Genomic DNA, 72,089 nt, shown 5'->3' with positions numbered 1-72,089 from the left:
GTTATAGATTCCGATGCTTCACTTGAGGTTAACTGTATCCCTTGGACCTTCTTATTGACGATGAAACACAGAAATTGCATCGGAATTAAATACAAAAGGCACAATGCCGACTTAAGTACAAGAAGACTGACTCTTCTTACTGTCTATGTTTTGAACCATTCCTGTGACACTAGTTATAGATTCCGATGCATCGCTCCAGGTTTACGGTATCCCTTGGAGCTTATTATTGACAATGAAACACAGAAATTGCATCGGAATTAAATACAAAAAGCACAATGCCGACTTAAGAACAAGAAGACTGACTCTTCTTACTGACTATGTTTGAACCATTCCTGCGACACTAGCTATAGATTCCGAAGCTTCACTTCAGTTTTACTGTATCCCTCTGACCTTGTTGACGATGAAACACAGAAATTGTATCGGTATTAAATACAAAAGGCACAATGCCGACTTAAGTACATGAAGACCGACTCTTCCTACTGACTATGTTTTGATCCATTCCTGTGACACTAGTTATAGATTCCGATGTTTCACTTGAGGTTAACTGTATCCCTTGGACCTTCTTGTTGACAATGAAACACAGAAATTGCATCGGAATTAAATACAAAAAGCACAATGCCGACTTAAGTACAAGAAGACTGACTCTTCCTACTGTCTATGTTTTGAACCATTCCCGTGACACTAGTTATAGATTCCGATGCTTCACGTCAGGTTTACTGGATCCCTTGGAACCTCTTATTGACGATAAAACACAGAAATTGCATCGGAATTAAATACAAACGGCACAATGCCGACTTAAGTACTAGAAGACTGACTCTTCTTACTGTCTATGTTTTGAACCATTCCTGTGACACTAGTTATAGATTCCGATGCTGCGCTCGAGGTTTACTGTATCCCTTGGACCTTCTTGGTGACAATGAAACACAGAAATTGCATCCTAATTAAATACAAAAAGCACAATGCCGACTTAAGAGCAAGAAGACTGACTCTTCTTAGTGACTATGTTTGAACCATTCCTGTGACACTAGCTATAGATTCCGATGCTTCACTTCAGGTTTACTGTATCCCTCTGACCTTCTTGTTGACGATAAAACACAGAAATTGCATCGGAATTAAATACAATAGGCACAATGCCGACTTAAGTACAAGAAGACTGACTCTTCTTACTGTCTATGTTTTGAACCAGTCCATTGACACTAGTTATAGATTCCGATGCTTCACTCCAGGTTTACTGTATCCCTTGGACCTTGTTATTGACGATGAAACACAGAAATTGCATCGGAATTAAATAGAAAAGGCACAATGCCGACATAAGTACAAGAAGTCTGACTCTTCTTACTGACTATGTTTTGAACCATTCCTGTGACACTAGTTATAGATTCCGATGCTTCACTTCAGGTTTACTGCACCCCTTGGACCTTCTTATTGACGATGAAACATAGAAATTGCATCGAAATTAAATACAAAAGGCAAAATACCGACTTAAGTACACGAAGACTGACTCTTCTTACTGTCTATGTTTTGAACCATTCGTGTGACACTAGTTACAGATTTCGATGCTACACTCCAGGTTTACTGTATCCCTTGGACCTTCTTAATGATGATGAAACACAGAAATTGCATCGGAATTAAATACAAATGGCACAATGCCGACTTAAGTACAAGAAGACTGACTCTTCCTACTGTCTATGTTTTGAACCATTCCCGTGACACTAGTTATAGATTCCGATGCTTCACGTCAGGTTTACTGGATCCCTTGGAACCTCTTATTGACGATAAAACACAGAAATTGCATCGGAATTAAATACAAACGGCACAATGCCGACTTAAGTACTAGAAGACTGACTCGTCCTACTGTCTATGTTTTGAACCATTCCTGTGACACTAATTATAGATTCCGATGCTGCGCTCGAGGTTTACTGTATCCCTTGGACCTTCTTGTTGACAATGAAACACAGAAATTGCATCGGAATTAAATACATAAAGCACAATGCCGACTTAAGAGCAAGAAGACTGACTCTTCTTACTGACTATGTTTGAACCATTCCTGTGACACTAGCTATAGATTCCGATGCTTCACTTCAGGTTTACTGTATCCCTCTGACCTTCTTGTTGACGATAAAACACAGAAATTGCATCGGAATTTAATACAATAGGCACAATGCCGACTTAAGTACAAGAAGACAGACTCTTCTTACTGTCTATGTTTTGAACCACTCCATTGACACTAGTTATAGATTCCGATGCTTCACTCCAGGTTTACTGTATCCCTTGGACCTTGTTATTGACGATGAAACACAGAAATTGCATCGGAATTAAATAGGAAAGGCAGAATGCCGACATAAGTACAAGAAGTCTGACTCTTCTTACTGACTATGTTTTGACCCATTCCTGTGACACTACTTATAGATTCCGATGCTTCACTTGAGGTTAACTGTATCCCTTGGACCTTCTTATTGACGATGAAACACAGAAATTGCATCGGAATTAAATACAAAAGGCACAATGCCGACTTAAGTACAAGAAGACTGACTCTTCTTACTATCTATGTTTTGAACCATTCCTGTGACACTAGTTATAGATTCCGATGCATCGCTCCAGGTTTACGGTATCCCTTGGAACTTGTTATTGACAAATGAAACACAGAAATTGCATCGGAATTAAATACAAAAAGCACAATGCCGACTTAAGAACAAGAAGACTGACTGTTCTTACTGACTATGTTTGAACCATTCCTGTGACACTAGCTATAGATTCCGATGCATCACTTCAGGTTTACTGTATCCCTCTGACCTTCTTGTTGACGAAGAAACACAGAAATTGTATCGGTATTAAATACAAAAGGCACAATGCCGACTTAAGTACATGAAGACCGACTCTTCCTACTGACTATGCTTTGATCCATTCCTGTGACACTAGTTATAGATTCCGATGTTTCACATGAGGTTAACTGTATCCCTTGGACCTTCTTATTGACGATGAAACACAGAAATTGCATCGGAATTAAATACAATAGGCACAATGCCGACTTAAGTACAAGAAGACTGACTCTTCTTACTGTTTATGTTTTGAACCATTCCTGTGACACTAGTTATAGATTCCGATGTTGCGCTCGAGGTTTACTCTATCCCTCCTTGTTGACAATGAAATACAGAAATTGCATCGGAATTAAATACAAAAAGCACAATGCCGACTTAAGAGCAAGAAGACTGACTCTTCTTACTGACTATGTTTGAACCATTCCTGTGACACTAGCTATAGATTCCGATGCTTCACTTCAGGTTTACTGTATCCCTCTGACCTTCTTGTTGACGATAAAACACAGAAATTGCATCGGAATTAAATACAATAGGCACAATGCCGACTTAAGTACAAGAAGACTGACTCTTCTTACTGTCTATGTTTTGAACCACTCCATTGACACTAGTTATAGATTCCGATGCTTCACTCCAGCTTTACTGTATCCCTTGGACCTTCTTATTGATGATGAAACACAGAAATTGCATCGGAATTAAATACAAATGGCACAATGCCGACTTAAGTACATGAAGACCGACTCTTCCTACTGACTATGTCTTGAACCATTCCTGTGTCACTAGTAATAGATTCCGATGCCTCACTTCAGGTTTACTGTATACCTCTGACCTTCTTATTGACGATGAAACACAGAAATTGCATCGGAATTAAATACAAAAGGCACAATGCCGACTTAAGTACAAGACTGACTCTTCTTACTGTCTTTGTTTTGAACCATTCCTGTGACACTAGTTATAGATTACGATGCTTCACTTCAGGTTTACTGTATCCCTTGGACCTTCTTATTGACGAAGAAACACACAAATTGCATCGGAATCATATACAAAAGGCACAATGCCGGCTTAAGTACAAGAAGACTGACTCTTCTTACTGACTATGTATTGAACCATTCCTGTGACACTAGCTATAGATTCCGATGCTTCACTTCAGGTTTAGTGTATCCCTCTGACTTTCTTAATGACGATCAGACACAGAAATGGCTTCGGAATTAAATACAAAAGGAACAATGCAGACTTAAGTACAAGAAGACTGACTCTTCTTACTGTCTATGTTTTAAGCCTTCCTGTGACACTAGTTATAGATTCCGATGCTTCACTTGAGGTTAACTGTATCCCTTGGACCTTCTTGTTGACAATGAAACACAGAAATTGCATCGGAATTAAATACAAAAAGCACAATGCCGACTTAAGAGCAAGAAGACTGACTCTTCTTACTGACTATGTTTGAACCATTCCGGTGACACTAGCTATAGATTCCGATGCTTCACTTCAGGTTTACTGTATCCCTCTGACCTTCCTGTTGACGATAAAGCACAGAAATTGCATCGGAATTAAATACAATAGGCACAATGCCGGCTTAAGTACAAGAAGACTGACTATTCTTAATGTCTATGTTTTGAACCACTCCATTGACACTAGTTATAGATTCCGATGCTTCACTCCAGGTTTACTGTATCCCTTGGACCTTGTTATTGACGATGAAACACAGAAATCGCATCGGAATTAAATAGAAAAGGCACAATGCCGACATAAGTACAAGAAGTCTGACTCTTCTTACTGACTATGTTTTGAACCATTCCTGTGACACTAGTTATAGATTCCGATGCTTCACTTCAGGTTTACTGCACCCCTTGGACCTTCTTTTTGACGATGAAACATAGAAATTGCATCGAAAGTAAATACAAAAGGCAAAATGACGACTTAAGTACACGAAGACTGACTCTTCTTACTGTCTATGTTTTGAACCATTCGTGTGACACTAGTTACAGTTTCCGATGCTACACGCCAGGTTTACTGTATCCCTTGGACCTTCTTATTGATGATGAAACACAGAAATTGCATCGGAATTAAATACAAACGGCACAATGCCGACTTAAGTACAAGAAGACTGACTCTTCCTACTGTCTATGTTTTGAACCATTCCTGTGACACTAGTTATAGATTCCGATGCTTCACGTCAGGTTAACTGGATCCCTTGGAACTTCTTATTGACGATGAAACACAGAAATTGCATCGGAATTAAATACAAAAGGCACAATGCCGACTTAAGTACATGAAGACCGACTCTTCCTACTGACTATGTTTTGAACCATTCCTGTGACACTAGTAATAGATTCCGATGCCTCACTTCAGGTTTACTGTATCCCTTGGACCTTCTTATTGACGATGAAACACAGAAATTGCATCGGAATTAAATACAAAAGGCACAATGCCGACTTAAGTACAAGACTGACTCTTCTTACTGACTTTGTTTTGAACCATTCCTGTGACACTAGTTATAGATTACGATGCTTCACTCCAGGTTTACTGTATCCCTTGGACCTTCTTATTGACGAAGAAACACACAAATTGCATCGGAATTAAATAGAAAAGGCACAATGCCGGCTTAAGTACAAGAAGACTGACTCTTCTTACTGACTATGTTTTGAACCATTCCTGTGACACTAGCTATAGATTCCGATGCTTAACTTCAGGTTTAGTGTATCCCTCTGACTTTCTTAATGACGATGAAACACAGAAATGGCTTCGGAAATAAATACAAAAGGCACAATGCAGACTTAAGTACAAGAAGACTGACTCTTCTTACTGTCTATGTTTTGAGCCTTCCTGTGACACTAGTTATAGATTCCGATGCTTCACTTGAGATTAACTGTATCCCTTGGACCTTCGTATTGACGATGAAACACAGAAATTGCATCGGAATTAAATACAAAAGGCACAATGCCGACTTAAGTACAAGAAGACTGACTCTTCTTACTGTCTATGTTTTGAACCATTCCTGAGACACTAGTTATAGATTCCGATGCATCGCTCCAGGTTTACTGTATCCCTTGGACCTTGTTATTGACAATGAAACACAGAAATTGCATCGGAATTAAATACAAAAAGCACAATGCCGACTTAAGGACAAGAAGTCTGACTCTTCTTACTGACTATGTTTTGAACCATTCCTGTGACACTAGTTATAGATTCCGATGCTTCACTTCAGGTTTAATGCACCCCTTGGACCTTCTTATTGACGATGAAACATAGAAATTGCATCGGAATTAAATACAAAAGGTAAAATGCCGACTTAAGTACACGAAGACTGACTCTTCTTACTGTCTATGTTTTGAACCATTCATGTGACACTAGTTACAGATTCCGATGCTACACTCCAGGTTTACTGTATCCCTTGGATCTTCTTATTGAGGATGATACACAGAAATTGCATCCTAATTAAATACAAATGGCACAATGCCGACTTAAGTACAAGACGACTGACTCTTCCTACTGTCTATGTTTTGAACCATTCCTGTGACACTAGTTATAAATTCCGATGCTTCACTTGAGGTTTACTGGATCCCTTGGAACTTCTTATTGACGATGAAACACAGAAATTGCATCGGAATTAAATACAAAAGGCACAATGCCGACTTAAGTACAAGACTGACTCTTCTTACTGTCTTTGTTTTGAACCATTCCTGTGACACTAGTTATAGATTACCATGCTTCACTTCAGGTTTACTGTATCCCTTGGACCTTCTTATTGACGAAGAAACACACAAATTGCATCGGAATCAGATACAAAAGGCACAATGCCGGCTTAAGTACAAGAAGACTGACTCTTCTTACTGACTATGTATTGAACCATTCCTGTGACACTAGCTATAGATTCCGATGCTTCACTTCAGGTTTAGTGTATCCCTCTGACTTTCTTAATGACGATCAGACACAGAAATGGCTTCGGAATTAAATACAAAAGGAACAATGCAGACTTAAGTACAAGAAGACTGACTCTTCTTACTGTCTATGTTTTAAGCCTTCCTGTGACACTAGTTATAGATTCCGATGCTTCACTTGAGGTTAACTGTATCCCTTGGACCTTCTTATTGACGATGAAACACAGAAATTGCATCGGAATTAAATACAAAAGGCACAATGCCGACTTAAGTACAAGAAGACTGACTCTTCTTACTGTCTATGTTTTGAACCATTCCTGTGACACTAGTTATAGATTCCGATGCATCGCTCCAGGTTTACGGTATCCCTTGGAGCTTGTTATTGACAATGAAACACAGAAATTGCATCGGAATTAAATACAAAAAGCACAATGCCGACTTAAGAACAAGAAGACTGACTCTTTTTACCGACTATGTTTGAACCATTCCTGCGACACTAGCTATAGATTCCGAAGCTTCACTTCAGTTTTACTGTATCCCTCCGACCTTGTTGACGATGAAACACAGAAATTGTATCGGTATTAAATACAAAAGGCACAATGCCGACTTAAGTACATGAAGACCGACTCTTCCTACTGACTATGTTTTGATCCATTCCTGTGACACTAGTTATAGATTCCGATGTTTCACTTGAGGTTAACTGTATCCCTTGGACCTTCTTGTTGACAATGAAACACAGAAATTGCATCGGAATTAAATACAAAAAGCACAATGCCGACTTAAGAGCAAGAAGACTGACTCTTCTTACTGACTATGTTTGAACCATTCCGGTGACACTAGCTATAGATTCCGATGCTTCACTTCAGGTTTACTGTATCCCTCTGACCTTCTTGTTGACGATAAAGCACAGAAATTGCATCGGAATTAATTACAATAGGCACAATGCCGGCTTAAGTACAAGAAGACTGACTATTCTTAATGTCTATGGTTTGAACCACTCCATTGACACTAGTTATAGATTCCGATGCTTCACTCCAGGTTTACTGTATCCCTTGGACCTTGTTATTGACGATGAAACACAGAAATTGCATCGGAATTAAATAGAAAAGGCACAATGCCGACATAAGTACAAGAAGTCTGACTCTTCTTACTGACTATGTTTTGAACCATTCCTGTGACACTAGTTATAGATTCCGATGCTTCACTTCAGGTTTACTGCACCCCTTGGACCTTCTTTTTGACGATGAAACATAGAAATTGCATCGAAAGTAAATACAAAAGGCAAAATGACGACTTAAGTACACGCAGACTGACTCTTCTTACTGTCTATGTTTTGAACCATTCGTGTGACACTAGTTACAGTTTCAGATGCTACACGACAGGTTTACTGTATCCCTTGGACCTTCTTATTGATGATGAAACACAGAAATTGCATCGGAATTAAATACAAAAGGCACAATGCCGACTTAAGTACATGAAGACCGACTCTTCCTACTGACTATGTTTTGAACCATTCCTGTGACACTAGTAATATATTCCGATGCCTCACTTCAGGTTTACTGTATCCCTTGGACCTTCTTATTGACGATGAAACACAGAAATTGCATCGGAATTAAATACAAAAGGCACAATGCCGACTTGAGTACAAGACTGACTCTTCTTACTGTCTTTGTTTTGAACCATTCCTGTGACACTAGTTATAGATTACGATGCTTCACTCCAGGTTTACTGTATCCCTTGGACCTTCTTATTGACGAAGAAACACACAAATTGCATCGGAATTAAATAGAAAAGGCACAATGCCGACTTAAGTACAAGAAGACTGACTCTTCTTACTGACTATGTTTTGAACCATTCCTGTGACACTAGCTATAGATTCCGATGCTTAACTTCAGGTTTAGTGTATCCCTCTGACTTTCTTAATGACGATGAAACACAGAAATGGCTTCGGAAATAAATACAAAAGGCACAATGCAGACTTAAGTACAAGAAGACTGACTCTTCTTACTGTCTATGTTTTGAGCCTTCCTGTGACACTAGTTATAGATTCCGATGCTTCACTTGAGGTTAACTGTATCCCTTGGACCTTCTTATTGACGACGAAACACAGAAATTGCATCGGAATTAAATACAAAAGGCACAATGCCGACTTAAGTACAAGAAGACTGACTCTTCTTACTGTCTATGTTTTGAACCATTCCTGAGACACTAGTTATAGATTCCGATGCATCGCTCCAGGTTTACTGTATCCCTTTGACCTTGTTATTGACAATGAAACACAGAAATTGCATCGGAATTAAATACAAAAAGCACAATGCCGACTTAAGGACAAGAAGTCTGGCTCTTCTTACTGACTATGATTTGAACCATTCCTGTGACACTAGTTATAGATTCCGATGCTTCACTTCAGGTTTACTGTATCCCTCTGACCTTCTTGTTGACGATAAAGCACAGAAATTGCATCGGAATTAAATACAATAGGCACAATGCCGGCTTAAGTACAAGAAGACTGACTATTCTTAATGTCTATGGTTTGAACCACTCCATTGACACTAGTTATAGATTCCGATGCTTCACTCCAGGTTTACTGTATCCCTTGGACCTTGTTATTGACGATGAAACACAGAAATTGCATCGGAATTAAATAGAAAAGGCACAATGCCGACATAAGTACAAGAAGTCTGACTCTTCTTACTGACTATGTTTTGAACCATTCCTGTGACACTAGTTATAGATTCCGATGCTTCACTTCAGGTTTACTGCACCCCTTGGACCTTCTTTTTGACGATGAAACATAGAAATTGCATCGAAAGTAAATACAAAAGGCAAAATGACGACTTAAGTACACGAAGACTGACTCTTCTTACTGTCTATGTTTTGAACCATTCGTGTGACACTAGTTACAGTTTCAGATGCTACACGACAGGTTTACTGTATCCCTTGGACCTTCTTATTGATGATGAAACACAGAAATTGCATCGGAATTAAATACAAAAGGCACAATGCCGACTTAAGTACATGAAGACCGACTCTTCCTACTGACTATGTTTTGAACCATTCCTGTGACACTAGTAATAGATTCCGATGCCTCACTTCAGGTTTACTGTATCCCTTGGACCTTCTTATTGACGATGAAACACAGAAATTGCATCGGAATTAAATACAAAAGGCACAATGCCGACTTGAGTACAAGACTGACTCTTCTTACTGTCTTTGTTTTGAACCATTCCTGTGACACTAGTTATAGATTACGATGCTTCACTCCAGGTTTACTGTATCCCTTGGACCTTCTTATTGACGAAGAAACACACAAATTGCATCGGAATTAAATAGAAAAGGCACAATGCCGACTTAAGTACAAGAAGACTGACTCTTCTTACTGACTATGTTTTGAACCATTCCTGTGACACTAGCTATAGATTCCGATGCTTAACTTCAGGTTTAGTGTATCCCTCTGACTTTCTTAATGACGATGAAACACAGAAATGGCTTCGGAAATAAATACAAAAGGCACAATGCAGACTTAAGTACAAGAAGACTGACTCTTCTTACTGTCTATGTTTTGAGCCTTCCTGTGACACTAGTTATAGATTCCGATGCTTCACTTGAGGTTAACTGTATCCCTTGGACCTTCTTATTGACGACGAAACACAGAAATTGCATCGGAATTAAATACAAAAGGCACAATGCCGACTTAAGTACAAGAAGACTGACTCTTCTTACTGTCTATGTTTTGAACCATTCATGTGACACTAGTTACAGATTCCGATGCTACACTCCAGGTTTACAGTATCCCTTGGATCTTCTTATTGAGGATGATACACAGAAATTGCATCCTAATTAAATACAAATGGCACAATGCCGACTTAAGTACAAGACGACTGACTCTTCCTACTGTCTATGTTTTGAACCATTCCTGTGACACTAGTTATAAATTCCGATGCTTCACTTCAGGTTTACTGGATCCCTTGGAACTTCTTATTGACGATGAAACACAGAAATTGCATCGGAATTAAATACAAAAGGCACAATGCCGACTTAAGTACATGAAGACCTACTCTTCCTAATGACTATGTTTTGAACCTTTCCTGTGACACTAGTTATAGATTCCGATGCTTCACTTGAGGTTTACTGTATGCCTTGGACCTTCCTATTGACGATGAAACACAGAAATAGCATCGGAATGAAATACAAAAGTCACAATGCCGAATTAAGTACATGATGACCGACTCTTCCTACTGACTAAGTTTTGAACCATTCCTGTGACACTAGTTATTGATACCGATGCTTCAGTTGATGTTTACTGTATCCCTTGGACCTTCTTATTGACGATGAAACACAGAAATTGTATCGGTATTAAATACAAAATTCACAATGCCGAATTAAGTACATGAAGACCGACTCTTCCTACTGACTATGTTTTCAATCATACCTGTGACACTAGTTATACATTCCGATGTTTCACTTGAGGTTAACTGTATCCGTTGGACCTTCTTATTGACGATGAAAAACAGAAATTGCATCGGAATTAAATACATAAGGCACAATGCCGACTTAAGTACAAGAAGACTGACTCTTCTTATTGTCTATGTTTTGTACCATTCCTGTGACACTAGTTATAGATTGCGATGCTTCGCTCCAGGTTTACTGTATCCCTTGGACCTTCTTATTGACAATGAAACACAGAAATTGCATCGGAATTAAATACAAAAAGCACAATGCCGACTTAAGAACAAGAAAACTAACTCTTCTTACTGACTATGATTGAACCATTCCTGTGACACTAGCTATAGATTCCGATGCTTCTCTTCAGGTTTAGTGTATCCCTTTGACCTTCTTGTTGACGATGAAACACAGAAATTGCATCGGAATTAAACACAATAAGCACAATGCCGACTTAAGTACAAGAAGACTGACTCTTCTTACTGTCTATGTTGTGAACTATTCCATTGACACTAGTTATAGATTCCGATGCTTCACTCCAGGTTTACTGTATCCCTTGGACCTTGATATTGACGATGAAACACAGAAATTGCATCGGAATTAAATAGAAAAGGCACAATGCCGACTTAAGTACAAGAAGACTGTCTCTTCTTACTGACTATGTTTTGAACCATTTCTGTGACACTAGTTATAGATTCCGATGCTTCACTTCAGGTTTAGTGTACCCCTTGGACCTTCTTATTGACGATGAAACATAGAAATTGAATCGGCATTAAATACAAAAGGCAAAATGCCGACTTAAGTACACGAAGACTGACTGTTCTTACTGTATATGTTTTGAACCATTCCTGTGACACTAGTTACAGATTCCGATGCTACACTCCAGGTTTACTGTATCCCTTGGACCTTCTTATTGACGATGAAACATAGAAATTGAATCGGAATTAGATACAAAAGGCACAATGCCGACTTAAGGACACGAAGACTGACTCTTCCTACTGACTTTGTTTTGAACCATTAGTGTGACATTAGTCTTAGATTCCGATGCTTCACATCAGATTTACTGGATCCCTTGGACCTTCTTATTGACGATGAAACACAGAAATTGCATCGGAATTAAAAACAAAAGGCACAATGCCGACTTAAGTACAAGACTGACTCTTCTTACTGTCTTTGTTTTGAACCATTCCTGTGACACTAGTTATAGATTCCGATGATCACTTGAGGTTTACTGTATCCCTTGGACCTTCTTATTGACTAAGAAACACACAGATTGCATCGGAATTAGATACAAAAGGCACAATTCCGACTTAAGTACAAGAAGTCTGACTCTTCTTACTGACTATGTATTGAACCATTCCTGTGACACTAGCTATAGATTCCGATGCTTCACTTCAGGTTTAGCGTATCCCTCTGACTTTCTTAATGACGATGAAACACAGAAATGGCTTCGGAATTAAATACAAAAGGCACAATGCCGACTTAAGTACAAGAAGACTTACTCTTCTTACTGTCTATGTTTTGAGCCTTCCTGTGACACTAGTTATGGATTCCGATGCTTCACTTTAGGTTAACTGTATCCCTTATACCTTCTTATTGACGATGAAACACAGAAATTGCATCGGAATTAAATACAAAAGGCACAATGCCGACTTAAGTACAAGAAGACTGACTCTTCTTACTGACTATGTTTTGAACCATTCCTGTGACACTAGCTATAGATTCCGATGCTTCACTTCAGGTTTAGTGTATCCCTCTGACTTTCGTAATGACGATGAAACACAGAAATGGCTTCGGAATTAAATACTAAAGGCACAATGCCGACATAAGTACAAAAAGACTGACTCTTCTTACTGTCTATGTTTTGAACCATTCCTGTGACACTAGTTATAGATTCCAATGCTTCACTTGGGGTTTACTGTATCCCTTGGACCTTCTTATTGACGATGAAACACAGAAATTGCATCGGAATTAAATACAAAAGGCACAATGCCGACTTAAGTACAAGAGGACTGACTCTTCTTACTGTCTATGTTTTGAACCATTCCTGTGACACTAGTTACAGATTCCGATGCTACACTTGAGGTTTACTGTATCCCTTGGACCTTCTTATCGACGATGAATCACAGAAATTGCATCGGAATGAAATACAAAAGTCACAATGCCGACTTAAGTACATGATGAGCGACTCTTCCTACTGACTAAGTTTTGAACCATTCCTGAGACACTAGTTATTGATACCGATGCTTCACTTGAGGTTTACTGTATCCCTTGGACCTTCTTACTGACGATGAAACACTGAAATTGTATCGGTATTAAATACAAAAGGCACAATGCCTACTTAAGTACATGAAGACCGACTCTTCCTACTGACTATGATTTGAACCATTCCTGTGACACTAGTTATTGTTTCCGATGTTTCACTTGAGGTTAACTGTATCCCTTGGACCTTCTTATTGACGATGAGACACAGAAATTGCATCGGAATTAAATACAAAAGGCACAATGCCGACTTAAGTACAAGAAGACTGACTCTTCATATTGTCTATGTTTTGAACCATTCCTGTGACACTAGTTATAGATTCCGATGCTTCGCTCCAGGTTTACTGAATCCCTTGGACCTTCTAGTTGACAATGAAACACAGAAATTGCATCGGAATTAAATACAAAAAGCACAATGCCGACTTAAGGGCAAGAAGACTGACTCTTCTTACTGACTATGTTTTGAACCATTCCTGTGACGTTAGCTATAGATTCCGATGCCTCACTTCAGGTTTACTGTATCCCTCTGACCTTCTTGTTGACGATAAAACACTGAAATTGCATCGGAATTAAATACAATAGGCACAATGCCGACTTAAGTACAAGAAGACTGACTCTTCTTACTGTCTATGTTTTGAACCACTCCATTGACACTAGTTATAAATTCCGATGCTTCACTCCAGGTTTACTGTATCCCTTGGACCTTGTTATTGACGATGAAACACAGAAATTGCATGGGAATTAAATAGAAAAGGCACAATGCCGACATAAGTACAAGAAGTCTGACTCTTCTTACTGACTATGTTTTGAACCATTCCTGTGACACTAGTTATAGATTCCGATGCTTCACTTCAGGTTTACTGCACCCCTTGGACCTTCTTATTGACGATCAAACACAGAAATTGCATCGGAATTAAATTCAAAAGGCACAATGCCGACTTAAGTACAAGAAGACTGACTCTTCTTACTGTCTTTGTTTTGAGCCTTCCTGTGACACTAGTTATAGATTCCGATGCTTCACTTGAGGTTTACTGTATCCCTTGGACCTTCTTATTGACGATGAAACACAGAAATTGCATCGGAATTAAATACAAAAGGAACAATGCCGACTAAAGTACATGATGACCGACTCTTCCTACTGACTAAGTTTTGAACCATTCCTGAGACACTAGTTATTGATACCGATGCTTCACTTGAGGTTTACTGTATCCCTTGGACCCTCTTATTGACAATGAAACACTGAAATTGTATCGGTATTAAATACAAAAGGCACAATGCCTACTTAAGTACATGAAGACCGACTCTTCCTACTGATTATGTTTTGAACCATTCCTGTGACACTACTTATAGATTCCGATGTTTCACTTGAGGTTAACTGTATCCCTTGGACCTTCTCATTGACGATGAAACACAGAAATTGCATCGGAATTAAATACAAAAGGCACAATGCCGACTTAAGTACAAGAAGACTGACTCTTCTTATTGTCTATGTTTTGAACCATTAGTGTGACACTAGATATAGATTCCGATGCTTCGCTCCAGGTTTACTGTATCCCTTGGACCTTCTTGTTGACAATGAAACACAGAAATTGCATCGGAATTAAATACAAAAAGCACAATGCCGACTTAAGGGCAAGAAGACTGACTCTTCTTACTGACTATGTTTTGAACCATTTCTGTGACACTAGTTACAGATTCCGATGCTTCACTTCAGGTTTACTGCACCCCTTGGACCTACTTATTGACGATAAAACATAGAAATTGCATCGGAATTAAATACAAAAGGTAAAATGCCGACTTAAGTACACGAAGACTGACTCTTCTTACTGTCTATGTATTGAACCATTCATGTGACACTAGTTACAGATTCCGATGCTACACTCCAGGTTTACTGTATCCCTTGGAACTTCTTATTGATGATGATACACAGAAATTGCATCCTAATTAAATACAAATGGCACAATGCCGACTTAAGTACAAGACGACTGACTCTTCCTACTGTCTATGTTTTGAACCATTCCTGTGACACTAGTTATAGGTTCCGATGCTTCACTTCAGGTTTACTGGATCCCTTGGAACTTCTTATTGACGATGAAACACAGAAATTGCATCGGAATTAAATACAAAAGGCACAATGCCGACTTAAGTACATGAAGACCGACTCTTCCTACTGACTATGTTTTGAACCTTTCCTGTGACACTAGTTATAGATTCCGATGCCTCACTTCAGGTTTACTGTAACCCTTGGACCTTCTTATTGACGATGAAACACAGAAATTGCATCGGAATTAAATTCAAAAGGCACAATGCCGACTTAAGTACAAGAAGACTGACTCTTCTTACTGTCTTTGTTTTGAGCCTTCCTGTGACACTAGTTATAGATTCCGATGCTTCACTTCAGGTTTACTGTATCCCTTGGACCTTCTTATTGACTAAGAAACACACAAATTGCATCGGAATTAGATACAAAAGGCACAATGCCGACTTTAGTACAAGAAGGCTGACTCTTCTTACTGACTATGTATTGAACCATTCCTGTGACACTAGCTATAGATTCCGATGCTTCACTTCAGGTTTAGTGTATCCCTCTGACTTTCTTAATGACGATGAAACACAGAAATGGCTTCGAAATTAAATACAAAAGGCACAATGCCGACTTAAGTACAAGAAGACTGACTCTTCTTACTGTCTATGTTTTGAGCCTTCCTGTGACACTAGTTATAGATTCCAATGCTTCACTTGAGGTTTACTGTATCCCTTGGACCTTCTTATTGACGATGAAACACAGAAATTGCATCGGAATTAAATACAAAAGGAACAATGCCGACTTAAGTACAAGAAGACTGACTCTTCTTACTGACTATGTTTTGAACCATTCCTGTGACACTAGTTATAGATTCCGATGCTTCGCTACAGGTTTACTGTATCCCTTGGACCTTCCTATTGACAATGAAACACAGAAATTGCATCGGAACTAAATACAAAAGGCACAATGCCGACTTAAGTACAAGAAGACTGACTCTTCTTATTGTCTATGTTTTGAACCATTCCTGTGACACTAGTTATAGATTCCGATGCTTCACTGGAGGTTTACTGTATCCCTTAGACCCTCTTATTTACGATGACACACAGAAATTGCATCGGAATGAAATACAAAAGGCACAATGCCGACTTAAGTACATGATGACCGACTCTTCCTACTGACTATGTTTTGAACCATTCCTGTGGCACTAGTTATAGATATCGATGCTTCACTTGAGGTTTAGTGAATCCCTTGGACCTACTTATTGACGATGAAACACAGAAATTGTATCGGTAATAAATACAAAAGGCACAACGCCGACTTAAGTACATGAAGACCGACTCTTCCTACTGACTATGTTTTGAACCATTCCTGTGACACTAGTAATAGATTCCGGTGCCTCACTTCAGCTTTACTGTATCCCTTGGACCTTCTTATTGACGATGAAACACAGAAATTGCATCGGAATTAAATACAAAAGGCACAATGCCGACTTAAGTACAAGAAGACTGACTCTTCTTATTATCTATGTTTTGAACCATTCCTGTGACACTAGTTATAGATTCCGATGCTTCGCTCCAGGTTTACTGTATCCCTTGGACCTTCTTGTTGACAATGAAACACAGAAATTGCATCGGAATTAAATACAAAAAGCACAATGCCGACTTAAGGGCAAGAAGACTGACTCTTCTTACTGACTATGTTTTGAACCATTTCTGTGACACTAGTTACAGATTCCGATGCTTCACTTCAGGTTTACTGCACCCCTTGGACCTACTTATTGACGATAAAACATAGAAATTGCATCGGAATTAAATACAAAAGGTAAAATGCCGACTTAAGTACACGAAGACTGACTCTTCTTACTGTCTATGTATTGAACCATTCATGTGACACTAGTTACAGATTCCGATGCTACACTCCAGGTTTACTGTATCCTTTGGAACTTCTTATTGATGATGATACACAGAAATTGCATCGGAATTAAATACAAAAGGCACAATGCCTACTTAAGTACATGAAGACCGACTCTTCCTACTGATTATGTTTTGAACCATTCCTGTGACACTACGTATAGATTCCGATGTTTCACTTGAGGTTAACTGTATCCCTTGGACCTTCTCATTGACGATGAAACACAGAAATTGCATCGGAATTAAATACAAAAGGCACAATGCCGACTTAAGTACAAGAAGACTGACTCTTCTTATTGTCTATGTTTTGAACCATTAGTGTGACACTAGATATAGATTCCGATGCTTCGCTCCAGGTTTACTGTATCCCTTGGACCTTCTTGTTGACAATGAAACACAGAAATTGCATCGCAATTAAATACAAAAAGCACAATGCCGACTTAAGGGCAAGAAGACTGACTCTTCTTACTGACTATGTTTTGAACCATTTCTGTGACACTAGTTACAGATTCCGATGCTTCACTTCAGGTTTACTGCACCCCTTGGACCTACTTATTGACGATAAAACATAGAAATTGCATCGGAATTAAATACAAAAGGTAAAATGCCGACTTAAGTACACGAAGACTGACTCTTCTTACTGTCTATGTATTGAACCATTCATGTGACACTAGTTACAGATTCCGATGCTACACTCCAGGTTTACTGTATCCCTTGGAACTTCTTATTGATGATGATACACAGAAATTGCATCCTAATTAAATACAAATGGCACAATGCCGACTTAAGTACAAGACGACTGACTCTTCCTACTGTCTATGATTTGAACCATTCCTGTGACACTAGTTATAGGTTCCGATGCTTCACTTCAGGTTTACTGGATCCCTTGGAACTTCTTATTGACGATGAAACACAGAAATTGCATCGGAATTAAATACAAAAGGCACAATGCCGACTTAAGTACATGAAGACCGACTCTTCCTACTGACTATGTTTTGAACCTTTCCTGTGACACTAGTTATAGATTCCGATGCCTCACTTCAGGTTTACTGTAACCCTTGGACCTTCTTATTGACGATGAAACACAGAAATTGCATCGGAATTAAATTCAAAAGGCACAATGCCGACTTAAGTACAAGAAGACTGACTCTTCTTACTGTCTTTGTTTTGAGCCTTCCTGTGACACTAGTTATAGATTCCGATGCTTCACTTCAGGTTTACTGTATCCCTTGGACCTTCTTATTGACTAAGAAACACACAAATTGCATCGGAATTAGATACAAAAGGCACAATGCCGACTTTAGTACAAGAAGGCTGACTCTTCTTACTGACTATGTATTGAACCATTCCTGTGACACTAGCTATAGATTCCGATGCTTCACTTCAGGTTTAGTGTATCCCTCTGACTTTCTTAATGACGATGAAACACAGAAATGGCTTCGAAATTAAATACAAAAGGCACAATGCCGACTTAAGTACAAGAAGACTGACTCTTCTTACTGTCTATGTTTTGAGCCTTCCTGTGACACTAGTTATAGATTCCAATGCTTCACTTGAGGTTTACTGTATCCCTTGGACCTTCTTATTGACGATGAAACACAGAAATTGCATCGGAATTAAATACAAAAGGAACAATGCCGACTTAAGTACAAGAAGACTGACTCTTCTTACTGACTATGTTTTGAACCATTCCTGTGACACTAGTTATAGATTCCGATGCTTCGCTACAGGTTTACTGTATCCCTTGGACCTTCCTATTGACAATGAAACACAGAAATTGCATCGGAACTAAATACAAAAGGCACAATGCCGACTTAAGTACAAGAAGACTGACTCTTCTTATTGTCTATGTTTTTAACCATTCCTGTGACACTAGCTATAGATTCCGATGCTTCACTTCAGGTTTAGTGTATCCCTCTGACTTTCGTAATGACGATGAAACACAGAAATGGCTTCGGAATTAAATACAAAAGGCACAATGCCGACATAAGTACAAAAAGACTGACTCTTCTTACTGTCTATGTTTTGAACCATTCCTGTGACACTAGTTATAGATTCCAATGCTTCACTTGGGGTTTACTGTATCCCTTGGACCTTCTTATTGACGATGAAACACAGAAATTGCATCGGAATTAAATACAAAAGGCACAATGCCGACTTAAGTACAAGAGGACTGACTCTTCTTACTGTCTATGTTTTGAACCATTCCTGTGACACTAGTTACAGATTCCGATGCTTCACTTGAGGTTTACTGTATCCCTTGGACCTTCTTATCGACGATGAATCACAGAAATTGCATCGGAATGAAATACAAAAGTCACAATGCCGACTTAAGTACATGATGAGCGACTCTTCCTACTGACTAAGTTTTGAACCATTCCTGAGACACTAGTTATTGATACCGATGCTTCACTTGAGGTTTACTGTATCCCTTGGACCTTCTTACTGACGATGAAACACTGAAATTGTATCGGTATTAAATACAATAGGCACAATGCCTACTTAAGTACATGAAGACCGACTCTTCCTACTGACTATGATTTGAACCATTCCTGTGACACTAGTTATTGTTTCCGATGTTTCACTTGAGGTTAACTGTATCCCTTGGACCTTCTTATTGACGATGAGACACAGAAATTGCATCGGAATTAAATACAAAAGGCACAATGCCGACTTAAGTACAAGAAGACTGACTCTTCATATTGTCTATGTTTTGAACCATTCCTGTGACACTAGTTATAGATTCCGATGCTTCGCTCCAGGTTTACTGAATCCCTTGGACCTTCTAGTTGACAATGAAACACAGAAATTGCATCGGAATTAAATACAAAAAGCACAATGCCGACTTAAGGGCAAGAAGACTGACTCTTCTTACTGACTATGTTTTGAACCATTCCTGTGACGTTAGCTATAGATTCCGAAGCTTCACTTCAGGTTTACTGTATCCCTCTGACCTTCTTGTTGACGATAAAACACTGAAATTGCATCGGAATTAAATACAATAGGCACAATGCCGACTTAAGTACAAGAAGACTGACTCTTCTTACTGTCTATGTTTTGAACCACTCCATTGACACTAGTTATAAATTCCGATGCTTCACTCCAGGTTTACTGTATCCCTTGGACCTTGTTATTGACGATGAAACACAGAAATTGCATGGGAATTAAATAGAAAAGGCACAATGCCGACATAAGTACAAGAAGTCTGACTCTTCTTACTGACTATGTTTTGAACCATTCCTGTGACACTAGTTATAGATTCCGATGCTTCACTTCAGGTTTACTGCACCCCTTGGACCTTCTTATTGACGATCAAACACAGAAATTGCATCGGAATTAAATTCAAAAGGCACAATGCCGACTTAAGTACAAGAAGACTGACTCTTCTTACTGTCTTTGTTTTGAGCCTTCCTGTGACACTAGTTATAGATTCCGATGCTTCACTTCAGGTTTACTGTATCCCTTGGACCTTCCTATTGACAAAGAAACACACAAATTGCATCGGAATTAGATACAAAAGGCACAATGCCGACTTAAGTACAAGAAGGCTGACTCTTCTTACTGACTATGTATTGAACCATTCCTGTGACACTAGCTATAGATTCCGATGCTTCACTTCAGGTTTAGTTATCCCTCTGACTTTCTTAATGACGATGAAACACAGTGAAACACGTATGTAACGCAGCAGCGATGGCGAGGCATTGTAGCATCTGTGACCAGAGAGTATGCGCTTGACCGCGCGAGTGTTGCGAGCGGTTCTCAGTCAGTAGTAGTCTTTGCGAGTTAGTTGTCGCTATGCAGAGTAGCAGTCAGTCAGTCGTTGCGAGTCTGTAGCTCTGTCTAGTTGAGAGCAGTACTCAGTCTGTAGTCGTCATGCAGAGCGGTCGGTCAGTAGTAGCAGCCCAGTGCGGTTGTGTGATGTAGGCGGTCGGCAACAATGGTCAAGATGAGGAATAAGGTATACTGTTAATTAATATAATCATTAGATAATGAAAAATTTTATTTATTGTAATTATTCTCCAACAAGTCTCCCAATAATAATTTTTATTTCAAAAGTATTTTCTTAAAAATTTAATTTTTTATTGAACTCAAGATTTCGTTGCACTTCCCATTTCATTCCACTTCTTTTGAAGAAAAACTCCACTAAAATCACAAAAAAAGAGAATATTATTATTTGCAATGCAGTTGCTCCAAGCGGTGCGCAACAACAAGAGCAGATATGTGACATCCATTTATTCTGAGGTAAGACTTTAATTCTGATTGTTTTACACAGGGCCAAAGACCGATATTTCGGTTTAATTGAATTTTCTTGTCACTGAATGGACTTTAATTTTTTGAAGGATTTATATTTGAGTCAGCTTGCGAATTTCACATTTTTGTTGCCATTGTCAGTACATTTCATTGTGGGCAGGTTACGTATAGAGCCATGTCCATCAGCATTTCTAATTAGTATCGTCCTTTTCTTTTAAAACATTTGTAGGGAGGTTACACTTGGCTCCCATTTCTATTAAGTATTGCTATATGTATTTTCTTTAAAAAAATTGCGGTGGGGAGGTTACACTTGGCGACACCCAGTCCAGGATCGTATTTCGTTGAGAGTCTTTTGAGCGACAGTCAGATATCTGCTCTTATTTGCTTAGATAATTAGGATTTGGCGCAACGCTTTTAATAATATTGTGACTTTCTTTCTACAGGTCAACGGCAATTTGTTGCTTTGTTGTATTTGTGTGTTGCTTTTGCATTGTGCTTATTTGTTTTGTGAAAAATTTAGACTATTGTAAAAATGCCGCGAAAGACTGTGAATAGTGTATCGCGAGGTATTTTGAATGAAATTACCGACTCAAACAGCGTGACCGATAGTAATTATGACACGCAGTGTGATGATGACAATCCTGCGTTCACTAACAATCAGTGCAATACAACCATTAATGATGACTTTCACCTTAATGATGAACAAACGAACTCAATTGTCTCGTCTGTTAACTTGACGACAATTGATGACGCAGAACGCTCTATTGTAATGAGCGCTGCAGAGCTTAACACACCCGATTTGGAAAACCCAAGTAACGAACAGACAAATTTGTCTAATGAATATGAACAGATCACACAAAGTAGGGCGGATTTATTTAATTCCGAAACAATGACTGATAGTGTACATCCGACTGATAAACCTTTTTGTCAATCGCAGAATAACCAAATGGTTACGCAAAAAGAGACAATTCCAGATCGACCATTGAACAGCACAGATCATGGAGTAGGTAATGTTAATTGGGATCAATATATGGCATTTTTGCGGGAAAATTTCAAACAACTTAATGAACAGTATAAACAACTTCATGAAAAACTTGATGAGCAGCACAAAGAATTTATAGAATGGAAACAGCGGAACAAAAAACACGACAACGTTAATGAACAGAAGAAACAAGTTAGTGAACAGATTACAGCTGTTACCGTTCAATGTCGGGACAATAAAGTACAATTACGTGAGGATACTAAGACTTGTGCTAATAACAGTAATGAAAAAGTTGGCACTGTTGCACAAGAATTAAGTAGCACACGTGTAGGCACAACAGAATCACATAAAGATGAGATTATTGGAGTCACCGAACAATGTTCAGCAAACGAAACACAGGTACACGAAATTAATGCAATCACTGAACAATGCCCTAAAAACGCAGTACAGATTTGCGACGAAGTTAATTTAGAGTCAGTGGAAGTTTCACACACTGCGAATACGGAAGTCAATTATAAAAGTGAACGACAGAACAACCAAAATGTCGAAAGTTTTCAAGTAACAGAATTAAAAACTATCTCAGTCACCAATACGTCACAGAATCCGCCACGTTGCGAGCATTTGTCTGACTCACGCAGCGTGTATAATGTGAGCAATTTACAGCAACTACGCGACTTAAAATCCGAAAAGACACGCGACTTAAAATCTGAAAAGCTACGTAACTTGAAGTACGAAATGACACAGACAAACAAATTCTCACACAAACCTGAACGTGTTATCAAACTGAGTGACGAGAACGTAGATTTCGAGCAATTTGCATTTGTAAGAAAATCTAAGGAATGTAATAATGACAGAACACAGGTACACGATTTGCACTGTATACGACAATTTATCTTTGTACATTCACCGCTATTACCTGTAATGCAGAAACTAGCTTTGAACCAGAGGCGACAATTTGCCATTGTATTTTCATCAGCATTACGTATTATGCAGAAACTAGAATTAACATGGATACAACTATTTGCTTTTGAATTTTTACCGCTATTGCTTGCAACGCAAAAGCTAAAATTTATTTGCAGAGCGTAAAAGACCTCAGGGGATTCATTACGCTTTAATGAATATGTGCCGTAGCGAGCATAGGGCCCCGAGCTGTAGTAGTGCTGTTTCATCTTTAGTTTTCTGCACTGCTGCCTTTTCTTCTACTATCCTTTATATCTATCCAAACTGCTCTTTAACTATTGCTCTACCTAGTATTAAGAAACGTATGTAATGAAAACCGGATACGACAAATCTTTTACCGAATGTGACAATTTTCAGTAGGCACTCCCGTAATGACAACTACCGCCGTAATTTTAATTACAGATAAAATCGTAATCATCAGTATGTATAAAATTTTGAGCAGTCGGAACCATATTTTGGTAACAATAGACCTTTTCACCACAATAGCATGAAAGTGAGCCGCTTAGCATACCTAACCAACAATGCAGTCTACAAGGTCAACCAAACTTTAATGTTTCGCCGCGTGCATGTATAGTCTCAGCTCCAACAAATAGTAACGCATGGCAGCAAAGAAATAACTACGTACAGACAACACTCTATTTCAATTCCTATCGCAATACACCGTATAGGAATGATTATTAGGACAGACGTAAAAATAACGAGCACAATTTTCAGCGTACATTTAATAACAGTCGATCTTTTCAGCAGCAAGAACATCAGCAACAACGAATAATCATGAATGATCCAAACAATAGGTGTCATCTATAGCGTAATACGTCAGTAAGAAATAACAGAGCAGTTCATATAATGGATATGCCACAGCATCCTCCCGTAAATAATAACACGTACGATAGATTTTAACCAGATACAGCACAGATTGCATATTACAGTAACGTAAGCAATAATTTTGACACGCAGAATCTTCTTCACGAAAATGTTATTAATCTTGACGACATCCGACACACGTTTGCATTAAGGACAGAATTACGACGTATGTAGACGATATTCTTATCGCAGAAGCTAACTGGTCTGAACACAATCTGATTCTTGAACAACTGCTGCAAACTTTTCATGCACAAGGACTTACAGTTAACCTCAGTAAATCGCATTTTGGCAAAACTTCCATAAAATTTCTTGGACACGTAATTTCAGCAAAAGGCATTGCGCCTGATCCAGAAAAACTTCAGGCTCTACGTGACATTAGTGTTCCTACGACGAAGAAGCAATTACGCAGTTTTTTGGGCTTAATTAACTTTTTTCGTAAATTTATTCATCATTCTGCTTTAGACACGCCTAGACTATGCCAATTAACAGGTAAAAACAGTATTTGGTCTTGGGATAAGCAAGCACACTTTGAATTCATGAACCTGAAACATGCTTTGTTGAATGCACCACTTTTATCGCATCCAGATCTTACTAGAAATTTTTCCATTGCTACCGACAGTTCCAACACCGCTTTAGGCGTACACATTTTCCAGGAAATTGAAGAAGATGGTTCTACTATAATTAAAAACATCGCATTTGCAAGTCGCATTTTGTCACCTGCTGAACGAAATTATTCCGTCACAGAACTTGAAACATTATGTGTTGTATGGGCTTTCACGAGATTTAGGCACTTTCTTTACGGCAGACATACCACCGTCTACACAGACCATAGAGCGATACAATTTTTACTTTCAGCTAAATTCACTCACGACAGGTTAAGCAGATGGAAACTATATTTACAGGAATTTAATTTTACAATAGTTCACATTCCCGGTACGCAAAATGTTATAGCAGACGCACTATCGCGTTCTCTCAGTAACAATCAGCAAGACGTAGCAACCAACTTCTGCAAAGCAAATTTCAGTGTCATGTACATTCAGCAGGTTGCATTTGAAAATTTTATTTCATCGTCATTACAGGACATAGCACAAGAACAAAATAAGGACAATGTGTGGAAAGAAATTAAACACCTTTGGCAAGATAGGAAAAATGTTACGATTAGGAACCACTACACTGTACGCAATGACATTCTGTTTCGCCGCTCTCATCCTGACAGCAACAATTGGTTATTATGCATTCCTGACGAACTGGTTAACAAACTAATTTGGTACACTCATTTAAGTTACGCACATTACGGAGCAAGAAAATGTTTTCTTATACTGAGACAGAACTGTTATTTTGCCAACATGGAGAAACGTATACGACGAGTTTTAGCGTCTTGTAAAATTTGCCAGAAAGCTAAATCAGACACCATTTCACATATTCCTCCTTTATATCCCATTATACCTGTGAAATTAAGACACATGGCCGCAGTAGATATTTTTGGTCCGATTCCGAGAACTAACAGAGGTTTTTGCTACATCTTTGTCGCTGTTGAGCTCACTTCAAAATTTGTTACTTTCACTCCGTTACGCAAAGCTACTGCTAAAACTGTTTCAAATGCATTTGTAAAACATTTTCTATCTCATGTAGGGCATGTAATGAAAGTAATTTCTGATAATGGATCTCAATTTCGTAGTAGTGTATGGACACGCATGTTACGAGCTAGAAACATTTCTCCGATCTATATATCCAAGTACCACGCTTCTTCGAACCCTTGTGAAAGATTAATGAAGGAAATTGGTAAGCTGTGCAGAATATACTGCCACAAAAGACATATTGATTGGGATACACACATACTCTCATTCCAAGATGTAATTAATTCCATTCCAAATGAATCCACTATGCTATCTCCGACTGTTATACTGAAAAACGTTGAACCACCGAACAAAATTAAAGAATTAATAGAATTCCCCAAAAATCGTCGCCTACGACACCACGAAATAATTGACATTGCGCTGAACAACATCAAACGTGCCGCAGAGCGCCGGAGAAGACAGCAAAAACAGGTTTGTACACGCCGCGACTTTCACGTTGGACAGAAGATATTAGTACGTACACACTATTTATCCAGCAAATTAAAAGGTAAGTGCAGTAAATTTGAATTTCTATACGCAGGTCCGTATCGGATTCGCAGCATCCCTCACCCCAATGTTGTACACGTCGAAACTTTGAGAACCAGAAAATCGAAAGGCAATCACCATATCTCAAACATTAAACCGTTTATTGAGTGAAACCACTGTATGATTCAACACACTATGATGCCATTTACTAATGCAATTAATTCACCTGACTAATTATTGATGATTATCGTATTTTTTTTTCTTGGCAAGTGCCCGGCAAGGTAAGGTTAGCAGGTCGCTCTTCTTGTCGTTACACATCAGACCGTGCATATTTTTCCAGATGAATTTACACATTTACGACTATTTCTGCAATTATATTTATGTGACTACTTATTGATGACTATCGTATTTTTTTTCTTGGCAAGTGCCCGGCAAGGTAAGGTTAGCAGGTCGCTTTTCTTGTCGTTACACATCAGACCGTGCACATTTTCCATTTTTTGTGTATATGACTGTACTCCAGTTTTGTTTGTATGCACTATGAAATAGTTAAGATATAACACACACCAGTCGACTTTGACATTTTTTTTTGCCTTATGACATCTCAACATCGTGACTGTTTCACATTTTTTTTGCTACTGCATTGTATTATTCTGTGTACATTTTTTCGCATCCGAACACTGTCAATGTCTTGGACATATTACGTTTTCTGTCATGTTATGCTGTATGGTTAATTGTGTCACCATAAACCAGTCATTATTTAGTGGGTATAGGATTTAAATGCAAGACATTAATCTTTGTTCATCAATTTCAGAAAGGAATGATGATTCTAAGAAATAAATTTAACATAAATGGGAATTTCACCTACGGAATAAACGAAAGGAGATGCAATAACTTTATGAGGAAGAGTAAAGGGATCAGGATTAACAAGCATTAACAAGACTATACTATACTCATCACAGAATAGCAGTCTTAACTAATTTTTTCTTTCAGAATACAAGGTGATTGATGCAGACTGTCAGACTGAACTACACATCTTAGTTTTAGTGATGAAATATGCTAGAGATAAGGAATAGTTATGTAATGAGTAATGAAGTGATTTTTTGCAGATGATAGTGAATACTGATGAATAATGACGAAGGATATGGTATTATGAATAATGAAGTTTTTCTTTACAGGTGATGATAATGGTGAAGTTATGATGATATGGATAATGAAGTTTTTTTTCTTTACAGATGAGGATAATGTTGAAGTAATGTATTTATGCTACGTAGTTATTTAAGTATTTGTTGCAGTTTTGCTTTGACAGCAGGTGTTACATTGCATAGTAGGATGACGGAAAGTTTTGGAAAGGACAGCTATGGAACACATTTTATACACATTTCACTACTTGTTAATTCGAAGTTCACTACTTTTCAGCATAGTGTGCGTTTCTTCTTTCAGGTCAATAATCCGTTTTTGTATTTTTTCCAGGAGAAGTTTTTCATGACACTTACTAAACCTGTTACTTATTATACCTGTTCTAGTACTTGCATTTTTATATTTTTTACCCATTTGTGTTTATCATTTATAAATGTGATCACATGTACTGCCTTGTTACATAATCTTGCTACAGCTGACTCATGACGAATGACGTTACCTATCCTCATTTGCAGCAATAGGTCAAAAGCAAAAAGTATTATGCCTCAGCAATTAATTATCGATCCCAACGCAATGCATTGCTACCAAAAAAATGTATTACCAGTCGCACATAATGTCACTAGTTTATGATAATTCTGAATAATACTGATCAACTCTGAATAGCATGTCACTCGAGTAATGACCTCTTAATGAGACTATATTCAAAATAATGCTTTGTCACTAGCTAATAACTACCACTGTTTATTGTAATGCCTGTGATTACTAATGATTTGACTGTAATTAACTGATTTTTAATAATGACTTTGTAATGATCTGAATAATACTGAATGATGAACTATGTTTTATTCTATTCAATACTTGATGGCCACTGAGTGCCAATAATTAATGTCAATCAACGAAATTGTTATTAATTATGCCATTAATTAACTCTTGTTTTCAATGTTCATACTTTGTAATTGGAAATAAATGTGACTGTTTCATAATGCTTTGTAATTAGGAAAAGACTAATGATTCTTAATAGATTGGAATGACACATAATTAATTAACTATGGTACTGTTTAATAATGCTTTGTAATTAATTAAGGCTACAAATGATTAATTAATTAACTGTAATTAGACAAATGATTAATTAACGACAAATGATTAAGTAACTGTAATTATACAAATGATTAATTAACTGTAATTAGACAAATGATTAATTAAAGACAAATGATTAATTAACTGTAATTAGGAGAAGGTTAATGATTCTTAATTATACTCTGTAAGTGAAAAGAATGCGATTATTTCATAATATTTTGTAACCAGGAAAAGAAGGGTACTGATTCTAGGTAAAACAATTAATGAACATTTTTCTGTAATACTACATACTTGGTACAGAAATGTTCAATAACTGGGCTATGAATGCCACGAACTATCAATGAAGACTGTAATTGTCAATATGATGTGACTTGATGTCCTTCACCTCATAAGCTGACTACCCTGAATTACTGCAATGTCCATTTGTCCTGTTTATCCCAGTGATCATGGAGCACTATATTTGGTTTTGCACTAATTCTACGTTGGTGTGCCTTGTAAGAGTGTGGTGTTGACACGACATGCTGTCCACCACCATGAGCGATGAAGACATTATTATGGTCCCACTGTTTGGTGTACCTAATGTACTGCCAAAATGAAAACATGGAACATTACTACGACAGTTCAGTGTCTTGGCTACACTGATAAATTCTGATGGGAAAAGAACTTCAAGTTGTGTCACTTGGTGTTGTACTACTGTGGAAAGATATGGACTTTCAGAGCAGCTGTGTGCAATCTAAAGTGCTACAACCATGATGCAATCCTTCCCTTTCCTATCCTGACTCTTGTCACATAAAGAAAAAAATTTATTTTTTTGGTAACATCATTTATGTTCATAGGTTATACATTTTTCGATTCGCTAAACTCCAGTGTGAGTACACTTATGTCACTGGTCGACATGATGTTTGCCATTATGTTTATTTGTTGTGAAAATACTAAAGACATTTTTCAGTGCATGTGCACTTTGGACATGAATTTTTTTTTTTTTGCCATTATGTTTATTTGTTGTGAAAATACTAAAGACATTTTTCAGTGCATGTGCACTTTGGACATGAATTTTTTTTTTTTGCCATTATGTTTATTTGTTGTGAAAATGCTAAAGACATTTTTCAGTGCATGTACACTTGTCAACATAATATTTTTTGCCAGTCTGTTTATTTGTTCTGAATATGCTGAAGAATTTTTTCAGTGCCTGTGCACTTTATCTGTCAAATAATTTGTATATACTTTTCTGATTTGCTACTATGTTTTGTACTCACATTTTGTCTTTGTCTGATATATTTTGTACTTAGTGCGTGTGCACAACATTTACTTTATGTACTACATCTAATTATTCTTGCCAGTCTGTTTATTTGTTCTGCATATGCTAAAGAATTTTTTCAGTGCCTGTGCACTTTATCTGTCAAAAAGTTTGTATATACTTTTTTCTGATTTGCTACTATGTTTAGTATTCACATTTTGTCCTTGTCTGATATATTTTGTACTTAGTGCGTGTGCACAACATTTAAATATTCTGTAAGTGGTAGGATTTTATTAATTAAAGAAAAATTTTGCCGCGCTTGGCAAGTCCAAATGACTCACCATCGCTGCCAAATTTTTGCCCCCCGAGTGGAGGGTTATGAAACACGTATGTAACGCAGCAGCGATGGCGAGGCATTGTAGCATCTGTGACCAGAGAGTATGCGCTTGACCGCGCGAGTGTTGCGAGCGGTTCTCAGTCAGTAGTAGTCTTTGCGAGTTAGTTGTCGCTATGCAGAGTAGCAGTCAGTCAGTCGTTGCGAGTCTGTAGCTCTGTCTAGTTGAGAGCAGTACTCAGTCTGTAGTCGTCATGCAGAGCGGTCGGTCAGTAGTAGCAGCCCAGTGCGGTTGTGTGATGTAGGCGGTCGGCAACAATGGTCAAGATGAGGAATAAGGTATACTGTTAATTAATATAATCATTAGATAATGAAAAATTTTATTTATTGTAATTATTCTCCAACAAGTCTCCCAATAATAATTTTTATTTCAAAAGTATTTTCTTAAAAATTTAATTTTTTATTGAACTCAAGATTTCGTTGCACTTCCCATTTCATTCCACTTCTTTTGAAGAAAAACTCCACTAAAATCACAAAAAAAGAGAATATTATTATTTGCAATGCAGTTGCTCCAAGCGGTGCGCAACAACAAGAGCAGATATGTGACATCCATTTATTCTGAGGTAAGACTTTAATTCTGATTGTTTTACACAGGGCCAAAGACCGATATTTCGGTTTAATTGAATTTTCTTGTCACTGAATGGACTTTAATTTTTTGAAGGATTTATATTTGAGTCAGATTGCGAATTTCACATTTTTGTTGCCATTGTCAGTACATTTCATTGTGGGCAGGTTACGTATAGAGCCATGTCCATCAGCATTTCTAATTAGTATCGTCCTTTTCTTTTAAAAAATTTGTAGGGAGGTTACACTTGGCTCCCATTTCTATTAAGTATTGCTATATGTATTTTCTTTAAAAAAATTGCGGTGGGGAGGTTACAACAGTAATGGCTTCGGAATTAAATACAAAAGGCACAATGCCGACTTAAGCACAAGGAGACTGACTCTTCTTACTGTCTATGTTTTGAGCCTTCCTGTGACACTAGTTATAGATTCCGATGCTTCACTTGAGGTTTACTGCATCCCTTGGACCTTCTTATTGACGATGAAACACAGAAATTGCATCGGAATTAAATACAAAAGGAACAATGCCGACTAAAGTACATGATGACCGACTCTTCCTACTGACTAAGTTTTGAACCATTCCTGAGACACTAGTTATTGATACCGATGCTTCACTTGAGGTTTACTGTATCCCTTGGACCCTCTTACTGACAATGAAACACTGAAATTGTATCGGTATTAAATACAAAAGGCACAATGCCTACTTAAGTACATGAAGACCGACTCTTCCTACTGATTATGTTTTGAACCATTCCTGTGACACTACTTATAGATTCCGATGTTTCACTTGAGGTTAACTGTATCCCTTGGACCTTCTCATTGACGATGAAACACAGAAATTGCATCGGAATTAAATACAAAAGGCACAATGCCGACTTAAGTACAAGAAGACTGACTCTTCTTATTGTCTATGTTTTGAACCATTAGTGTGACACTAGATATAGATTCCGATGCTTCGCTCCAGGTTTACTGTATCCCTTGGACCTTCTTGTTGACAATGAAACACAGAAATTGCATCGGAATTAAATACAAAAAGCACAATGCCGACTTAAGGGCAAGAAGACTGACTCTTCTTACTGACTATGTTTTGAACCATTTCTGTGACACTAGTTACAGATTCCGATGCTTCACTTCAGGTTTACTGCACCCCTTGGACCTACTTATTGACGATAAAACATAGAAATTGCATCGGAATTAAATACAAAAGGTAAAATGCCGACTTAAGTACACGAAGACTGACTCTTCTTACTGTCTATGTATTGAACCATTCATGTGACACTAGTTACAGATTCCGATGCTACACTCCAGGTTTACTGTATCCCTTGGAACTTCTTATTGATGATGATACACAGAAATTTCATCCTAATTAAATACAAATGGCACAATGCCGACTTAAGTACAAGACGACTGACTCTTCCTACTGTCTATGTTTTGAACCATTCCTGTGACACTAGTTATAGGTTCCGATGCTTCACTTCAGGTTTACTGGATCCCTTGGAACTTCTTATTGACGATGAAACACAGAAATTGCATCGGAATTAAATACAAAAGGCACAATGCCGACTTAAGTACATGAAGACCGACTCTTCCTACTGACTATGTTTTGAACCTTTCCTGTGACACTAGTTATAGATTCCGATGCCTCACTTCAGGTTTACTGTAACCCTTGGACCTTCTTATTGACGATGAAACACAGAAATTGCATCGGAATTAAATTCAAAAGGCACAATGCCGACTTTAGTACAAGAAGGCTGACTCTTCTTACTGACTATGTATTGAACCATTCCTGTGACACTAGCTATAGATTCCGATGCTTCACTTCAGGTTTAGTGTATCCCTCTGACTTTCTTAATGACGATGAAACACAGAAATGGCTTCGAAATTAAATACAAAAGGCACAATGCCGACTTAAGTACAAGAAGACTGACTCTTCTTACTGTCTATGTTTTGAGCCTTCCTGTGACACTAGTTATAGATTCCAATGCTTCACTTGAGGTTTACTGTATCCCTTGGACCTTCTTATTGACGATGAAACACAGAAATTGCATCGGAATTAAATACAAAAGGAACAATGCCGACTTAAGTACAAGAAGACTGACTCTTCTTACTGACTATGTTTTGAACCATTCCTGTGACACTAGTTATAGATTCCGATGCTTCGCTACAGGTTTACTGTATCCCTTGGACTTTCCTATTGACAATGAAACACAGAAATTGCATCGGAACTAAATACAAAAGGCACAATGCCGACCTAAGTACAAGAAGACTGACTCTTCTTATTGTCTATGTTTTGAACCATTCCTGTGACACTAGTTATAGATTCCGATGCTTCACTGGAGGTTTACTGTATCCCTTAGACCCTCTTATTTACGATGACACACAGAAATTGCATCGGAATGAAATACAAAAGGCACAATGCCGACTTAAGTACATGATGACCGACTCTTCCTACTGACTATGTTTTGAACCATTCCTGTGGCACTAGTTATAGATATCGATGCTTCACTTGAGGTTTAGTGAATCCCTTGGACCTACTTATTGACGATGAAACACAGAAATTGTATCGGTAATAAATACAAAAGGCACAACGCCGACTTAAGTACATGAAGACCGACTCTTCCTACTGACTATGTTTTGAACCATTCCTGTGACACTAGTAATAGATTCCGATGCCTCACTTCAGCTTTACTGTATCCCTTGGACCTTCTTATTGACGATGAAACACAGAAATTGCATCGGAATTAAATACAAAAGGCACAATGCCGACTTAAGTACAAGAAGACTGACTCTTCTTATTGTCTATGTTTTGAACCATTCCTGTGACACTAGTTATAGATTCCGATGCTTCGCTCCAGGTTTACTGTATCCCTTGGACCTTCTTGTTGACAATGAAACACAAAAATTGCAACGGAATTAATTACAAAAAGCACAATGCCGACTTAAGGGCAAGAAGACTGACTCTTCTTACTGACTATGTTTTGAACCATATCTGTGACACTAGTTATAGATTCCGATGCTTCACTTCAGGTTTACTGCACCCCTTGGACCTTCTTATTGACGATGAAACATAGAAATTGCATCGGAATTAAATACAAAAGGTAAAATGCCGACTTAAGTACACGTAGACTGACTCTTCTTACTGTCTATGTTTTGAACCATTCATGTGACACTAGTTACAGATTCCGATGCTACACTCCAGGTTTACTGTATCCCTTCGAACTTCTTATTGATGATGATACACAGATATTGCATCCTAATTAAATACAAATGGCACGATGCCGACTTAAGTACAAGACGACTGACTCTTCCTACTGTCTATGATTTGAGCCATTCCTGTGACACTAGTTATAGATTCCGATGCTTCACTTCAGGTTTACTGGATCCCTTGGAACTTCTTATTGACGATGAAACACAGAAATTGCATCGGAATTAAATACAAAAGGCACAATGCCGACTTAAGTACATGAAGACCGACTCTTCCTACTGACTATGTTTTGAACCTTTCCTGTGACACTAGTTATAGATTCCGATGCCTCACTTCAGGTTTACTGTAACCCTTGGACCTTCTTATTGACGATGAAACACAGAAATTGCATCGGAATTAAATTCAAAAGGCACAATGCCGACTTAACTACAAGAAGACTGACTCTTCTTACTGACTTTGTATTGAGCCTTCCTGTGACACTAGTTATAGATTCTGATGCTTCACTTCAGGTTTACTGTATCCCTTGGACCTTCTTATTGACTAAGAAACACACAAATTGCATCGGAATTAGATACAAAAGGCACAATGCCGACTTAAGTACAAGAAGGCTGACTCTTCTTACTGACTATGTATTGAACCATTCCTGTGACACTAGCTATAGATTCCGATGCTTCACTTCAGGTTTAGTGTATCCCTCTGACTTTCTTAATGACGATGAAACACGGAAATAGCTTCGGAATTAAATACAAAAGGCACAATGCCGACTTAAGTACAAGAAGACTGACTCTTCTTACTGTCTATGTTTTGAGCCTTCCTGTGACACTAGTTATAGATTCCAATGCTTCACTTGAGGTTTACTGTATCCCTTGGACCTTCTTAATGACGATGAAACACAGAAATTGCATCGGAATTAAATACAAAAGGAACAATGCCGACTTAAGTACAAGAAGACTGACTCTTCTTACTGACTATGTTTTGAACCATTCCTGTGACACTAGTTATAGATTCCGATGCTTCGCTACAGGTTTACTGTATCCCTTGGACCTTCCTATTGACAATGAAACACAGAAATTGCATCGGAACTAAATACAAAAAGCACAATGCCGACTTAAAAACAAGAAGACTAACTCTTCTTACTGACTATGATTGAACCATTCCTGTGACACTAGCTATAGATTCCGATGCTTCACTTCAAGTTTAGTGTATCCCTCTGACCTTCTTGTTGACGATGAAACACAGTAATTGCATCGGAATGAAATACAATAGGCACAATGCCGACTTAAGTACAAGAAGACTGACTCTTCTTATTGTCTATGTTGTGAACTATTCCATTGACACTAGTTATAGAATCCGATGCTTCACTCCAGGTTTACTGTATCCCTTGGACCTTGTTATTGACGATGAAACACAGAAATTGCATCGGAATTAAATAGAAAAGGCACAATGCCGACTTAAGTACAAGAAGACTGACTGTTCTTACTGACTATGTTTTGAACCATTCCTGTGACACTAGTTATAGATTCCGATGCTTCACTTCAGGTTTATTGTACTCCTTGGACCTTCTTACTGACGATGAAACATAGAAATTGCATCGGAATTAAATACAAAAGGCAAAATGCTGACTTAAGTACAAGAAGACTGACTCTTCTTAATGTCTATGTTTTGAACCATTCCTGTGACACTAGTTATAGACTCCGATGCATCGCTTCAGGTTTACTGTATCCCTTGGACCTTGTTATTGACAATGAAAAACAGAAATTGCATCGGAATTAAATACAAAAAGCACAATGCCGACTTAAGAACAAGAAGACTGACTCTTCTTACTGACTATGTTTTAACCATTCCTGTGACACTAGCTATAGATTCCGATGCTTCACTTCAGGTTTACTGTATCCCTCTGACCTTGTTGTTGACGATGAAACACAGAAATTGCATCGGAATTAAACACAAAAGGCACAATGCCGAATTAAGTACAAGAAGACTGACTCTTCTTACTGACTATGTTTTGAACCATTCCTGTGACACTAGCTATAGATTCCGATGCTTCACTTCAGGTTTAGTGTATCCCTCTGACTTTCGTAATGACGATGAAACACAGAAATGGCTTCGGAATTAAATACAAAAGGCACAATGCCGACATAAGTACAAAAAGACTGACTCTTCTTACTGTCTATGTTTTGAACCATTCCTGTGACACTAGCTATAGATTCCGATGCTTCACTTCAGGTTTAGTGTATCCCTCTGACTTTCTTATTGACGATGAAACACAGAAATGGCTTCGGAATTAAATACAAAAGTCACAATGCCGACTTAAGTACAAGAAGACTGACTCTTCTTACTGTCTATGTTTTGAACCATTCCTGTGACACTAGTTATAGATTCCGATGCTTCACTGGAGGTTTACTGTATCCCTTAGACCCTCTTATTTACGATGACACACAGAAATTGCATCGGAATGAAATACAAAAGGCACAATGCCAACTTAAGTACATGATGACCGACTCTTCCTACTGACTATGTTTTGAACCATTCCTGTGACACTAGTTATAGATATCGATGCTTCACTTGAGGTTTAGTGAATCCCTTGGACCTTCTTATTGACGATGAAACACAGAAATTGTATCGGTATTAAATACAAAAGGCACAACGCCGACTTAAGTACATGAAGACCGACTCTTCCTACTGACTATGTTTTGAACCATTCCTGTGACACTAGTAATAGATTCCGATGCCTCACTTCAGGTTTACTGTATCCCTTGGACCTTCTTATTGACGATGAAACACAGAAATTGCATCGGAATTAAAAACAAAAGGCACAATGCCGACTTAAGTACAAGACTGACTCTTCTTACTGTCTTTGTTTTGAACCATTCCTGTGACACTAGTTATAGATTCCGATGATCACTTGAGGTTTACTGCATCCCTTGGACCTTCTTATTGACTAAGAAACACACAAATTGCATCGGAATTAGATACAAAAGGCACAATGCCGACTTAAGTACAAGAAGACTGACTCTTCTTACTGACTATGTATTGAACCATTCCTGTGACACTAGCTATGGATTCCGATGCTTCACTTCAGGTTTAGTGTATCCCTCTGACTTTCTTAATGACGATGAAACACAGAAATGGCTTCGGAATTAAATACAAAAGGCACAATGCCGACTTAAGTACAAGAAGACTGACTCTTCTTACTGTCTATGTTTTGAGCCTTCCTGTGACACTAGTTATAGATTCCGATGCTTCACTTTAGGTTAACTGTATCCCTTATACCTTCTTATTGACGATGAAACACAGAAATTGCATCGGAATTAAATACAAAAGGCACAATGCCGACTTAAGTACAAGAAGACTGACTCTTCTTACTGTCTATGTTTTGAACCATTCCTGTGACACTAGTTATAGACTCCGATGCATCGCTCCAGGTTTACTGTATCCCTTGGACCTTGTTATTGACAATGAAAAACAGAAATTGCATCGGAATTAAATACAAAAAGCACAATGCCGACTTAAGAACAAGAAGACTAACTCTTCTTACTGACTGTGTTTTAACCATTCCTGTGACACTAGCTATAGATTCCGATGCTTCACTTCAGGTTTACTGTATCCCTCTGACCTTGTTGTTGACGATGAAACACAGAAATTGCATCGGAATTAAATACAAAAGGCACAATGCCGAATTAAGTACAAGAAGACTGACTCTTCTTACTGACTATGTTTTGAACCATTCCTGTGACACTAGCTATAGATTCCGATGCTTCACTTCAGGTTTAGTGTATCCCTCTGACTTTCGTAATGACGATGAAACACAGAAATGGCTTCGGAATTAAATACAAAAGGCACAATGCCGACATAAGTACAAAAAGACTGACTCTTCTTACTGTCTATGTTTTGAACCATTCCAGTGACACTAGTTATAGATTCCAATGCTTCACTTGGGGTTTACTGTATCCCTTGGACCTTCTTATTGACGATGAAACACAGAAATTGCATCGGAATAAAATACAAAAGGCACAATGCTGACTTAAGTACAAGAGGACTGACTCTTCTTACTGTCTATGTTTTGAACCATTCCTTTGACACTAGTTACAGATTCCGATGCTTCACTTGAGGTTTACTGTATCCCTTGGACCTTCTTATCGACGATGAATCACAGAAATTGCATCGGAATGAAATACAAAGTCACAATGCCGACTTAAGTACATGATGAGCGACTCTTCCTACTGACTAAGTTTTGAACCATTCCTGAGACACTAGTTATTGATACCGATGCTTCACTTGAGGTTTACTGTATCCCTTGGACCTTCTTACTGACGATGAAGCACTGAAATTGTATCGGTATTAAATACAAAAGGCACAATGCCTACTGAAGTACATGAAGACCGACTCTTCCTACTGACTATGTTTTGAACCATTCCTGTGACACTAGTTATAGTTTCCGATGTTTCACTTGAGGTTAACTGTATCCCTTGGACCTTCTTATTGACGATGAAACACAGAAATTGCATCGGAATTAAATACAAAAGGCACAATGCCGACTTAAGTACAAGAAGACTGACTCTTCATATTGTCTATGTTTTGAACCATTCCTGTGACACTAGTTATAGATTCCGATGCTTCGCTCCAGGTTTACTGTATCCCTTGGTCCTTCTTGTTGACAATGAAACACAGAAATTGCATCGGAATTAAATACAAAAAGCACAATGCCGACTTAAGGGCAAGAAGACTGACTCTTCTTACTGACTATGTTTTGAACCATTCCTGTGACACTAGCTATAGATTAAGATGCGTCACTTCAGGTTTAGTGTATCCCTCTGACTTTCTTATTGACGATGAAACACAGAAATGGCTTCGGAATTAAATACAAAAGTCACAATGCCGACTTAAGTACAAGAAGACTGACTCTTCTTACTGTCTATGTTTTGAACCACTCCTGTGACACTAGTTATAGATTCCGATGCTTCACTGGAGGTTTACTGTATCCCTTAGACCCTCTTATTTACGATGACACACAGAAATTGCATCGGAATGAAATACAAAAGGCACAATGCCGACTTAAGTACATGATGACCGACTCTTCCTACTGACTATGTTTTGAACCATTCCTGTGACACTAGTTATAGATATCGATGCTTCACTTGTGGTTTAGTGAATCCCTTGGACCTTCTTATTGACGATGAAACACAGAAATTGTATCGGTATTAAATACAAAAGGCACAACGCCGACTTAAGTACATGAAGACCGACTTTTCCTACTGACTATGTTTTGAACCATTCCTGTGACACTAGTAATAGATTCCGATGCCTCACTTCAGGTTTACTGTATCCCTTGGATCTTCTTATTGACGATGAAACACAGAAATTGCATCGGAATTAAAAACAAAAGGCACAATGCCGACTTAAGTACAAGACTGACTCTTCTTACTGTCTTTGTTTTGAACCATTCCTGTGACACTAGTTATAGATTCCGATGATCACTTGAGGTTTACTGCATCCCTTGGACCTTCTTATTGACTAAGAAACACACAAATTGCATCGGAATTAGGTAGAAAAGGCACAATGCCGACTTAAGTACAAGAAGACTGACTCTTCTTACTGACTATGTATTGAACCATACCTGTGACACTAGCTATGGATTCCGATGCTTCACTTCAGGTTTAGTGTATCCCTCTGACTTTCTTAATGACGATGAAACACAGAAATGGCTTCGGAATTAAATACAAAAGGCACAATGCCGACTTAAGTACAAGAAGACTGACTCTTCTTACTGTCTATGTTTTGAGCCTTCCTGTGACACTAGTTATAGATTCCGATGCTTCACTTTAGGTTAACTGTATCCCTTATACCTTCTTATTGACGATGAAACACAGAAATTGCATCGGAATTAAATACAAAAGGCACAATGCCGACTTAAGTACAAGAAGACTGACTCTTCTTACTGTCTATGTTTTGAACCATTCCTGTGACACTAGTTATAGACTCCGATGCATCGCTCCAGGTTTACTGTATCCCTTGGACCTTGTTATTGACAATGAAAAACAGAAATTGCATCGGAATTAAATACAAAAAGCACAATGCCGACTTAAGAACAAGAAGACTGACTCTTCTTACTGACTATGTTTTAACCATTCCTGTGACACTAGCTATAGATTCCGATGCTTCACTTCAGGTTTACTGTATCCCTCTGACCTTGTTGTTGACGATGAAACACAGAAATTGCATCGGAATTAAATACAAAAGGCACAATGCCGACTTAAGTACAAGAAGACTGACTCTTCTTACTGACTATGTTTTGAACCATTCCTGTGACACTAGCTATAGATTCCGATGCTTCACTTCAGGTTTAGTGTATCCCTCTGACTTTCGTAATGACGATGAAACACAGAAATGGCTTCGGAATTAAATACAAAAGGCACAATGCCGACATAAGTACAAAAAGACTGACTCTTCTTACTGTCTATGTTTTGAACCATTCCTGTGACACTAGTTATAGATTCCAATGCTTCACTTGGGGTTTACTGTATCCCTTGGACCTTCTTATTGACGATGAAACACAGAAATTGCATCGGAATAAAATACAAAAGGCACAATGCTGACTTAAGTACAAGAGGACTGACTCTTCTTACTGTCTATGTTTTGAACCATTCCTTTGACACTAGTTACAGATTCCGATGCTTCACTTGAGGTTTACTGTATCCCTTGGACCTTCTTATCGACGATGAATCACAGAAATTGCATCGGAATGAAATACAAAGTCACAATGCCGACTTAAGTACATGATGAGCGACTCTTCCTACTGACTAACTTTTGAACCATTCCTGAGACACTAGTTATTGATACCGATGCTTCACTTGAGGTTTACTGTATCCCTTGGACCTTCTTACTGACGATGAAACACTGAAATTGTATCGGTATTAAATACAAAAGGCACAATGCCTACTGAAGTACATGAAGACCGACTCTTCCTACTGACTATGTTTTGAACCATTCCTGTGACACTAGTTATAGTTTCCGATGTTTCACTTGAGGTTAACTGTATCCCTTGGACCTTCTTATTGACGATGAAACACAGTAATTGCATCGGAATTAAATACAAAAGGCACATTGCCGACTTAAGTACAAGAAGACTGACTCTTCTTATTGTCTATGTTTTGAACCATTCCTGTGACACTAGTTATAGATTCCGATGCTTCGCTCCAGGTTTACTGTATCCCTTGGACCTTCTTGTTGACAATGAAACAGAGAAATTGCATCGGAATTAAATACAAAAAGCACAATGCCGACTTAAGGGCAAGAAGACTGACTCTTCTTACTGACTATGTTTTGAACCATTCCTGTGACGTTAGCTATAGATTCCGATGCTTCACTTCAGGTTTACTGTATCCCTCTGACCTTCTTGTTGACGATAAAACACTGAAATTGCATCGGAATTAAATACAATAGGCACAATGCCGACTTAAGTACAAGAAGACTGACTCTTCTTACTGTCTATGTTTTGAACCACTCCATTTACACTAGTTATAGATTCCGATGCTTCACTCCAGGTTTACTGTATCCCTTGGACCTTGTTATTGACGATGAAACACAGAAATTGCATCGGAATTAAATTGAAAAGGCACAATGCCGACATAAGTACAAGAAGTCTGACTCTTCTTACTGACTATGTTTTGAACCATTCCTGTGACACTAGTTATAGATTCCGATGCTTCACTTCAGGTTTACTGCACCCCTTGGACCTTCTTATTGGCGATCAAACACAGAAATAGCATCGGAATTAATTTCAAAAGGCACAATGCCGACTTAAGTACAAGAAAACTGACTCTTCTTACTGTCTTTGTTTTGAGCCTTCCTGTGACACTAGTTATAGATTCCGATGCTTCACTTCAGGTTTACTGTATCCCTTGGACCTTCTTATTGACAAAGAAACACACAAATTGCATCGGAATTAGATACAAAAGGCACAATGCCGACTTAAGTACAAGAAGGCTGACTCTTCTTACTGACTATGTATTGAACCATTCCTGTGACACTAGCTATAGATTCCGATGCTTCACTTCAGGTATAGTGTATCCCTCTGACTTTCTTAATGACGATGAAACACAGTAATGGCTTCGGAATTAAATACAAAAGGCACAATGCCGACTTAAGTACAAGGAGACTGACTCTTCTTACTGTCTATGTTTTGAGCCTTCCTGTGACACTAGTTATAGATTCCGATGCTTCACTTGAGGTTTACTGTATCCCTTGGACCTTCTTATTGACGATGAAACACAGAAATTGCATCGGAATTAAATACAAAAGGAACAATGCCTACTTAAGTACATGATGACCGACTCTTCCTATTGACTAAGTTTTGAACCATTCCTGAGACACTAGTTATTGATACCGATGCTTCACTTGAGGTTTACTGTATCCCTTGGACCCTCTTACTGACGATGAAACACTGCAATTGTATCGTTATTAAATACAACAGGCACAATGCCTACTTAAGTACATGAAGACCGACTCTTCCTACTGACTATGTTTTGAACCATTCCTGTGACACTACTTATAGATTCCGATGTTTCACTTGAGGTTAACTGTATCCCTTGGACCTTCTTATTGACGATGAAACACAGAAATTGCATCGGAATTAAATACAAAAGGCACAATGCCGACTTAAGTACAAGAAGACTGACTCTTCTTATTGTCTGTGTTTTGAACCATTCCTGTGACACTAGTTATAGATTCCGATGCTTCGCTTCAGGTTTACTGTATCCCTTGGACCTTCTTGTTGACAATGAAACACAGAAATTGCATCGGAATTAAATACAAAAAGCACAATGCCGACTTAAGGGCAAGAAGACTGACTCTTCTTACTGACTATGTTTTGAACCATTTCTGTGACACTAGTTATAGATTCCGATGCTTCACTTCAGGTTTACTGCACCCCTTGGACCTTCGTATTGACGATGAAACATAGAAATTGCATCGGAATTAAATACAAAAGGTAAAATGCCGACTTAAGTACACGATGACTGACTCTTCTTACTGTCTATGTTTTGAACCATTCATGTGACACTAGTTACAGACTCCGATGCTACACTCCAGGTTTACTGTATCCCTTGGAACTTCTTATTGATGATGATACACAGAAATTGCATCCTAATTAAATACAAATGTTACAATGCCGACTTAAGTGCAAGACGACTGACTCTTCCTAGTGTCTATGTTTTGAACCATTCGTGTGACACTAGTTATAGATTCCGATGCTTCGCTTCAGGTTTACTGGATCCCTTGGAACTTCTTATTGACGATGAAACACAGAAATTGCATCGGAATTAAATACAAAAGGCACAATGCCGACTTAAGTACATGAAGACCGGCTCTTCCTACTGACTATGTTTTGAACCTTTCCTGTGACACTAGTTATAGATTCCGATGCCTCACTTCAGGTTTACTGTATCCCTTGGACCTTCTTATTGACGATGAAACACAGAAATTGCATCGGAATTAAATTCAAAAGGCACAATGCCGACTTAAGTACAAGAAGACTGACTCTTCTTACTGTCTTTGTTTTGAGCCTTCCTGTGACACTAGTTATAGATTCCGATGCTTCACTTCAGGTTTACTGTATCCCTAGGACCTTCTTATTGACTAAGAAACACACAAATTGCATCGGAATTAGATACAAAAGGCACAATGCCGACTTAAGTACAAGAAGGCTGACTCTTCTTACTGACTATGTATTGAACCATTCCTGTGACACTAGCTATAGATTCCGATGCTTCACTTCAGGTTTAGTGTATCCCTCTGACTTTCTTAATGACGATGAAACACAGAAATGGCTTCGGAATTAAATACAAAAGGCACAATGCCGACTTAAGTACAAGAAGACTGACTCTTCTTACTGTCTATGTTTTGAGCCTTCCTGTGACACTAGTTATAGATTCCAATGCTTCACTTGAGGTTTACTGTATCCCTTGGACCGTCTTATTGACGATGAAACACAGAAATTGCATCGGAATTAAATACAAAAGGAACAATGCCGACTTAAGTACAAGACTGACTCTTCTTACTGTCTTTGTTTTGAACCATTCCTGTGACACTAGTTATAGATTACGATGCTTCACTTCAGGTTTACTGTATCCCTTGGACCTTCTTATTGACGAAGAAACACACAAATTGCATCGGAATTAGATACAAAAGGCACAATGCCGACTTAAGTACAAGAAGACTGACTCTTCTTACTGACTATGTTTTGAACCATTCCTGTGACACTAGTTATAGATTCCGATGCTTCGCTACAGGTTTACTGTATCCCTTGGACCTTCTTATTGACAATGAAACACAGAAATTGCATCGGAACTAAATACAAAAAGCACAATGCCGACTTAAAAACAAGAAGACTAACTCTTCTTACTGACTATGATTGAACCATTCCTGCGACACTAGCTATAGATTCCGATGCTTCACTTCAAGTTGAGTGTATCCCTCTGACCTTCTTGTTGACGATGAAACACAGTAATTGCATCGGAATTAAATACAATAGGCACAATGCCGACTTAAGTACAAGAAGACTGACTCTTCTTATTGTCTATGTTGTGAACTATTCCATTGACACTAGTTATAGATTCCGATACTTCACTCCAGGTTTACTGTATCCCTTGGACCTTGTTATTGACGATGAAACACAGAAATTGCATCGGAATTAAATAGAAAAGGCACAATGCCGACTTAAGTACAAGAAGACTGACTGTTCTTACTGACTATGTTTTGAACCATTCCTGTGACACTAGTTATAGATTCCGATGCTTCACTTCAGGTTTACTTTACTCCTTGGACTTTCTTATTGACGATGAAACATAGAAATTGCATCGGAATTAAATACAAAAGGCAAAATGCTGACTTAAGTACACGAAGACTGACTGTTCTTACTGTATATGTTTTGAACCATTCCTGTGACACTAGTTACAGATTCCGATGCTACACTCCAGGTTTACTGTATCCCTTGGACCTTCTTATTGACGATGAAACACAGAAATTGCATCGGAATTAAATACAAAAGGCACAATGCCGACTTAAGGACAAGAAGACTGACTCTTCCTACTGACTTTGTTTTGAACCATTAGTGTGACACTAGTTATAGATTCCGATGCTTCACTTCAGGTTTACTGGACTCCTTGGACCTTCTTTTTGACGATGAAACACAGAAATAGCATCGGAATTAAATACAAAAGGCACAATGCCGATTTAAGTACATGAAGACCGACTCTTCCTACTGACTATGTTTTGAACCATTCCTGTGACACTAGTTATAGATTCCGATACTTCACTTGAGGCTTATTGTATCCCTTGGAATTTCTTATTGACGATGAAACACAGAAATTGCATCGGAATTAAATACAAAAGGCACAATGCCGACTTAAGTACAAGAAGACTGACTCTTCCTACAGTCTATGTTTTGAACCATTCCTGTGACACTCGTTAATGATTCAGATGATTCACTTCAGGTTTACTGTATCCCTTGGACCTTCGTATTGAGGAAGAAACACACAAATTGCATCGGAATTAAATACAAAAGGCACAATGCCGACTTAAGTACAAGAAGACTGACTCTTCTTACTGTCTATGCCTTGAACCGTTCCTGTGACACTAGTTATAGATTCCGATGCTTCACTCCAGGTTTACTGTATCCCTTGGACCTTCGTATTGACGAAGAAACACACAAATTGCATCGGAATTAAATACAAAAGGCACAATGCCGACTTAAGTACAAGAAGACTGACTCTTCTTACTGACTATGTTTTGAACCATTCCTGTGACACTAGCTATAGATTAAGATGCGTCACTTCAGGTTTAGTGTATCCCTCTGACTTTCTTATTGACGATGAAACACAGAAATGGCTTCGGAATTAAATACAAAAGTCACAATGCCGACTTAAGTACAAGAAGACTGACTCTTCTTACTGTCTATGTTTTGAACCATTCCTGTGACACTAGTTATAGATTCCGATGCTTCACTGGAGGTTTACTGTATCCCTTAGACCCTCTTATTTACGATGACACACAGAAATTGCATTGGAATGAAATACAAAAGGCACAATGATGACTTAAGTACATGATGACCGACTCTTCCTACTGACTATGTTTTGAACCATTCCTGTGACACTAGTTATAGATATCGATGCTTCACTTGAGGTTTACTGAATCCCTTGGACCTTCTTATTGACGATGAAACACAGAAATTGTATCGGTATTAAATACAAAAGGCACAACGCCGACTTAAGTACATGAAGACCGACTCTTCCTACTGACTATGTTTTGAACCATTAATGTGACACTAGTTATAGATTCCGATGTTTCACTTGAGGCTAACTGTATCCCTTGGACCTTCTTATTGACAATGAAACACAGAAATTGCGTCGGAATTAAATACAAAAAGCACAATGCCGACTTAAGAACAAGAAGACTGACTCTTCGTACTGTCTATGTTTTGAACCATTCCTGTGACACTAGTTATAGATTCCGATGCTTCACTTCAGGTTTACTGTTTCCCTTGGACCTTCATATTGACGATGAAACACAGAAATTGCATCGGATATAATACAAAAGGCACAATGCCGACTTAAGTATAAGAAGACTGACTCTTTCTACTGTCTATGTTTTGAACCATTTCTGTGACGCTAGTTATAGAATCCGATGCTTCACTTCTGGTTTACTGTATCCCTTGGACCTTCTTATTGACGATGAATCTCAGAAATTGCATCGGAATTAAATACAAATGGCACAATGCCGACTTAACTACAAGAAGACTGACTTTTTTTACTGTCTATATTTTGAACCATTCCAGTGGCACTAGTTATAGATTCCGATGCTTCACTTTAGGTTTACTGTATCCCTTGGACCTTATTATTGACGATGAAACACAGAAATTGCATCGGAATTAAATACAAAAGGCACAATGCCGACTTAAGTTCAAGAAGACTGACTCTTCTTACTGTCTATGTTTGAACCATTACTGTGACTCTAGTTATAGATTCCGATGACTCACTCCAGGTTTACTGTATCCCTCTGACCGTCTTATTAACGATGAAACACAGAAATTGCATCGGAATTACATACAAAAGCCACAATCCCGACTTAAGTACGAGAATACTGACTCCTCTGACTGTCTGTGTTTGAACCATTCCTGTGACACTAGTTATAGATTCCGATGATTCACTTCAGGTTTATTGTATCCCTCTGACCTTCTTATTGACGATGAAACACAGAAATTGCATCGGTATAAAATAGAAAAGGCACAATGCCGACTTAAGTACAAGAAGACTGACTCTTCTTACCGTCCATGTTTTGAAGCAATCCTGTGACACTAGTTGTAGATTCCGAAGCTTCACTTGAGGTTTACTGTATCCCTTGTACCTTCTTATTGACGATGAAACACAGAAATTGCATCGGAATTAAATACAAAAGGCACATTGCCTACTTAAGTACATGAAGACCGACTCTTCTTATTGACAATGATTTGAAACATTCCTGTGACACTAGTTATCGATTCCGATGCTTCACTTCAGGTTTACTGTATCCCTCTTACCTTCTTATTGACGATGAAACACAGAAATTGCATCGGAATTAAATACAAAAGGCAAAATGCCGACTTAAGAACACGATGACTGACTCTTCTTACTGTCTATGTTTTGAACCATTCCTGTGACACGAGTTATAGATTCCGATGCTACAATCCAGGTTTACTGTATCCCTTGGACCTTCTTATTGACGATGAAACACAGAAATTGCATCGGAATTAAATACAAAATGCACAATGCCGACTTAAGGACAAGAAGACTGACTCTTCTTACTGACTTTGTTTTGAATAATTAGTGTGACACTAGTTATAGATTCCGATGCTTCACTTCGGGTTTACTGTATCCCTTGGACCTTCTTATTGACGATGAAACACAGAAATTGCATCGGACTTAAATAGAAAAGGCACAATGCCGACTTAAGTACACGAACACAGACTCTTCTTACTGTGTATGTTTTGAACCATTCCTGTGACAATAGTTATAGATTCCGATGCCTAGTTCCAGGTTTACTGTATCTCTTGGACCTTCTTATTGACGATGAAACACAGAAATTGCATCGGAATTAAATACAAAAGGGACAATGCCGAATTAAGTACAAGAAGACTGGCTCTTCTTACTGTCTATGTTTTGAACCATTCCTGTGACACTAGTTATGGATTCCGATGCTTCACTCCAGGTTTACTGTTTCCCTTGGATCTTCTTATTGACGATGAAACACAGAAATTGCATCGGAATTAAATACAAAAGGGACAATGCCGAATTAAGTACAAGAAGACTGACTCTTCTTACTGTCTATGTTTTGAACCATTCCTGTGACACTAGATATAGATTCCGATGCTTCACTCCAGGTTTACTGTATCCCTTGGACCTTCTTATTTACGAAGAAACACACAAATTCCATGGGAATTAAATACAAAAGGCACAATTCCGACTTAAGTACAAGAAGACTGACTCTTCTTACTGACTATGTATTGAACCATTCCTGTGACACTGGCTATAGATTCCGATGCTTCACTTCGGGTTTAGTGTATCCCTCTGACTTTCTTAATGACGATGAAACACAGGAATGGCTTCGGAATAAAATACAAAAGGCACAATGCCGACTTAAGTACAAGAAGACTGACTCTTCTTACTATCTATGTTTTGAACAATTCCTATGACTCTAGTTATAGATTCCGATGCTTCACTTGAGGTTAACTGTATCCCTTGGACCTTCTTATTGACGATGAAACACAGAAATTGCATCGGAATTAAATAGAAAAGGCACAAAGTCGACTTAAGTACAAGAAGACTGACTCTTCTTACTGACTATGTTTTGAACCATTCCTGTGACACTAGTTATAGATTCCGATGCTTCACATCAGGTTTACTGTACCCCTTGAACCTTCTTATTGACGATGAAACATAGAAATTGCATCGGAATTAAATACAAAAGGCAAAATGCCGACTTAATTACACGAAGACTGTCTTTTCTTACTGTCTATGATATTAACCATTCCTGTGACACTAGTTACAGATTCCGATGCTACACTCCAGGTTTACTGTATCCCTTGGACCTTCTCATTGACGATGAAACACAGAAATTGCTTCGGAACTAAATACAAAAGGCACAATGCCGACTTAAGGACAAGAAGACTGACTCTTCCTACTGACTTTGTTTTGAACCATTAGTGTGACACTAGTTATAAGTTCCGATGCTTCACTTGAGGTTCACTGTATCCCTTGGACCTTCTTATTGACGATGAAACACAGAAATTGCATCGGAATTAAATACAAAAGGCACAATGCCGACTTAAGTACAAGAAGACTGACTCTTCCTACTGTCTATGTTTTGAACCAATCCTGTGACACTAGTTATAGATTCCGATGTTTCTCTTCAGGTTTACTGGATCCCTTGGACCTTCTTATTCACGATGAAACACAGAAATTGCATCGGAATTAAATACAAAAGGCACAATGCCGACTTAAGTACAGGAAGACCGACTCTTCCTACTGACTATGTTTTGAACCATTCCTGTGACACTAGTTATAGATTCCGATGCTTCACTTAAGGCTTACTGTATCCCTTGGAACTTCCTATTGACGATGAAACACAGAAATTGCATCGGAATTAAATACAAAAGGCACAATGCCGACTTAAGTACAAGAAGACTGACTCTTCTTAATGTCCATGTTTTGAACCATTCCTGTGACACCAGTTATAGATTCCGATGCTTCACTCCAGGTTTACTGTATCTCTTGGACCTTCTTATTGACGATGAAACACAGAAATATCATCGGAATTAAATACAAAAGGCACAATGCCGACTTAAGTACAAGAAGACTGACTCTTCTAACTGTCTATGTTTGAACCATTCCATTGACACTAGTTATAGATTCCGATGCTTCACTTTAGGTTTACTGGATTCCTTGGACCATCTAATTGACGATGAAACACAGAAATTGCATTGGAATTAAATACAAAAGGCACAATGCCGACTTAAGTACATGAAGACCGACTCTTCATACTGACTATGTTTTGAACCATTCCTGTGACACTAGTTATAGGTTCCGATGCTTCACTTGAGGTTTACTGTATCCCTTGGACCTTCTTATTGACGATGAAACACAGAAATTGCATCGGAATTAAATGCAAAAGGCACAATGCCGACTTAAGTACAAGAAGACGGACTCTTCGTACTGTCTATGTTTTGAACCAATCCTGTGATACTAGTTATAGATTCCGATGCTTCACTTCAGGTTTACTGGATCCCTTGGACCTTCTTATTGACGATGAAACACAGAAATTGCATTGGAATTAAATACATAAGGCACAATGCCGACTTAAGTACATGAAGACCGACTCTTCCTACTGACTATGTTTTGAACCAATCCCGTGACACTAGTTATGGATTCCGATGCTTAACTTGAGGCTTACTGTATCCCTTGGAACTTCCTATTGACGATGAAACACAGAAATTGCATCGGAATTAAATACAAAAGGCACAATGCCGACTTAAGACCAAGAAGACTGACTCTTCTTAATGTCTATGTTTTGAACCATTCCTGTGACACCAGTTATAGATTCCGATGCTTCACTCCAGGTTTACTGTATCCCTCGGACCTTCTTAATGACGATGAAACACAGAAATTGCATCGGAATTAAATACAAAAGGCACAATGCCGACTTAAGTACAAGAAGACTGACTCTTCATACTGTCTATGTTTGAACCATTCCATTGACACTAGTTATAGATTCCGATGCTTCACTCCAGGGTTTACTGTTTCGCATGGACCTTCTTAAAGACGATGAAACACAGAAATTGCATCGGAATTAAATACAAAAGGCTCAATGCCGACTTAAGTACATGAAGACCGACTCCTCCTACTGACTATGTTTTGAACCATTCCTGCGACACTCGTTATAGATTCCGATGCTTCACATCAGGTTTACTGTACCCCTTGGACCTTCTTATTGACGATGAAACATAGAAATTGCATCGGAATTAAATACATAAGGCAAAATGCCGACTTAATTACACGAAGACTGTCTTTTCTTACTGTCTATGTTATTAACCATTCCTGTGACACTAGTTACAGATTCCGATGCTACACTCCAGGTTTACTGTATCCCTTGGACCTTCTCATTGACGATGAAACACAGAAATTGCATCGGAATTAAATACAAGAGGCACAATGCCGACTTAAGGACAAGAAGACTGACTCTTCCTACTGACTTTGTTTTGAACCATTAGTGTGACACTAGTTATAAGTTCCGATGCTTCACTTGAGGTTCACTGTATACCTTGGACCTTCTTATTGACGATGAAACTCAGAAATTGCATCGGAATTAAATCCAAAAGGCACAATGCCGACTTAAGTACAAGAAGACTGACTCTTCCTACTGTCTATGTTTTGAACCAATCCTGTGACACTAGTTATAGATTCCGATGCTTCTCTTCAGGTTTACTGGATCCCTTGGACCTTCTTATTGACGATGAAACACAGAAATTGCATCGGAATTAAATACAAAAGGCACAATGCCGACTTAAGTACAGGAAGACCAACTCTTCCTACTGACTATGTTTTGAACCATTCCTGTGACACTAATTATAGATTCCGATGCTTCAGTTGAGGCTTACTGTATCCCTTGGAACTTCCTATTGACGATGAAACACAGAAATTGCATCGGAATTAAATACAAAAGGCACAATGCCGACTTAATTACAAAAGACTGACTCTTCTTAATGTCTATGTTTTGAACCATTCCTGTGACACCAGTTATAGATTCCGATGCTTCACTCCAGGTTTACTGTATCTCTTGCACCTTCTTATTGACGATGAAACACAGAAATTGCATCGGAATTAAATACATAAGGCACAATGCCGACTTAAGTACATGAAGACCGACTCTTCATACTGACTATGTTTTGAACCATTCCTGTGACACTAGTTATAGGTTCCGATGCTTCACGTGTGGTTTACTGTATCCCTTGGACCTTCTTATTGACGATGAAACACAGAAATTGCATCGGAATTAAATACAAAAGGCACAATGCCGACTTAAGTACAAGAAGACGGACTCTTCCGACTGTCTATGTTTTGAACCAATCCTGTGATACTAGTTATAGATTCCGATGCTTCACTTCAGGTTTACTGGATCCCTTGGACCTTCTTATTGACGATGAAACATAGAAATTGCATTGGAATTAAATACATAAGGCACAATGCCGACTTAAGTACATGAAGACCGACTCTTCCTACTGACTATGTTTTGAACCATTCCCGTGACACTAGTTATGGATTCCGATGCTTTACTTGAGGCTTACTGTATCCCTTGGAACTTCCTATTGACGATGAAACACAGAAATTGCATCGGAATTAAATACAAAAGGCACAATGCCGACTTAAGAACAAGAAGACTGACTCTTCTTAATGTCTATGTTTTGAACCATTCCTGTGACACCAGTTATAGATTCCGATGCTTCACTCCAGGTTTACTGTATCCCTTGGACCTTCTTATTGACGATGAAACACAGAAATTGCATCGGAATTAAATACAAAAGGCACAATGCCGACTTAAGTACAAGAAGACTGACTCTTCTTACTGTCTATGTTTGAACCATTCCATTGACACTAGTTATAGATTCCGATGCTTCACTCCAGGGTTTACTGTTTCGCAGGGACCTTCTTAAAGACGATGAAACACAGAAATTGCATCGGAATTAAATACAAAAGGCTTAATGCCGACTTAAGTACATGAAGACCGACTCTTCCTAGTGACTATGTTTTGAACCATTCCTGCGACACTCGTTATAGATTACGATGCTTCACTTCAGGTTTACTGTATCCCTTGGACCTTCTTATTGACGATTAAACACAGAAATAGCATCGGAATTAAATACAAAAGGCACAATGCCGACTTAAGTACATGAAGACCGACTCTTCCTACTGACTATGTTTTGAACCATTCCTGTGACACTAGTTATAGATTCCGATGCTTCACTTCAGGTTTACTGTATCCCTTGGACCTTCTTATTGACGATGAAATACAGAAATTGCATCGGAATTAAATACAAAAGGCACAATGCCGAATTAAGTACAAGAAGACTGACTCCTCTTACTGTCTGTGTTTGAACAATGCCTGTGACACTAGTTTAGATTCCGATGCATCACTTCAGGTTTACTGTATCCCTCTGACCTTCTTATTGACGGTGAAACACAGAAATTGCATCGGAATTAAATACGAAGGGCACAATGCAGACTTAAGTACAAAAAGACTGGCACTTCTTACTGACTATGTTTTGAACCATTCCTGTGACACTAGTTATAGATTCCGATGCTTCACTTCAGATTTGCTATACACCTTGGACCTTCTTATTGACGATGAAACACAGAAATTGCATCGGAATTAAATACAAAAGGCACAATGCCGAGTTACGTACAAGAAGACTGACTCTTCCTACTGTCTATGTTTTGAACCATTTCTGTGACACTAGTTTTGGATTCCGATGCTTCACTTCAGGTTAACTGTATCCCTCTGACGTCCTTATTGACGATGAAACACAGAAATTGCATCGGAATTAAATACAAAAGGCACAATGCCGACTTAAGTACAAGAAGACTGAGTCTTCCTACTGTCTATGTTTTGAAATATTCCTGTGACACTAGTTATAGATCCCGATGCTTCACTTCAGGTTTACTGTATCCCTCTGACCTTATTGCCGATGAAACACAGAAATTGCATCGGAATTAAATACAAAAGGCAGAATGCCGAATTAAGGACAAGAAGACTGACTCTTCTTACTGACTACGTTTTGAACCATTCCCGTGACACTAGTTATAGATTCCGATGCTTCACTTCAGGTTTGCTGTATACCCTGGACCGTCTTATTGACGATAAAACACAGAAAATGCATCGGAATGAAATTGAAAATGCGCAATGCCGACTTAAGTACAAGAAGACTGACTCTTCTTACTGATTATGCTTTGAACCATTCCTGTGTCACTAGTTATAGTTTCCGATGCTTCACTTCAGGTTTGCTGTATACCTTGGACCTTCTTATTGACGATGAAACACAGATATTGCATCGGAATTAAATACAAAAGGCACAATGCCGACTTACGTAGAAGTAGACTGACCCTTCATACTGTCTATGTTTTGAACCATTCCTGTGACAGTAGATTTGGATTACGATGCTTCACTTCAGGTTTACTGTATCCCTCTGACCTTCTTATTGAGGATGAAACACAGAAATTAAATCGGATTTAAATACAAAAGGCACAATGCCGACTTAAGTACAAGAAGACTGACTCATCCTACTGTCTATGTTTTGAACCATACCTGTGACACTAGTTATAGATCCCGATGCTTCACTTCAGGTTTACCGTATCCCTCTGACCTTATTGCCGATGAAACACAGATATTGCATCGGAATTAAATACAAAAGGCACAATGCCGAATTAAGGACAAGAAGACTGACTCTTCTTACTGACTATGTTTGAACCATTCGTGTGACACTAGTTATAGATTGCGATGCTTCACTTCAGGTTTACTGTATCCCTCTGACCTTCTTATTGACGATGAAACACAGATATTGCATCGGAATCAAATACAAAATGCTCAATGCCGACTTAAGTACAAGAAGACTGACTCTTCCTACTGTCTATGTTTTGAACCATTCCTGTGACACTAGATATAGATTCCGATGCTTCACTTCAGGTTTACTGTATCCCTCTGACCTTATTGCCGATGAAACACAGAAATTAAATCGGATTTAAATACAAAAGGCACAATGCCGACTTAAGTACAAGAAGACTGACTCATCCTACTGTCTATGTTTTGAACCATACCTGTGACACTAGTTATAGATCCCGATGCTTCACTTCAGGTTTACCGTATCCCTCTGACCTTATTGCCGATGAAACACAGATATTGCATCGGAATTAAATACAAAAGGCACAATGCCGAATTAAGGACAAGAAGACTGACTCTTCTTACTGACTATGTTTGAACCATTCGTGTGACACTAGTTATAGATTCCGATGCTTCTTTTCAGGTTTACTGTATCCCTCTGACCTTCTTATTGACGATGAAACACAGAAATTGCATCGGAATTAAATACAAAATGCACAATGCCGACTTAAGGACAAGAAGACTGACTCTTCTTACTGACTATGCTTTGAACCATTCCTGTGACACTAGTTATAGATTCCGATGCTTCACTTCAGGTTTACTGTATCCCTCTGACCTTCTTATTGACGATGAAACTCAGAAATAGCATCGGAATTAAATACAAAAGGCACAATGCCGACTTAAGTACATGAAGACCGACTCTTCTTATTGACAATGATTTGAGCCATTCCTGTGATACTAGTTATAGATTCCGATGCTTCACTTCAGGTTTACTGTATCCCTTCGACATTCTTATTGACGATGAAACAAAGAAATTGCATCATAATTAAATACAAAAGGCACAATACCGACTTAAGTACCAGAAGACTGACTCTTCTTACTGTCTATGTTTTGATCCTTTCCTGTGACACTAGTTATAGATTCCGATGCTTCACTCCAGGTTTACTATATCCCTTGGACCTTCTTATTGACGATGAAACACAGAAATTCCATCGGAATTATATACAAAATTCACAATGCCGACTTAAGGACAAGAAGACTGACTCTTCTTACTGACTATGCTTTGAACCATTCCTGTGACACTAGTTATAGATTCCGATGTTTCACTTCAGGTTTACTGTATCCCTCTGACCTTCTTATTGACGATGAAACTCAGAAATAGCATCGGAATTAAATACAAAAGGCACAATGCCGACTTAAGTACAAGAAGACTGACTCTTCTTACTGACTATGTTTTGAACCACACCTGTGACACTAGTTATAGTTTCCGATTCTTCACTTCAGGTTTGCTGTATACCTTGGACCTTCTTATTGACGATGAAACACAGATATTGCATCGGAATTAAATACAAAAGGCACAATGCCGACTTACGTAGAAGAAGACTGACCCTTCATACTGTCTATGTTTTGAACCATTCCTGTGACAGTAGTTTTGGATTACGATGCTTCACTTCAGGTTTACTGTATCCCTCTGACCTTCTTATTGAGGATGAAACACAGAAATTAAATCGGATTTAAATACAAAAGGCACAATGCCGACTTAAGTACAAGAAGACTGACTCTTCCTACTGTCTATGTTTTGAACCATACCTGTGACACTAGTTATAGATCCCGATGCTTCACTTCAGGTTTACCGTATCCCTCTGACCTTATTGCCGATGAAACACAGATATTGCATCGGAATTAAATACAAAAGGCACAATGCCGAATTAAGGACAAGAAGACTGACTCTTCTTACTGACTATGTTTGAACCATTCGTGTGACACTAGTTATAGATTGCGATGCTTCACTTCAGGTTTACTGTATCCCTCTGACCTTCTTATTGACGATGAAACACAGAAATTGCATCGGAATCAAATACAAAATGATCAATGCCGACTTAAGTACAAGAAGACTGACTTTTCCTACTGTCTATGTTTTGAACCATTCCTGTGACACTAGATATAGATTCCGATGCTTCACTTCAGGTTTACTGTATCCCTCTGACCTTATTGCCGATGAAACACAGAAATTGCATCGGAATTAAATACAAAAGGCACAATGCCGACTTAAGGACAAGAAGACTGACTCTTCTTACTGACTATGTTTGAACCATTCCTGTGACACTAGTTATAGATTCCGATGCTTCTTTTCAGGTTTACTGTATCCCTCTGACCTTCTTATTGACGATGAAACACAGAAATTGCATCGGAATTAAATACAAAATGCACAATGCCGACTTAAGGACAAGAAGACTGACACTTCTTACTGACTACGTTTTGAACCATTCCTGTGACACTAGTTATAGATTCCGATGCTTCACTTCAGGTTTGCTGTATACCTTGGACCTTCTTATTGACGATGAAACACAGAAATTGCATCGGAATTAAATAGAAAATGCACAATGCCGACTTAAGTACAAGAAGACTGACTCTTCTTACTGACTATGTTTTGAACCATTCCTGTGACACTAGTTATAGTTTCCGATGCTTCACTTCAGGTTTGCTGTATACCTTGGACCTTCTTATTGACGATGAAACACAGAATTTGCATCGGAATTAAATAGAAAAGGCACAATGTCGACTTAAGTACAAGAAGACTGACTCTTCTTACTGTCTATGTTTTTAACAAATCCTGTGATACTAGTTGTAGATTCCGATGCTTCACTTCAGGTTTACTGTATCCCTTGGACCTTCTTATTGACGATGAAACACAGAAATTGCATCGGAATTAAATACAAAAGGCACAATGCCAACTTCAGTACAAGAAAACTGATTCTTCCAACTGTCTATGTTTTGAACCATTCCTGTGACACTAGTTATAGATTCCGACGCTTCACTTCAGGTTTACTCTATCCCTTGTACCTTCTTATTGACGATGAAACACAGAAATTGCATCAAAATTAAATACAAAAGGAACAATGCCTACTTAAGTACATGAAGACCGACTCTTCTTATTGACAATGATTTGAACCATTCCTGTGATACTAGTTATAGATTCCGATGCTTCACTTCAGGTTTTCTGTATCCCTTCGAAATTCTTATTGACGATGATACAAAGAAATTGCATCGGAAATAAATACAAAAGGCACAATACCGACTTAAGTACAGGAAGACTGACTCTTCTTACTGTCTATGTTTTGATCCTTTCCTGTGACACTAGTTATGGATTCCGATGCTTCACTCCAGGTTTACTATATCCCTTGGACCTTCTTATTGACGATGAAACACAGAAATTGCATCGGAATTAAATACAAAAGGCACAATGCCGACTTAAGGACAAGAAGACTGACTCTTCTTACTGACTACGTTTTGAACCATTCCTGTGACACTAGTTAAAGATTCCGATGCTTCACTTCAGGTTTACTGTATCCCTCTGACCTTCTTATTGACGATGAAACTCAGAAATAGCATCGGAATTAAATACAAAAGGCACAATGCCGACTTAAGTACAAGAAGACTGACTCTTCTTACTGTCTATGTTTTGAACCATTCCATTGACACTAGTTACAGATTCCGATGCTTCACTCCAGGTTTACTGTATCGCTTGGACCTTCTTATTGATGATGAAACACAGAAATTGCATCGGAATTAAATAGAAAAGGCACAATGCCGACTTAAGTACAAGAAGACTGGCTTTTCTTACTGACTATGTTTTGAACCATTCCTGTGACACTGGTTATAGATTCCGATGCCTCACTTCAGGTTTGCTGTATACATTGGACCTTCTTATTGACGATGAAACACAGAAATTGCATCGGAATTAAATAGAAAAAGCACAATGCCGACTTAAGTACAAAAAAACTGACTCATCTTACTGACTATGTTATGAACCATTCCTGTGACACTAGTTATAGATTCCGATGCTTCACTTCAGGTTTGCTGTTTCCCTTGGACCTTCTGATTGACGATGAAACACAGAAATTGCATCGGAAATAAATACAAAAGGCACAATTCCGACTTAAGTACAAGAAAACTGACTCTTGCTACTGTCTATGTTTTGAACCATACCTGTGACACTAGTTATAGATCCCGATGCTTCACTTCAGGTTTACTGTATCCCTCTGACCTTATTGCCGATGAAACACAGAAATTGCATCGGAATTAAATACAAAAGGCACAATGCCGACTTAAGGACAAGAAGACTGACTCTTCTTACTGACTATGTTTTGAACCATTCGTGTGACACTAGTTATAGATTCCGATGCTTCACTTCAGGTTTGCTGTATCCCCCTGACCTTCTTATTGACGATGGAACACAGATATTGCATCGGAATCAAATACAAAATGCTCAATGCCGACTTAAGTAAAAGAAGACTGACTCTTCCTACTGTCTATGTTTTGAACCATTCCTGTGACACTAGATATAGATTCCGATGCTTCACTTCAGGTTTACTGTATCCCTCTGACCTTATTGTCGATGAAACACAGAATTTGCATCGGAATTAAATACAAAAGGCACAATGCCGACTTAAGGACAAGAAGACTGACTCTTCTTACTGACTATGTTTGAACCATTCCTGTGACACTAGTTATAGATTCGGATGCTTCTTTTCAGGTTTACTGTATCCCTCTGACCTTCTTGTTGACGATGAAACACAGAAATTGCATCGGAATTAAATACAAAAGCCACAATGCCGACTTAAGTACAAGAGGACTGACTCTTCTAACTGTCTATGTTTTGAACCATTACTGTGACTCTAGTTATAGATTCCGATGCTTCACTTCCGGTTTACTGTATCCCTCTGACCGTCTTATTGACGATGAAACACAGAAATTGAATCGGAATGAAATACAAAAGGCACAATGCCGACTTAGGTACAAGAAGACTGACTCTTCTTACTGTCTATGTTTTGAACGAATCCTGTGACACTAGTTGTAAATTCCGATGCTTCACTTCAGGTTTCATGTATCCCTTGGACCTTCTTATTGACGATGAAACACAGAAATTGCATCGGAATTAAATAGAAAAGTCACAATGGCGACTAAAGTACAAGAAGACTGACTCTTCTTACTGACTATGTTTTGAACCATTCCTGTGACACTAGTTACAGTTTCCGATGCTTCACTTCAGGTTTTCTGTATACCTTGGACCTTCTTATTGACGATGAAACACAGAAATTGCATCGGAATTAAATAGAAAAGGCACAATGCCGACTTAAGTACAAGAAAACTGACTCTTCTTACTTTCTATGTTTTGAACCAATCCTGTGACACTAGTTGTAGATTCCGATGCTTCACTTCAGGTTTTTCTGTATCCCTTGGACCTTCTTATTGACGATGAAACACAGAAATTGCATCGGAATTAAATACAAAAGGCACAATGCCAACTTCAGTACAAGAAAACTGACTCTTCCAACTGTCTATGTTTTGAACCATTCCTGTGACACTAGTTATAGATTCCGACGCTTCACTTCAGGTTTACTCTATCCCTTGTACCTTCTTATTGACGATGAAACACAGAAATTGCATCAAAATTAAATACAAAAGGAACAATGCCGACTTAAGTACATGAAGACCGACTCTTCTTGTTGACAATGATTTGAACCATTCCTGTGATACTAGTTATAGATTCCGATGCTTCACTTCAGGTTTTCTGTATCCCTTCGAAATTCTTATTGACGATGATACAAAGAAATTGCATCGGAAATAAATACAAAAGGCACAATACCGACTTAAGTACAGGAAGACTGACTCTTCTTACTGTCTATGTTTTGATCCTTTCCTGTGACACTAGTTATGGATTCCGATGCTTCACTCCAGGTTTACTATATCCCTTGGACCTTCTTATTGACGATGAAACACAGAAATTGCATCGGAATTAAATACAAAAGGCACAATGCCGACTTAAGGACAAGAAGACTGACTCTTCTTACTGACTACGTTTTGAACCATTCCTGTGACACTAGTTAAAGATTCCGATGCTTCACTTCAGGTTTACTGTATCCCTCTGACCTTCTTATTGACGATGAAACTCAGAAATAGCATCGGAATTAAATCCAAAAGCACAATGCCGACATAAGTACAAGAAGACTGACTCTTCTTACTGTCTATGTTTTGAACCATTCCATTGACACTAGTTACAGATTCCGATGCTTCACTCCAGGTTTACTGTATCGCTTGGACCTTCTTATTGATGATGAAACACAGAAATTGCATCGGAAATAAATAGAAAAGGCACAATGCCGACTTAAGTACAAGAAGACTGACTTTTCTTACTGACTATGTTTGAACCATTCCTGTGACACTAGTTATAGATTCGGATGCTTCTTTTCAGGTTTACTGTATCCCTCTGACCTTCTTGTTGACGATGAAACACAGAAATTGCATCGGAATTAAATACAAAAGCCACAATGCCGACTTAAGTACAAGAGGACTGACTCTTCTAACTGTCTATGTTTTGAACCATTACTGTGACTCTAGTTATAGATTCCGATGCTTCACTTCCGGTTTACTGTATCCCTCTGACCGTCTTATTGACGATGAAACACAGAAATTGAATCGGAATGAAATTCAAAAGGCACAATGCCGACTTAGGTACAAGAAGACTGACTCTTCTTACTGTCTATGTTTTGAACGAATCCTGTGACACTAGTTGTAAATTCCGATGCTTCACTTCAGGTTTCATGTATCCCTTGGACCTTCTTATTGACGATGAAACACAGAAATTGCATCGGAATTAAATAGAAAAGTCACAATGGCGACTAAAGTACAAGAAGACTGACTCTTCTTACTGACTATGTTTTGAACCATTCCTGTGACACTAGTTACAGTTTCCGATGCTTCACTTCAGGTTTTCTGTATACCTTGGACCTTCTTATTGACGATGAAACACAGAAATTGCATCGGAATTAAATAGAAAAGGCACAATGCCGACTTAAGTACAAGAAAACTGACTCTTCTTACTTTCTATGTTTTGAACCAATCCTGTGACACTAGTTGTAGATTCCGATGCTTCACTTCAGGTTTTTCTGTATCCCTTGGACCTTCTTATTGACGATGAAACACAGAAATTGCATCGGAATTAAATACAAAAGGCACAATGCCAACTTCAGTACAAGAAAACTGACTCTTCCAACTGTCTATGTTTTGAACCATTCCTGTGACACTAGTTATAGATTCCGACGCTTCACTTCAGGTTTACTCTATCCCTTGTACCTTCTTATTGACGATGAAACACAGAAATTGCATCAAAATTAAATACAAAAGGAACAATGCCGACTTAAGTACATGAAGACCGACTCTTCTTATTGACAATGATTTGAACCATTCCTGTGATACTAGTTATAGATTCCGATGCTTCACTTCAGGTTTTCTGTATCCCTTCGAAATTCTTATTGACGATGATACAAAGAAATTGCATCGGAAATAAATACAAAAGGCACAATACCGACTTAAGTACAGGAAGACTGACTCTTCTTACTGTCTATGTTTTGATCCCTTCCTGTGACACTAGTTATGGATTCCGATGCTTCACTCCAGGTTTACTATATCCCTTGGACCTTCTTATTGACGATGAAACACAGAAATTGCATCGGAATTAAATACAAAAGGCACAATGCCGATTTAAGGACAAGAAGACTGACTCTTCTTACTGACTACGTTTTGAACCATTCCTGTGACACTAGTTAAAGATTCCGATGCTTCACTTCAGGTTTACTGTATCCCTCTGACCTTCTTATTGACGATGAAACTCAGAAATAGCATCGGAATTAAATCCAAAAGCACAATGCCGACTTAAGTACAAGAAGACTGACTCTTCTTACTGTCTATGTTTTGAACCATTCCATTGACACTAGTTACAGATTCCGATGCTTCACTCCAGGTTTACTGTATCGCTTGGACCTTCTTATTGATGATGAAACACAGAAATTGCATCGGAAATAAATAGAAAAGGCACAATGCCGACTTAAGTACAAGAAGACTGACTTTTCTTACTGACTATGTTTTGAACCATTCCTGTGACACTGGTTATAGATTCCGATGCTTCACTTCAGGTTTGCTGTATACATTGGACCTTCTTATTGACGATGAAACACAGAAATTGCATCGGAATTAAATAGAAAAAGCACAATGCCGACTTAAGTACAAGAAAACTGACTCTTCTTACTGACTATGTTATGAACCATTCCTGTGACACTAGTTATAGATTCCGATGCTTCACTTCAGGTTTGCTGTTTCCCTTGGACCTTCTGATTGACGATGAAACACAGAAATTGTATCGGAAATAAATACAAAAGGCACAATTCCGACTTAAGTACAAGAAAACTGACTCTTGCTACTGTCTATGTTTTGAACCATACCTGTGACACTAGTTATAGATTCCGATGCTTCACTTCAGGTTTACTGTATCCCTCTGACCTTACTGCCGATGAAACACAGAAATTGCATCGGAATTAAATTCAAAAGGCACAATGCCGACTTAAGGACAAGAAGACTGACTCTTCTTACTGACTATGTTTTGAACCATTCGTGTGACACTAGTTATAGATTCCGATGCTTCACTTCAGGTTTGCTGTATCCCCCTGACCTTCTTATTGACGATGGAACACAGATATTGCATCGGAATCAAATACAAAATGCTCAATGCCGACTTAAGTAAAAGAGGACTGACTCTTCCTACTGTCTATGTTTTGAACCATTCCTGTGACACTAGATATAGATTCCGATGCTTCACTTCAGGTTTACTGTATCCCTCTGACCTTATTGTCGATGAAACACAGAATTTGCATCGGAATTAAATACAAAAGGCACAATGCCGACTTAAGGACAAGAAGACTGACTCTTCTTACAGACTATGTTTGAACCATTCCTGTGACACTAGTTATAGATTCGGATGCTTCTTTTCAGGTTTACTGTATCCCTCTGACCTTCTTGTTGACGATGAAACACAGAAATTGCATCGGAATTAAATACAAAAGCCACAATGCCGACTTAAGTACAAGAGGACTGACTCTTCTAACTGTCTATGTTTTGAACCATTACTGTGACTCTAGTTATAGATTCCGATGCTTCACTTCAGGTTTACTGTATCCCTCTGACCGTCTTATTGACGATGAAACACAGAAATTGCATCGGAATGAAATACAAAAGGCACAATGCCGACTTAGGTACAAGAAGACTGACTCTTCTTACTGTCTATGTTTTGAACGAATCCTGTGACACTAGTTGTAAATTCCGATGCTTCACTTCAGGTTTCATGTATCCCTTGGACCTTCTTATTGACGATGAAACACAGAAATTGCATCGGAATTAAATAGAAAAGTCACAATGGCGACTAAAGTATAAGAAGACTGACTCTTCTTACTGACTATGTTTTGAACCATTCCTGTGACACTAGTTACAGTTTCCGATGCTTCACTTCAGGTTTTCTGTATACCTTGGACCTTCTTATTGACGATGAAACACAGAAATTGCATCGGAATTAAATAGAAAAGGCACAATGCCGACTTAAGTACAAGAAAACTGACTCTTCTTACTTTCTATGTTTTGAACCAATCCTGTGACACTAGTTGTAGATTCCGATGCTTCACTTCAGGTTTTTCTGTATCCCTTGGACCTTCTTATTGACGATGAAACACAGAAATTGCATCGGAATTAAATACTAAAGGCACAATGCCGACTTAAGTACAAGAACACTGACTCTTCCAACTGTCTATGTTTTGAACCATTCCTGTGACACTAGTTATAGATTCCGACGCTTCACTTCAGGTTTACTGTATCCCTTGGACCTTCTTATTGACGATGAAACACAGAAATTGCATCAAAATTAAATACAAAATGCTCAATGCCGACATAAGGACAAGAAGACTGACTCTTCTTACAGACTATGTTTTGTAAAATTCCTGTGACACTAGTTAAAGATTCCGATGCTTCACTTCAGGTTTACTGTATCCCTCTGACCATCTTATTGACGATGAAACTCAGAAATAGCATCGGAATTAAATACAAAAGGCACAATGCCGACTTAAGTACAAGAAGACTGACTCTTCTTACTGTCTATGTTTTGAACCATTCCATTGACACTAGTTACAGATTCCGATGCTTCACTCCAGGTTTACTGTATCCCTTGGACCTTCTTATTGACGATGAAACACAGAAATTGCATCGGAATTAAATAGAAACGGCACAATGCAGACTTAAGTACAAGAAGACTGACTTTTCTTACTGACTATGGTTTGAACCATTCCTGTGACACTAGTTATAGATTCCCATGCTTCACTTCAGGTTTGCTGTATACACTGGACCTTCTTATTGACGATGACACACAGAAATTGCATCGGAATTAAATAGAAAAAGCACAATGCCGACTTAAGTACAAGAAGACTGACTCTTCTTACTGACTATGTTTTGAACCATTCCTGTGACACTAGTTATAGATTCCGATGCTTCACTTCAGGTTTGCTGTTTCCGTTGGACTTTCTGATTGACGATGAAACACAGAAATTGCATCGGAATTAAACACAAAAGGCACAAAGCCGACTTACGTACAAGAAGACTGACTCTTCCTACTGTCTATGTTTTGAACCATTCCTGTGACACTAGTTTTGGATTCCGATGCTTCACTTCAGGTTTACTGGATCCCTCTGACCTTCTAATTGACGATGAAACACAGAAATTGCATCGGAATTAAATACAAAAGGCACATTGCCGACTTAAGTACAAGAAGACTGACTCTTCTTGCTGACTATATTTTGAACCATTCCTGTGACACTAGTTATAGATTCCGTTGCTTCACTTCAGGTTTACTGTATCTCTCTGACCTTCTTATTGGCGATGAAACACAGAAATTGCATCGGAATTAAATACAAAAGCCACAATGCCGACTTAAGTACAAGAAGACTGACTCTTTGTACTGTCTATGTTTGGAACCATTCCTGTGACCCTAGTTATAGACTCCCATGCTTCACTTCAGGTTTACTGTTTCCCTTGGACCTTCTTATTGACGATGAAACACAGAAATTGCATCGGAATTAAATACAAAAGGCACAATGCCGACATAGGTACAAGAAGACTGACTCTTCCTACTGTCTATGTTTTGAACCATACCTGTGACACTAGTTATAGATCCCGATGCCTCACTTCAGGTTTACTGTATACCTCTGACCTTATTGCCGATGAAACACAGAAATTGCATCGGAATTAAATACAAAAGGAACAATGCCGAATTAAGGATAAGAAGACTAACTCTTCTTACTGACTATGTTTTGAACCATTCGTGTGACACTAGTTATAGATTCCGATGCTTCACTTCAGGTTTACTGTATCCCTCTGACCTTCTTATTGACGATGAAACACAGATATTGCATCGGAATCAAATACAAAATGCTCAATGCCGACTTAAGTACAAGAAGACTGACTCTTCCTACTGTCTATGTTTTGAACCATTCCTGTGATACTAGATTTAGATTCCGATGCTTCACTTCAGGTTTACTGTATCCCTCTGACCTTATTGCCGATGAAAACAGAAATTGCATCGGAATTAAATACAAAATGCTCAATGCCGACTTAAGTACAAGAAGACTGACTCTTCCTACTGTCTATGTTTTGAACCATTCCTGTGACACTAGATATAGATTCCGATGCTTCACTTCAGGCTTACTGTATCCCTCTGACCTTATTGCCGATGAAACACAGAAATTGCATCGGAATTAAATACAAAAGGCACAATGCCAATTTAAGGACAAGAAGACTGACTCTTCTTACTGACTATGTTTGATCCATTCCTGTGACACTAGTTATAGATTCCGATGCTTCACTTCAGGTTTACTGTATCCCTCTGACCTTCTTATTGACGATGAAACACAGATATTGCATCGGAATCAAATACAAAATGCTCAATGCCGACTTAAGTACAAGAAGACTGACTCTTCCTACTGTCTATGTTTTGAACCATTCCTGTGATACTAGATTTAGATTCCGATGCTTCACTTCAGGTTTACTGTATCCCTCTGACCTTATTGCCGATGAAAACAGAAATTGCATCGGAATTAAATACAAAATGCTCAATGCCGACTTAAGTACAAGAAGACTTACTCTTCCTACTGTCTATGTTTTGAACCATTCCTGTGACACTAGATATAGATTCCGATGCTTCACTTCAGGTTTACTGTATCCCTCTGACCTTCATATTGACGATGTAACTCAGAAATAGCATCGGAATTAAATACAAAAGGCACAATGCCGACTTAAGTACAAGAAGACCGACTCTTCTTACTGTCTATGTTTTGAACCATTCCTGTGACACTAGTTACAGATTCCGATGCTTCACTTCAGGTTTGCTGTATACCTTGCACCTTCTTATTGACGACGAAACACAGAAATTGCATTGGAATTAAATAGAAAAGGCACAATGCCGATTTAAGTACAAGAAGACTGACTCTTCTTACTGACTATGTTTTGAACCATTCCTGTGACACTAGTTATAGATTCCGATGCTTTACTTCAGGTTTGCTGTATACCTTGGACCTTCTTATTGACGACGAAACACAGAAATTGCATTGGAATTAAATAGAAAAGGCACAATGCCGACTTAAGTACAAGAAGACTGACTCTTCCTACTGTCTATGTTTTGAACCATACCTGTGACACTAGTTATAGATCCCGATGCCTCACTTCAGGTTTACTGTATACCTCTGACCTTATTGCCGATGAAACACAGAAATTGCATCGGAATTAAATACAAAAGGAACAATGCCGAATTAAGGATAAGAAGACTAACTCTTCTTACTGACTATGTTTTGAACCATCGTGTGACACTAGTTATAGATTCCGATGCTTCACTTCAGGTTTACTGTATCCCTCTGACCTTCTTATTGACGATGAAACACAGATATTGCATCGGAATCAAATACAAAATGCTCAATGCCGACTTAAGTACAAGAAGACTGACTCTTCCTACTGTCTATGTTTTGAACCATTCCTGTGATACTAGATTTAGATTCCGATGCTTCACTTCAGGTTTACTGTATCCCTCTGACCTTATTGCCGATGAAAACAGAAATTGCATCGGAATTAAATACAAAATGCTCAATGCCGACTTAAGTACAAGAAGACTGACTCATCCTACTGTCTATGTTTGAACCATTCCTGTGACACTAGATATAGATTCCGATGCTTCACTTCAGGCTCACTGTATCCCTCTGACCTTATTGCCGATGAAACACAGAAATTGCATCGGAATTAAATACAAAAGGCACAATGCCAATTTAAGGACAAGAAGACTGCCTCTTCTTACTGACTATGTTTCATCCATTCCTGTGACACTAGTTATAGATTCCGATGCTTCTTTTCAGGTTTACTGTATACCTTGGACCTTCTTATTGACTATGAAACACAGAAATTGCATCGGAATTAAATAGAAAAGGCACAATGCAGACTTAAGTACAAGAAGACTGACTTTTCTTACTGACTATGGTTTGAACCATTCCTGTGACACTAGTTATAGATTCCGATGCTTCACTTCAGGTTTGCTGTTTCCGTTGGACCTTCTGATTGACGATGAAACACAGAAATCGCATCGGAATTAAACACAAAAGGCACAATGCCGACTTACGTACAAGAAGAATGACTCTTCCTACTGTCTATGTTTTGAACCATTCCTGTGACACTAGTTTTGGATTCCGATGCCTCACTTCAGGTTTACTGTATCCCTCTGACCTTCTAATTGACGATGAAACACAGAAATTGCATCGGAATTAAATACAAAAGGCACATTGCCGACTTAAGTACAAGAAGACTGACTCTTCTTGCTGACTATATTTTGAACCATTCCTGTGACACTAGTTATAGATTCCGTTGCTTCACTTCAGGTTTACTGTATCTCTCTGACTTTCTTATTGGCGATGAAACACAGAAATTGCATCGGAATTAAATACAAAAGCCACAATGCCGACTTAAGTACAAGAAGACTGACTCTTTGTACTGTCTATGTTTGGAACCATTCCTGTGACCCTAGTTATAGACTCCGATGCTTCACTTCAGGTTTACTGTTTCCCTTGGACCTTCTTATTGACGATGAAACACAGAAATTGCATCGGAATTAAATAGAAAAGGCACAATGCCAACTTAAGTACAAGAAGACTGACTCTTCTTACTGACTATGTTTTGAACCATTCCTGTGACACTAGTTATAGTTTCCGATGCTTCACTTCAGGTTTGCTGTATACCTTGGACCTTCTTATTGACGATGAAACACAGAAATTGCATCGGAATTAAATACAAAAGGCACAATTCCGACTTAAGTACAAGAAGACTGACTCTTGCTACTGACTATGTTTTGAACCATACCTGTGACACTAGTTATAGATCCCGATGCATCACTTCAGGTTTACTGTATCCCTCTGACCTTATTGCCGATGAAACACAGAAATTGCATCGGAATTAAATACAAAAGGCACAATGCCGACTTAAGGACAAGAAGACTGACTCTTCTTACTGACTATGTTTTGAACCATTCGTGTGACACTAGTTATAGATTCCGATGCTTCACTTCAGGTTTTCTGTATCCCTCTGACCTTCTTATTGACGATGAAACACAGATATTGCATCGGAATCAAATACAAAATGCTCAATGCCGACTTAAATACAAAAAGACTGACTCTTCCTACTGTCTATGTTTTGAACCATTCCTGTGACACTAGATATAGATTCCGATGCTTCACTTCAGGTTTACTGTATCCCTCTGACCTTATTGCCGATGAAACACAGAAATTGCATCGGAATTAAATACAAAAGGCACAATGCCGACTTAAGGACAAGAAGACTGACTCTTCTTACTGACTATGTTTGAACCATTCCTGTGACACTAGTTATAGATTCCGATGCTTCTTTTCAGGTTTACAATATCCCTCTGACCGTCTTATTGACGATGAAACACAGAAATTGCATCGGAATGAAATACAAAAGGCACAATGCCGACATAGGTACAAGAAGACTGACTCTTCTTACTGTCTATGTTTTGAACCAATCCTGTGACACTAGTTGTAAATTCCGATGCTTCACTTCAGGTTTCATGTATACCTTGGACCTTCTTATTGAAGATGAAACACAGAAATTGCATCGGAATGAAATAGAAAAGTCACAATGGCGACTAAAGTACAAGAAGACCGACTCTTCTTATTGACAATGATTTGAGCCATTCCTGTGATACTAGTTATAGATTCCGATGCTTCACTTCAGGTTTACCGTATCCCTTCGACATTATTATTGACGATGAAACTCAGAAATAGCATCGGAATTAAATACAAAAGGCACAATGCCGACTTAAGTACAAGATAACCGACTCTTCTTACTGTCTATGTCTTGAACCAATCCTGTGACACTAGTTGTAGATTCCGATGCTTCACATCAGGTTTCTCTGTATCCCTTGGACCTTCTTATTGACGATGAAACACAGAAATTGCATCGGAATTAAATACAAAAGGCACAATGCCGACTTAAGTACAAGAACACTGACTCTTCCAACTGTCTATGTTTTGAACCATTCCTGTGACACTAGTTATAGATTCCGATGCTTCACTTCAGGTTTACTGTATCCCTCTGACCTTCTTATTGACGATGTAACTCAGAAATAGCATCGGAATTAAATACAAAAGGCACAATGCCGACTTAAGTACAAGAAGACCGACTCTTCTTACTGTCTATGTTTTGAGCCATTCCTGTGACACTAGTTACAGATTCCGATGCTTCACTTCAGGTTTGCTGTATACCTTGCACCTTCTTATTGACTACGAAACACAGAAATTGCATTGGAATTAAATAGAAAAGGCACAATGCCGATTTAAGTACAAGAAGACTGACTCTTCTTACTGACTATGTTTTGAACCATTCCTGTGACACTAGTAATAGATTCCGATGCTTCACTTCAGGTTTGCTGTATACCTTGGACCTTCTTATTGACGACGAAACACAGAAATTGCATTGGAATTAAATAGAAAAGGCACAATGCCGACTTAAGTACAAGAAGACTGACTCTTCCTACTGTCTATGTTTTGAACCATACCTGTGACACTAGTTATAGATCCCGATGCCTCACTTCAGGTTTACTGTATACCTCTGACCTTATTGCCGATGAAACACGGAAATTGCATCGGAATTAAATACAAAAGGAACAATGCCGAATTAAGGATAAGAAGACTAACTCTTCTTACTGACTATGTTTTGAACCATTCGTGTGACACTAGTTATAGATTCCGATGCTTCACTTCAGGTTTACTGTATCCCTCTGACCTTCTTATTGACGATGAAACACAGAAATTGCATCGGAATGAAATACAAAAGGCACAATGCCGACTTAAGTACAAGAAGACTGACTCTTCTTACTGTCTATGTTTTGAACCAATCCTGTGACACTAGTTGTAAATTCCGATGCTTCACTTCAGGTTTCATGTATCCCTTGGACCTTCTTAATGACGATGAAACACAGAAATTGCATCGGAATTAAATAGAAAAGTCACAATGGCGACTAATGTACAAGAAGACTGACTCTTCTTACTGACAATGTTTTGAACCATTCCTGTGACACTAGTTACAGTTTCCGATGCTTCACTTCAGGTTTTCTGTATACCTTGGACCTTCTTATTGACGATGAAACACAGAAATTGCATCGGAATTAAATACAAAAGGCACAATGCCGACTTAAGTACAAGAAAACTGACTCTTCTTACTGTCTATGTTTTGAACAAATCCTGTGACACTAGTTGTAGATTCCGATGCTTCACTTCAGGTTTACTGTATCCCTTGGACCTTCTTATTGACGATGAAACACAGAAATTGCATCGGAATTAAATACAAAAGGCACAATGCCAACTTCAGTACAAGAACACTGACTCTTCCAACTGTCTATGCTTTGAACCTTTCCTGTGACACTAGTTATAGATTCCGACGCTTCACTTCAGGTTTACTGTATCCCTTGTACCTTCTTATTGACGACGAAACACAGAAATTGCATCAAAATTAAATACAAAAGGCACAATGAGGACTTAAGTACATGAAGACCGACTCTTCTTATTGACAATGATTTGAACCATTCCTGTGATACTAGTTGTAGTTTCCGATGCTTCACTTCAGGTTTTCTGTATCCCTTCGACATTCTTATTGACGATGAAACAAAGAAATTGCATCGGAATTAAATACAAAAGGCACAATACCGACTTAAGTACAAGAAGACTGACTCTTCTTACTGTCAATGTTTTGATAATTTCCTGTGACACTAGTTATGGATTCCGATGCTTCACTCCAGGTTTACTATATCCCTTGGACCTTCTTGTTGACGATGAAACACAGAAATTGCATCGGAATTAAATACAAAAGGCACAAT

The sequence above is a fragment of the Schistocerca serialis genome, chromosome 9 (genome assembly GCF_023864345.2).
Source record: "Schistocerca serialis cubense isolate TAMUIC-IGC-003099 chromosome 9, iqSchSeri2.2, whole genome shotgun sequence".
Lineage (NCBI taxonomy): Eukaryota > Metazoa > Arthropoda > Insecta > Orthoptera > Acrididae > Schistocerca > Schistocerca serialis.
Note: the sequence above shows the minus strand (reverse complement) of the source record.